This window comes from Alligator mississippiensis, chromosome 1 (assembly GCF_030867095.1).
Source record: "Alligator mississippiensis isolate rAllMis1 chromosome 1, rAllMis1, whole genome shotgun sequence".
NCBI classification, from domain to species: domain Eukaryota; kingdom Metazoa; phylum Chordata; order Crocodylia; family Alligatoridae; genus Alligator; species Alligator mississippiensis.
The window spans coordinates 75,112,845-75,184,933 of NC_081824.1; the positions used below are offsets into that span (position 1 = coordinate 75,112,845).

At 44.8% G+C, this 72,089-nt stretch overlaps 1 protein-coding gene across 2 annotated transcripts; it reads right to left on the reverse strand.

Annotated features, from left to right (window-relative positions):
• Nucleotides 1-12,593: 12,593 nt before the first annotated feature.
• Nucleotides 12,594-48,104, reverse strand: CGA (glycoprotein hormones, alpha polypeptide). Of its 2 annotated transcripts, XM_019496793.2 has the most exons (5): nucleotides 48,039-48,104; nucleotides 31,418-31,516; nucleotides 18,283-18,389; nucleotides 14,341-14,525; nucleotides 12,594-12,932 (listed from the first exon to the last, which is right to left on the reverse strand). In XM_019496793.2, the coding sequence occupies exons 3-5, from the start codon at nucleotides 18,380-18,382 to the stop codon at nucleotides 12,858-12,860; spliced, it is 360 nt and encodes a 119-aa protein (XP_019352338.1). In that variant the 5' UTR covers nucleotides 18,383-18,389; nucleotides 31,418-31,516; nucleotides 48,039-48,104; the 3' UTR covers nucleotides 12,594-12,857.
• Nucleotides 48,105-72,089: the final 23,985 nt, after the last annotated feature.

Below are 72,089 nucleotides of genomic sequence, written 5' to 3' on the forward strand. Positions count from 1 at the left end.
GATATATAACATCAATCTCTTCTCCCTTGTCCAAGTGATAGGTCACCTGGTCGTAGAAGGAAATGAGATTGGTCAAGCAAGACCTACCCGCAACAAACCCGTGCTGGCTGTCCCTTAAGATGTTGTATTAAAAGAAACCATTATACTACCTTAAAAAGGGGCATGATTATTACTACTATCATCCTATTATTTTTTACACCCCTTTCCCTCTGCAATATATCTACACTATTTCCATGGCACTCCAGGGGAGCAATAATCTCAAGCATGCCCTGCCCACCTTCTCTGACCCTGCACACATGAAATCCAGAAGGGAGCAGTGAAACCACCGTGAAGATATCCCCTGCTACTGCTCTCAAGATCTCTGTTTCCTAAGCACTTGAAAGTGGTGGTGGAGGGAACTCGGTACTGCCCCATTTCCAGTTTGGGTCATGTGGAACAGAAGTGAATGGTTAGGGCACTTGCCCCTTATAGGTTTTGGATATACCTTAAGGCAGTGAGTAAGCATGCTGTATGATGGAGAAAAAGCAATAGTTAAATCATTTCATTACTGTGTAGGGAAGTACCTCTTCCTGGAGGTGTTCAGTTCATTATTGTTCACTGATCACCAGTTTGAACTGGACTTTCCCCAGTCCTTGACAAACTTTATACCCAGCAAACAGTTGACATGGAGAATGAAAAGTGCATGATATTCTGTATTATATTTATTAAATCTAAAATCATTGCACCAGCAAGTGATTCTATTGTGCCAGTCCCCTCCTGATGTTTTAGTGCTTGGCTGTTTCAGGTTGCTACTTGGGATAGACCAAGCACCTACATAGCGCTTGTTAAGAATTGCTGTAAGCTGCCTTCCAGGAAGCTATCATCTTTGTAGTAAGGTCTAGCTACAATTGGATCAAATTCCCTTTCCTGAAAATTTCATGAAGATTTTTCTTCACCAAATATATTGTGTTTGAACTCAAAGGGAAAGCAGTGCTCAAGTTTCCTGCCTGAAGTCTATTCCCATGCCTCCATCTGCCATGTAGTTAAGGAGAAAGTGAATATGTCTATACTTTTATTCTGGGACTAAATAAGATTCACCATCAACCATCTTAAGCCTCATGAACTCAATTTCTACCAGAACAAAAACAAACCAAAAGGCTGATTATGACAATACTAAGGGAGAAGGTATACAATTTAGAAAAAAAAATAACTGTTAGAAGAAAGCATTATACTATCTTAAAAGGGAGCTTGGTCAGTATTATGCGTTATACCCCTTTCCCTCTCTGTGATATAGCTACACTGTTTAGACAGTGCCTCCCTGTCTGTATTACCTTGCTACAGCAGCATGTGACAAGCACAGATGGGGAGACAAATAGTGGGTGGACTGCTTGGTGGAAGAACAAAAACAGGAAATTCAAACAGAGCCCTTCTAGAAATCAGTCAGACCATTGCTCATCTCCACTGCTTGGCTCTAATTACAGGTAGTATGGACAGGAAGTAGAATACAGAAGGGTTGCTGGCAGACTTCCTATGCTATCCCTGCAGTGCTTGGGAGAGTTGTGAACACACTGCAGGCAGAGGTGGGTTATGGCTTGACCTTCTGGGGTAGGCTAGACTGATGTTGTGGTGGAAGCAAAGGTGTTTTCCATGAGGATAGTCACACAGGTTGGGCTAAAAAGTGAGCCTGAGCGCAGAGTGGGTAGCTGAACTGGCATAGCCCTTGTGATTTTATGTGCAGCCCTAAAAAAGAGAAGTATGTAAGCTATACCACCCCAAACATCTTTTTCTGTCTCAGTTCTTTACTTCCTTTCTCCTTTTTCCAGAGGGGCAGGAGGATGTTTAGGAGTAATTCACTGATAGCCTATAGCAAACACAGATTCCCCACACTACTAGTTAAACCAGATAGTGGTGAGGAGGGGGGAACCAAGGTTTTACTCATTCCCAACAGTTCTATATTGTGGGTAAGTAGGTCTTCTTAATGCTGAGCACGTCTCCCCAAGGTTCACTGTCCTCCACAGAGTCTCTGCAGTTGTTCTTACTGCCTCTGCTGCACAGGTACGTACTCCAAATCACACCCCGGCCTTGAAAAGCTGCCCAAGATAAAGCCAGGCAAGAGAATGTAAAGAGAGCGACCACAGCTTCCCTCTAGAATTTTTCAGTTTGTCGAAATACAACTGAATCAGAACTGTTGTATTTCTCCCTTTGTGTCATTTCAGTCATTTTTATAGCTTCATGAAAAGTTGTTTATAGGGTACTTATTTTTGCAAATATCCACTCACAGCAGGTTTCCAGCAAAACAATAACAAAACAATGCTGCCAAGCCACCAAACAAATTAAAACTCAAATTTTGAACCTTGTTCTTAAAAGGATAAGGAAAGAGAGCTGTTTCCTGAGATCCTAGGGGAAGCTGTTCCAGATGACAGGGGCTCAGGGTGGAAAGGCTGGAGCCAGCAGACTGAATGTGCTTTAATTTAACATGTAAAAGAGTCGGATAATTGCATGATTATTAGTAACATTTGTAGCTATGAAGGCAAAGATAATGATAAGCGTAAACAAATGTAATGCTTCAAGGCGTAAGCTGGCCTGTGGGCATTAGAAAAGAATGTTTTCCATCATGTGCTGCTCAGCACAAATGATTGTGCATGATGATGATTTTTCCCCTTCCCCTGAAACAGCATTGCAGTTGGCCGCTGATGGAGGTAGGAGAGTGGAAAAAATGGCTCTCAGGTCTGACCTAGTATGAGAGCTCCCAATTATCTATGATTTATTGTATTTTCTGTAGCACCCATCATGGGCTACGAGCTCCCTAAATGAAAAATAAGGTATGATCTCTGCTCCAAAGACTTTGTAAGCCAAGCCATTATTTAGATAGGAAACCAGAAGGCAGGAGGAGGAAAGGAGGCTAAATGCTTATCCATGGCATCCTTTAGAGTCTCTTGGAATTAATTTTGATCAAAGGCATCACACTGCATGTCTGACAACAAAAGCTTTTGTCTGAAATTAAATGTTTTCAAAACATCATCAAAAGTTCATTATGGCAAGGGGCTTTTTCCCTTCCATTGAGAATATGGCATCCAAGAATGTTTTGACTATGGCTTGGCACTTGAAATACTTCTGAATATTCAGTCATCAGGTGAAGCAAATGTGGTGAATCTGAGTACACACTCATTGTGATTGGTTAGATTTATATAGGTCCAGAGACAGCCTTAGGGAAAATGACAGCCTGGGTGTACTTGTAGTTTGGCATCCCTCTTCCCAAATGACTGCCCTGTCACAGAGGGGCTCCATCTGATGGGTCAGGAAGCCAGGCAGGGTATCTAGCTGTAGCAAAGACCACTGGCTGCAGCCCTGTGGAGCCAAAACAGAGGGAGCAGAGCCTGCAATGAGTGTCCAGCAAGTGCTGGTATGGGGGCTTCAGTGCCCTGTAGCCACCAAGGGGCTCCTCCAGCCTGGAGGCTCCAGGGCCTAACATGCAGCCAACCACATGCAGGCAAGACAGCCAGGGCCCTCCCCTGCTCTGGCCACCAGCCCCATTCTCATAGGAGCAGGTGAATCCCAGGCAGCTCACCCATCCTGCCCTGCTGAGGCCCCCACCTCTCCACCCCAGCATTGCATGGGGTCCTGAGCAATGCCCCAGGCTGGCATCACTACCTGCTGCTTCTGGCAGCCATGTGTGGGGTGGGTGCGCCCCCCTATTCACAGCACCCTGAGCAGTTGCTCACATTGCCCACCTAAGGCTGGCTCTGTATAGGTCATTGTAACAAAATAAGAAACACAACATGTATCCCTGCAGAATGTAATCATTTTTTATCTCTTCAGTGTTTTTAATTAGTAGAACGTACTTGGTTTCTCTGTCTCTTTGTTATGAACCATGCTCACAAGGAACCCATTTTATCCCTATATTCCCATACCCCTATCTGTGCCTCAGAAATACAGATCTTCCCTATTTGAGTAAGCAAGTGATTAGGCTATGTCCTAGTTCTGTGACATTTTTATCTTGGTTCTGAATAATATACCATTGACTGAATTGAGTTGAGCCATTTTATACAGAAAAGAAATTTCCTTTACCTTGTATTTTCTATTTCTACTGAAAATCTAATAGTCATTCTTTTTCCACACACACAATATATATGACCAAATGTATTAACAGTCCAATGATATACAGCATTTTTTCCCAACCCCGTGAGATAACAGATTTTAAATTAATCATTATTCTGATTATGGTCTTGTTTTACATTCATATACATAGACTTTTATTCTGACATGAACCACTGTGTCAGAAATCACTATAATTAGGACCAATGTTGTGCATCATCTGCAAGCTTGTAATGCACGAAGAAACCTAAAAGATGTGATTAATCTGTAAACATAGGGGTCCCTGAAAACATTGGCTTAAAAAATTATGATGCAATGAGGGTTGGGGTAGAGAGTGAAAAATAAACTAGGATTTATATGAAGGATTGCATCATTCCACAAAGATCTGGTATGTAACTTTCTTTTTGTGCTTATTAAATGTCTGATAAGAAAATAGTTTCAGAAAATGTGCTGACAAGTTAATATTTGTTGCTTAGTCAGTTCATTCCTGTGTGCAGAACAACACTGAGTAGGCAAGAGCAAGGAAATAAGGCTATCAGAACAGCAGCTCAAAGAAATAGAAGACCTGCTCCATGGAAAAGGTTGGGAGTGTGAGTGTGCAAAGTTCCTATATCAGTGGACTTCAGAGTGTTTGTGGTATTTGCTCCAGTTCTACGAAATTTGCAACTTTAGGTGAAAATCTTTTAGATTTGTTTTACAATCCTAGTCCTGTGAGGTGTACAAGGTCACTGTGCTCAAGCTTCCAGTTGTGTGCATTTCCAGTTGTGCGCTTCCATTTTAGACCTTTCCCTTCCCTGTACTATTATGCTGGCTTTCAGGCTTGTTCCTTGGAAGCCTTGGAAGCCCTTGTTCCTTCTTTTCTGTGTGACATGTTATGCATGGTAATTGGCCTTCAACCTTCATTTTCCAGCCTCAGATTTTTTTCTTTCGTGTTGCTCAGAATCACAGATAGGAAGTGGCTTTTCCTAGGCCCTGAATCTAAGAGTTCTAACAAATTGGATTCAGTTTGTTGCTGTGGGCCACTTCTAGTGGCAATCTCAGTACTGAACTCTGTGGTGAGTCGGGTCAGCCATTCAAAGCAGTACTATGAGTACTTCCATGATATCCTGAGCAATGATTAGGTGAACATTATGGCTAGGGACAGAAGTTACACATAAACTAGTTTAAGTGATCAGAAACTGGTTTAAACCTGTAACAGAATAGAAGTTCAGTGCATGTAAGCCAGTTTCAATATGGCTGAAACTGGTTTAAGATAAACCGGGTTGAATGTAGTATCAGACTTAAGTGATTTAGGTCAAATCAGTTTATGAAACTTCTGTTCCAGACCCTTCCCTGGTTCAAGTTAAATCCCAGTCCCCCAGCATGCTTTATAGGCCTGGGCTGGGCTGGGCTGTCTGCTCCAGAGAGCAGGGCTGGTCCCACCCCTCTGCTCCCTAGCTGGAGCAGTAAGGACTGGCTGACAAGGGGGTGAAAGGGGCAAGCCTGGCTGGGGATGCAGCCCAGTCTACAAGGGGACTACTCCACCCCTAGGCAAACCCCAGCTGGGGGCTGGGGCCAGGGAATGCTGTTAAACACCCATTCCCCTGCTCAAACTTACTGCTGGCTGCAACTGTGGATTACAAATCCCAGAGGTACCTGAAACCAGGAAGAGGAAGTGATGAGCAATCCTGCAGAGACCTACTGCTATAATTCTAGACTGCAAATCCCAGAGACCTTGGGGGCAGCAGGAAGAAGAAGTGAACACACAGCCAGAGAGCTGTGCTCTAATGCCCTCCAGCTTCTAGCCTGAGCCACTGCAGGTATGTGGCTGCATTTCTTGTATCAAAGGTAAATGTCTGTTCACTTCTGTTTCAATTTAATCTGTACAGTTTAGACTAACCTTCAAAGATTAAATTGATTCAGCCTCAGACTTTTTGACTGTCTGTACCTAGCCCTTAGGTGCAGACAGAAGTGCAGCTCCCAGCTGTAACTCAGAATGATTTTGCAAAGCGTTCTGATTTACAGCATTACCCCGGACCAAACAGAAGTTCACTGTTGGTTCCAAGAGAGAGAGGAATCTTGCTGCAGCTGGGAGCCTGCAGCCAGGTTCCCACAGTATTGTCCAGACTCTGCCAGCGCATGCTGTTTTCAGAATAGGAGGAAGGAAAGGCAGGAGAGGGAGCTCATTCTTGGGGCTCCCCAGGTGGTGATGAAAGGTGGGGTGGGTGAAATGGAGCCCCCTGCCACCTCAGGGGGCTGCAAGACATGCCCCCCCTACCCCACAAGGAGGGCTGAAAAGCCCTCAGACTGAACTTCCTCTGCTCCCTTTCCACCCTAATACATACTTTGGCTGTATTTTGAAAGGATGAATCTTTTCAGAAGCAGCTACATACCTATCTGCCTATCTTCTCCCCATGGTAGATAGTTTCTTCCTCATCTCATTGAGAGTCAGCCATGAAGGAACTTACAAAGCCTGTGAACCTACATAGAATAGTATATCACTGACTATAAATGCAGCCCATTTGGGCCAAAGAACCCTCCCAACTGGGATACCTTGTATGAGAGGGGGACAAAATGCAATCCATACTCCCCAACTTGCCCTACTTAATTGCCCCTAATAAGACCATTTCCTTTCAATAGAAGATCTACCTTCAACTTTCCTTGACATCTCCCTGTGACAGTTCTGAAAAGCTTATATGGGCTAAACAAAAATATAAGGATGGTTTGGTTCTCAATAAGGCAGCTTATGGGTGATGGAACCACATTTGTGTATACAGCATACACCCAGTGAGTAGCTCTGTAGGTCTTCACTAGGGCATGTCAATAGAGTCCAGTTCACCTCCGTTCTCTATCCTGACCCAGATTTTCCTCAAGATCCTTAAGCCAATGCAATGTTGGCTTGTCAGTGGCTAACATAGCCTCTATTTCCACGTGATTGTCATCAATACAGTATTTCTGAAATGTGCCCTTTCTGGTTGTGGAGGTTAATGTTAAGAGCTTCCTGTTAAGAACTGCACATAAGTCATAGGTGTCTCTTGTAGTCCTGTAGTACCAGATAGTAAGCCAACTAGATCTAGCACAACAAACATAATGGGAGAAAGAGAAGAAATATAAGTAACCCAGGGCAAAAGTTACCATGGAAACTAGTGTTTATACAGAGTAGATATGACCTCTGTTTTTAAGGTCTCAGTCAAAAGACCCATATAAAATCAACTGCCTCACATTCAGCTTATCTGCCCTGCTAGTATATAAGCTTCTGGTTTTAAGGAGCTTGCTTGTTTCAGACTGAAAGAGTAGGCTTCTGGACTTTCTAATTTATTTTCCGAACACGTAAAGCAGTATGTAAGTTTAAGTGTCAACTATTTTTCTTTCTTTAGTTGCAAAATTACTTTCTGGAAGGAAAATGTTTATAAACTATGCCATGAAACATGCTCAGTTCTTTGTTTAATTCTATATTAATTTTAAATATATGTGTGTCAGATAGTTTACTGTATTTTTAGATGATGTTGGTCTTCAACAATATTTTTATGCAAGAAAGATTATTCAATCTGTTGAAAGTTTTTCAATGTAAGCTTAGCTACCATTTTGCTAAGTCACACAACATACATTTTCCAGATGTTTCTTCCACTCACAGCTCCTCATCCATTCTCAAATGTAACGTATAATAATAATAGGATAACTAGCCCAGTGTCTTGAAATATAGTCCCATTGTATAAGGGGCATCTGGGAAGGGACACCAAGTTCCTAGTCTATATTCTAAACAAGACTTTGAGCAATAATACTCTCAGGATCAGAGCTGGTTCCTCCCCCTTCACTAATGAAGAAAGTCACTTTGCCCCACATAATGCAGCAGAGTGAAGTTCTTAGAGAGACAGCATAGAATACTTTTGGCCCTTCCAACTGAGGTAACTTCAGAGTCCTACTATAATTTAGGCTGGGGGCTTGTCTAAATTACTGTAGTCTCCTGGAGCTGCACTGCCCAACACAGCACTGGTTCAGTCTCTGCCTCCCCACACAGCTCTCCAGCTCTCCCAGCCCCACCCTGGCACTCCCTCTAAGGAAGGGCTTGCAGAGGGTTTCTAGGAGGGACACCTTACAGACACCTCCATAGTGCCTGCATCATTGCAATGCTCCTTTCCCAGTTGCATATGGGGCCTTAAGAGTACCATTTTGCTCCTTTATATGGTATAAAGGTGTCAGAGTAGGCATCGCTTCAAGCATTTGGGCTTTGTGTGGTTTGGGAGGGGTAAACTTTATTTGTCCCACAACCTGAGGACAGGCCACACAGCAGAGGGACAACTGATGTATTCCATAGTTAGGGACCTACTCAATTCACTATTTTATGGCTTTCACAGAAATCGCAAAATCAGGCATTGTCCACAAAATCCAGCAACCTCTGCAAAATCCTTAAAAAAAAAAAAACTTACTGAAAATAAAATTCTGGCTCCCCATTGGGGCCAGTGGTCCTTATGGCCACTATGGCCTGGCCTCACAGCCAGCAGCAGGGAGGCCCACTGGTATGGAGTAGAGCTGCCAAGATGATGGCTGCCCCTACCTGTTGCCACTGATTGGCTGAGAGGCTGCCTATCATGCATCCCTCTGCCAATCAGTGATGAGGTGTGGGGCTGCATACACTCTCAGCCAATCAGTGAAGTGGGGTGGGCTGCATGACAGACAGCACTTCAACCAATCAGCAGTGAGGGGCCCCTCAGCCAATCAAAGGTGTTAGAGGGCCCTGTCATGATAAGCCCACAAAAATGGCAGCCAGCCCTACAACCTGCCTGTGAAATGGGCTGCCTGACTTCTCAATTTTGATAGGTCCCTGTCCATAGTGTAACAGGGAGCCAAGGGCTCCTGATACTTTAAGAGAGTGCAGCAGGCTAAGCTGGCTGTTCAGGACTGCATCAGAGGAGCACAGACTGGCCCTTAAGCAAAGGGGAAACTCCTGTGTGTGGATGGGGAGCCCATGACAGGAAAGGGTGGGGCTTTGAGGCATATAATCCCAGGGCCTGAACCATAAAGGGCAGTCTGGTCCTGCATGCTACAGGGAGAGGAGATCCCAGGAAACAAGTCCATGGACATCCAATGAGTGAGAGTGCTAAGGAGGAAGTATAGCTTTGCAGTGGGGTGTTGATCCAAAGTGGGGGAGAGCTTTTGTGGGAAGCCATTTGCTTTTATTTCTGTTATGTTTGAGACTGGAGCATCAGGGGGCAGTATGGAGGTCACAGGGACACCTGAGAGGCACTCAGCATACAGCCACCTAGTCAGGGTCAGGATCCCTAGGGGCTGTTGCAAGAGACCAGGTCCAGAGGCCAAGAGCCCAAGGAGGTGATACCAGGGCTGAGACCTAGGAAGCTAGGGTCTGAGATTATGGACCTGGTCTGAAGAGTCTCAGACAGAAAAGGCTGAAGCCAGGCAGGTGGAAGCACAGCCAAGCCCCTTGGGGCCTAAGGGCCCCAACATTGATTTGGACATAGAGGTCTGCTATAAAGGGACCACTGAGAGTCATCTGCAAGGTATAAGTGTGATTATGGGGTCAGCTGGAGGTCACAGTTCTAGCCCCAAAGGCAACCAAGGCCCTCTTGAAAAAGGGAGTACACTCATGGGTGAAAGGAGAAAGATAACAGGCTCCAAGGAGTAGGCCACCCTGGCTACTGTGAGCATCCTCCTCTTTTATTTATTTATTTATTTGTTTGTTTATTTATATTATATATGTTCCCTGACCTCCTCTGCCTCCTATCTCTCACTTGCCAGAACTTGCTATTTTTTATATATATATATATATATATATATATATATATAAATAATATATACTTGCTATTATATATATATATATATATATATATATATATATATATATATATATATAAAATAATATATACTTGCTATTATATATATATATATATATATATATATATATATATAAAATAATATATACTTGCTATTATATATATATATATATATATATATATATATATATAAAATAGCAAGTTCTGGCAAGTGAGAGATAGGAGGCAGAGGAGGTCAGGGAACATGGACAAGCCAGTCTGGCCACTAGAGGTACCAGACTCCAGGGAGGGAAATTACCAAGCCTGTCACACACAAACATTACTCCAGCCCAAGTGTTGGAGAAGTTACCTCTCTGCATGCTATATAAGATTTTAGGACCATTGGTTCTTCATGGACACATGTCCTATGGCAGGGGTGAGCAAAATATGGCCTGCGGGCCAGGTCCAGCCCACCAGCCCATTCAGTCCAGCCCATGGGGCCTCTAAAAATTTTAGAAAAGTAATTTTTATCTGCCCCTAGCTGCCTTTCAAAAATGGCAGGCACCCAGTGGCAGCAGGACCCAGCAGGACCCTGTGGCAGGACCCAGTGGCTGAGCAGCAAGCTGGCCTGGCTCCACCCCACCCCCACCCCCAGCCCCCTCATGCCCTCAGCCCCCAGTTGGAAGCCTCTGCGACTTCTGGCCTCAGGACCCTGGAGCTGTTCCCCTCCCACCCACCCTCCATCCAAGTGGAAAGTAAGGTAAGATTGGACAGGGGTGGGGGAGCTGCTGTGACCAGCCCAGCAGCCAGGAGCCCCATGGTGCTTCCTGGGCCGGGCTGGAGCCAGAGTGGGAAGCAGTGGGCAGGGGGAAGGGAAGCAGCGGCAGCGGGGGGCTGCAGGGAGTGGCACAGTGGTGGGGGGCGGCTTAAGTGAGTGGCAGGGGCCATGGGGAGCAGCACAGAAAGTGGTAGTGGCCAAGGGAAGTGGTGGGAGCCTTGGCAAGCGGTGGGGGCTGCAGGGTGCCGTGCCATGGTGGGGGGGACTGTGGGGAGTGGCAGGGGCTGTGGGGAACAGCACAGTGAGAGGTGGGGGCCACAGGGAGAAGCACAGGAAGTGGCAGCAGCTGCAGGGAGTGATGGAGGCTGCAGGGAGCAGCATGGGCTGTGAGGAGCAGCATGGGAAGCAGCAGTGGCTGAAGGAAGTGGTGGGGGATGTGGTGAGTGGTGGGGGCCACAGGGAGCGGCACAGGAAGTGGTGGGGGCCACAGGGAGTGGTACGTTGGTAGGGGAACTTCAGCAAGTGGCAGAGGCTGTGGGAAGCAGCGCGGTGATGGGGGAGCCAAGGGGAGCAGCAAGGGCTGCAGTGAGTGGCACAACAAGCAGCAGGGGCCACAAGGAGCAAAGCAGCAGGGGTCATGGGGAACAACGTGGGAAGTGGTGGCAGCCAAGGTAAGTGGTGGGGGCTACAGAAAGCAGCAGGGGCTGCAGGGAGTGGTGCAGCAGTGTGGGGACTGCAGGGAGCAGCAGGGACTGCAGGGAGTGTCACTGCAATCTTTGGGGGGGTTGCGGGGAGTAGCAGGGAAGTGTGCAGAAGGGAATGCAGGGAAACGGCAGTGGCGGGGAGGGGGGGCACAGAGCCCAAGTAGCTGCCTTGGGACTACTGGCAGGGACCCAGGGTGGGGCAGCAGGAGTGCAGAGCCTTGGCGTGGGGTCTGCCTGGCTGCATTGCACGAGGCTCGCATGCAGTCTGCTAGAACTGCGTACAATGGAGCCAGCAGGCCGGCCCTGTCTCTCTCTCTGTCTCTCTCTCCCACCCCACCCACCATAACCCCACCCCTCCCACAGCCCCCACCCCAACTACATACCCCACACCCACCATGCACACACACACACACTCCCCAACCACACCCTACCACGTACCCCCCCCTTACTGCCCACACACAGTATACAGTTGGACTGTATTTTGAGCTATTATGTAGTCACCTCTAGATGCACTTCATAAATGCATAAATCAGTACAAAAATATTTTTAAATAAAATTAAAATAAGTTATAGATTTTTTTTCGGTGTCAAGATTGCAGCACCGTTCCTCCCAAAAGGAGTACTACCAGAGCAAGGGGAGGGATTTCTGGTGGCGAAGGTCAGGGGTTGGGGGCAGGACTTCCAGTTCCAATATGGCAACTAGGGATGGGGCAACTGTCAAGGGGTGGGGCTACCCATGCGGCCCTTGACAACTCCCCAAAACTAGGTAAGTGGCCCTCCGCCTGAAATAATTGCCCACCCCTGTCCTATGAACTGTGTGTGATCTGCTTTGACCAATCCCCACTCCTGTCCTAAATGCACATTTGAGACTGATCCATGGCATTTGGGGCTTTGATAGAGCCCCTTCCACGTTGCACAGGAAATTCTGACACCCCTTTCTGTAGCCAGTCTGCCTGCATCATTCCTCCCCTGAAGGGTCCATTTCCTCAAAAGTATAGTTGACTTTTAATTTAGGAGCATCTTATCTTGCAACCAAGAAAACACATGTGAAAAGAACTAGTTCAAACAGGAGTAATGGGTGACTCAGAGTAATAAAGTACTATGTAAATAGTTATGAACTGATGCCCACAACAGATTCTTCAACAGAAAAAGGGAGAAATAGGAGAACTAACTATAATCTGTCCTAACATAGCAAAGCAAAAGCAATGGAATGTGTTGGACCCCCTCCCTGCAACAATCTTAGAAATTAATCTCTGCAAAAACTTTTGTTTAAAATTACTAAATCATCATATTTAAATTCATACTTTATTTAAAAAATAGATCAAGACTTCTGTTGTCATGCAGATGCTATATTTTCATTCCTAATAGATATCATTACACTCGGTTAAATGCATGATGACGTAAAAAGAAAAGAATACAGCCATGCATCTTGTTTCATGGCGCAATAAGTGCCTTCATCAGAAAAACACAGATTTTACACAACAATACTATCAAAGACAAAAAAGAACAAAACTCCCTTCGCTGTCATTCCTGGTCAGTAGCAACAGGACAGGTATTAAGATTTATGGTAGTAGCAGGTGCTGCAGTGACACTCTGTATGGTTCTCTATCTTCACGTCCTTAAGGGTAATCTTTTAAAAAAAAAATGCACAAAATTACAGTTAACTGCATTGATTAAACAAAATTATTTATGCAATGTGTTTTTGTAACCTTTACATCCTCAATCTTATAGTGAGAGATACCAAATTGGCACCTGAACCCTTCATCGAATAATATTCGCTTTCCACAAAGCAGGGCCACAAAGGCAAGATTATTGACAATGGACTACAGACTTTGAGTACCCAACTCTCCTGTGCCTAACCTGAGATGTATTAAATGGTCTGATTTTCAGAAAGTATTGAAAAAAATCAGGCCTCTCTCAGGTATCTCTAGGTACATGCGCAAAAAGAAGACATTTTAAATTATTGGCCTTTTTTTTTTTAATCTTGCCCAGAGTATATTAGCTAAGTGAGGGAAACCATAACCTGGATAGCTCCATGCATTTTTCATATAGTAACCCAGAAAACTGATTTCCCACATATGTGCACAAGAGTAAAGCAGAAGAAATTCCACTAAATTAAATTAAATCTCACTGAAACAAGCAACAGGAAACTAAAGTCCATGGCTCAGCAGATATGCCCTGCTGTCTCCTAACATAGGCCTAGACAAATCTAATACTAGTATTTCTCAGCGGTGTCACAAAGAATTCACATGGAGGAGAATGTCCTTTGTGCAGAGACCTATTGGGAGAGACAGACAGGCAGTGCACAGAGTTCTTTGGCTCTTCCATAGCTCTCCTCCTTCCCCTTAACCTGGATAAAAACTATGACTCTCGTGCATCCCTGCAAGAGGGTCTGTAGTTATTGAATGTGTTGCCATAGACCGAAGCCAACACCTGCACCTCAAACTTGCCCACTTGAAATCGGCTATGCTGTGCACAGTAGATGTGGAGTTACACTATATATTCACTTATCAGTCACCACAGACTGAGTGGATTGAAGCCTGTATACGTGGCAGCAGGTTACAAGTGAACAGAGGTAGAAATAAAACAAGCTTCACTGGACATACTGTATTGTTATTTTTTTCCAGTCCTTACTATATTATGTCTAGTCCTGTCCAGTCTCACTTGAAGAAGGATTCCTGCCTGTGCAGGAAGAAGCGAGGAAAATCACGGTAATTAGATGCCAAACACACACTGTGTGATATTTAAGGAGAGATTGCATTTCAAGGAGAATTGCCAAAACGTACTCTTGAAGTCAGTGGTGCTATACCCATTTACTAACATCAGCTAAAGAACAGGCTCTCAAACCCTATCCTTTTAAAAAAATTATTCTTAGACTAAAAACTAGGTACTAAGAACATAAATATCTGGGACTTAGTCATCAAATGGTGGTTACATGCCCTACAGCAAGAAAACATTCTCTTCTAGTCACTGACTTATGTTTTAGTTTAATGGCGCATCCTGAAACAAGCTTAAACAGATCTCATTCAAATTCTCACCTTTGTAAAGGCTTTTGCTACACAGCATGTTGCCTCCGATGTAATGTTCTTTGGAACCAGCATGGTCTTCTTTGATCTCATGGGAGTAGGATAAGCCCTTGAGAAACAACATCCTGTGCACTGGTAAATGGGAGCTCCGGGCTTTGAGAAGAACCTGTTTTCTCCTAGCTTGCATTCTGGACAGCCTGTTGTAAAGACGTAAGTAACCAAAGCTACATAAAGCTTATTAAAAAGCCACTGTAATGTTTCTCTACATGCCACAGCTGATTAAATGCTGTACTTTTATTTACATTAACAAGAAAAAAAAATATTATGTGGGTTGTATTGCCTGTCATTCCCAGTTATAAACTAAAAAGAATGGAAACAAATTCTCTAGACTATTCACCACTTGAAAGACCACTGGTATCTTTATTGGTAAGACAAACATTTAGCCCACGCAAATTGAGCCTACAGTCTTCCTACTTCCTTTCCACTATTCCCCTGGAGTGGTGCCTTCCCTCAGCTTCACCCAAACTTTAAAACAAACTGCCTGGGAAAGGCAGCAGCATTTCTATTCAAGCAGTTCTGATACAATCAATTGACTTCATGCCTCATTTTCGTCTACTTGATCCCTGCTAATCTTTCTTCACTCCACAGGTGTTAATGACCCTCTCTCCTTTGTAATGGTCTTGATGCTCCCCTTTGCAAACTAATCCTTTTTTCTGCACTTTTGTTTGTTAGCCATTTCTGGTAATGTCTTGCTTCTATTTCACAATGTTGCAGACAGTTTTTAGCTCTAGCTAAAGCCTTAACTCAGGTGTGATAATATTAACTCAGGTTAATGAGTTAATATTAAAATGAGTTAATAAAATGACTGAGAGTATAGGAGACACTGTCAAAAAAGCTCAAGAAGTCTAGGTTTTGTTTTGTGAATCTGAATGAGGGATGTACATTTAACAGTAATAACTACAAGGCCAATGAAAGAATAGCTTTTGACTATTTTATGCCAGTTTTTTTGCGTTTTCTTAAATTGTACATATAATCTAGCTAATTAATGCACATTCCAGTAAAGTTATATTTGTTTTTGATTTTATCATAAATAGAATAATATAGTGCTAGACCCAGAGCATAATAGTAAAGCTTGTAGTAGCTCTTTCACTAGAGAAAAATGTGTTGAGTTATGTGGTGATACACCACATTATCTGCACCCCCCTTTTCAAAATCCTAGATCTGAGTAGGATTCGGATTCTATTATGTGTGAATAGTACAGTGGTTGCCCTTATACTTGTTAGTCACTTTTAATAACTAAATAACATAAACACACAATTTGCAGTATTTCTTAGACATGCCCTTTATTTACAAGGGCTAAACCCTGTTGCATCATTACATGCCTAATTAGCATTCATGTAGCTGCATAATGGCAATTCTTTGCTCTTATGGACAGTTTGGCTTCCATGTAGCAAAGCTCATCTTTCCCTATTCAGAGGGACAGTGATTCGATTCAGATTCAAATCACTGTCCTGATTCAATTTGACTGAACTGGATCCAAAGATTCGGCGCCGCTTTGGAGATTCATCCATAGACTAAACAGGCAGCAGTTCTCACCATGCTGGACACAGCTGCCTCCAGCTGGTAAGTCTGTTGTGGTGGGTGGAGGGGGGAGGGAAGAAACGTGGGGGAGGGACGGATTGGCGCCGAGACAAGATGCCCAGCTGGGGCAGAGGGGTGCAGGACTCGGGGAGTGGGGCAGCGGGGCATGGGATGTGGGCACAGCAGCAGCAGCGCTGGGAGGAGGGGCTCTGACCTGCTTCTACTAGTCCCCTTCCGCCCGGAGCGAGCCATGCCTGCATCGTGCCCCCCCACCCCTTCCTGGCTGTGCAAGTGGCAGCAGGGCAGAGCCCCCGCTCTCAGTATTGCCACACCTGCATCCTGGTCCCCACTGCCCTGGCTGGGCAAGTGGCAACAAGGCATAGCCCGCTGCTTGCCCAGCTGGGGCAGGGACGGGGTAGGATGCAGGTGCAGCAGTGCTGGGAGCAGGGGCTCTGCCCTGCTGCCACTTGCACCCTTCCTCCCAGAGCAAGCCATACCTCTTTGCAGCACCCCCAACCCTGCCCCGGCTGGGTAAGCAGCAGCAGGATAGAACCCCCACTCCCAGCACTGCCGTGCCCACATCCCGCACCCCCCCACTCCTCCTGGGCTAGTAGCAGCAGTGCCCATACCCTGCAGCCCCCCCACTCCATCTGGACAAATACTGGCAGCACCTGCATCCCACGCCCCTCTGCCCCAGCTAGGCAAATAGCAAGCCATGCTCTGCTGCCGCTTGCCTAGCTGGGGTGGTGGGGTGCAGGATGCAGGTGCAGCAGTGCTGAGAGCAGGGGCTCTGCCCTGCTGCCACTTGCCCAACCCAGGTGGGGGGGGGGGCGTGCAATGCAGGCGTGGCTTGCTCCAAGTGGAAGGGGGCAAGTGGCAGCAGGGCAGAGCCCCTGCTTCCAGTGCTGCCTCACCTGCATCCCACACCCCCCCACGCACAACGCACTGGGTGTTTGTTCACATTAGAACACCCAGTTAAAATTTATGTTCCCAGGTTTCTGCGTGGGGGTTCAAAAATAATATAGAAGAACTTGAGAAGGTACAAAGAAAGGCAACATGGATGATTAGTGGTATCAAGATGTAACAAAACTAGCTGTGCCAGGTGCTAGCCTGCCTGAACTCCAACTCTCCCATACCACCTGCCATGGAAGCTCTTCCGTTTCTCCTCTGCCATGCCTTGATGAAATAACTATTTCTATAGGAGGTATCCCAAGCCTTGGAGTAGTACTGTCCTTTTGGGTCACCTTTGCTCCATCCTTTGTATTTATCTAGACCTCAGCCCTCCTGGTCTTGGCCTACTTCCTCTGGCTGCTACCTTCAGCCATAGGCCTCTTTTCTGGGCTCAACTTCTAAGCAGCAGCTGCATGGCTAAGGCTTGAAGCCCCACAGTCTAGGTTCCAGACTCCCGGGCCCCCAAGAACACAAGCTTAGATCTTTCCCCTTCTGGGTCCACTCAAGGAAAAAAAAACTGCCCCTAGAGTTTCCCTTCCTGCACCTGCAGGCATTGCCCTGACCCACCTGGGAGCTCTGCCTCCTTACCAGCCAGGGCTAGAGTGTCCCCTTTAGAGGACTAGAGTGCCCCTCCCTTTCCAGCTAGCAAGACTTACTGTGCAGCCCAAGCACAGGGTTTGCTCATTCCCTGCAGCCCTGCCAACTGTCTGCCCTTTCGCTGAAATCTTTTCTTAGTCCAACCCCCCTGGGACAATGTTACCGGCCACCACAGGAACCTTGCCTCTTCCCCATTTCACTGCTTGCCAGCCATGTCTTCTCCCTAATGGCCCTTGCAGCTGTCTTTTCCTCCCTTGAGCACTCAACCCTTTGAGCCACAAAAGCCCAACTTTTAAAATGCTGTTGCCAGTCCTGATTTCCATATGAGGAGAAACTAAAGAGGCTGGGCCTATTCAGTTTAGAAAAGAGACACTTGAGAGGGAACATGGTCAGGATTTACAAAATACTAGATGAAAAGAAAGTAAATTGGGATTTATTATTTACTCTCTCTCAATACAAGAACTAGAGGTCACAAAATGAAACTTGCTAAAGTCAATAAACATATAGGGTGTGTTTCATAAAATGAAAAAAAAGATTATTGAGTTGCAGCTGAACAAGGAGGATTTTCTGTTTGTTGAACTCTGGGATAAACAATATAATAGATTTCTTTATGTAAGATGAAATGAGCATAGTGACATTTAAATAAAGATATAATATGCTGTTTTCATTTTAAGTTTATATCACAGAGTGTCATGCCAAGAAATGCATCTGACAGATGAGATTTATGATCACATGTATATAGTTCATGAAGGTTTAATTAATGTTTTTTATTGATACACATCTTATGTTTTTATTGTTTTTCCCTGAATGTTCAAGGTAGCTCACCCTGCATGAGGAACTCTCCATCTGGGAAAGAATGAAGAATATGCAGAAATACTGACAACACAGCCAGAGTGACAGCTGCATACTTGCCACAGTAATCCATAATTCTTCTGCAAATACAGACAAAAAACAGGATTAATGTGACTTGCTTGCTTTATTGTCATTGCATACAGTATTGGCTCCAGAGACAACTTAGAAGCGTGATTAGAAACTGCAAATGCAGTGCATTGATGTTCTTTCTACAGCCTTTTGGAATAAGAATAATAATGAAGCAAAAGCAACAACAATAATATAGTATATGTATAATATATTAATATAATTTTAAGTATGATAACATAGCTAGAGCACATATAATATAAAATATATTATTGTCTGATATTTATAGTAGATTAAGGGAAGCCAGTAAATGGCAATGGAAGAAAAAAAAAAAGAAGCAAAAGCTACTGTCTGTGGCCCAACCAAGAAAAGAAACCTGTTCATGATTTTCAAGTAAAATAATGGTATAATTAGGTTGTACTCTCAGGCTGAAGTACAGATCCTCGCCCCTTCTCCAGTTCCTTTACAAAGGGCCAGATCATCCTAGAGGGACCCTAAAAACTCTGTGTCCAACTGAGAAAGGGTTCCCCTAGTACCCTGTCACAAGTCCAGGCATAGGTGGCATTCCGGCGATAAGGTTTAGAGCATGTTGGGGAGGTGGGAGTGATGCAGTGCATAGATAGAGCACATATAGCAGAAACGTGAGGTAATGCGGCCCCATCCGGCAGCATAGGGATGTTTCCATCACTTCAAAAGCCCCCCACAATATCCACATTATACTGGAGATCTCTTCATCCACTCCATCCCTCCTCCATCTCCCTCTGTGTTCAAGAGTTGTCTGGACAAGCACCTCATTTGTGCTCGTTTGAGCCCAATTACCTCCGGTCCACCTTGATGATCGTACAGGTCCCTTCCAGTCCTACTATTCTACTATTCTTTTTTGAGCAACACAGGATCAGGAGGGCAGTTGAAAGCAGCCGTAGCCTGCTCTCCCTAGGCCGTGAGTTATGTTAGAAGTGTAGCACAGACTGTCCCTCCAAATGTGTTGCTTATCTTTTTTTTTTTTTTAAATAAAGCTTTCACAAAGGAAGAAAATGAAGCCTCAGTTCTCTTTCTATCCTAACTTCAAGACTGCTGTTCTAGTAAGAGTTATAAATGGAAGCAGCAAAAAACTTTTTTTTACTGCAGAGTTTCCTGGATCATCCTCCAAAGCACCTTGTCTGGCTACCATTATATTTTACATGGGCCAAGGCGGACCACGGCTTTAATCCAATACAGCAATTTCTATGTTCTTGTGACAAAATCCAGAAAAATGTTTTCTTGCTGGAAGTCAGACAAGATCAGAGTTGGGTCCATCTGAAATGTGTGAGCCTCACACATTTCTTCAAATATCAGGAGCATTGACCATTAGGTGAACTAATGATAAGAGTTAAAATTGGAACTCTGTTAATCAGAATTGTTGGTTCATAATTTAGAATATGGATCATTTTAGCCATTGTATATCAGCTAGTTCTTTTAAACCAGGAATGGGTAAAATATGGCCTTCAAGCTGGATCCAGTCTGCCAGGCCATTCTATTCAGCCCACAGGGCCCCTCCAAAGACTGATTATTACTGGCCCATGGCTGCCTCTCTAAAAGCTGGCAGAAGGCACTAGTTTTCAGAGGTCACACGACATCAGACTGGGCAGGCTGTGTGTCTACACCTCCGTGGGGCTTGCAGCGCTCCAGCTGGGAGCTCCACATGGAGGCACCAAGCATGACATCGCACAACTCAACAGCTGATGAGTGAGGAGGGAAGCTCCTGCCTACAGTGCCAGGAACCCCAAATGCAGGCACGGAGTCAGCCCAGCCTAGCCCAGTGGCATGAGCTCCCAGCTGTTGTGCCGGGAGCCCCATGGGTTGGCACAGAGCAAGCCTGACTGGCCCAATGGCATGCAGCTCCCAGAAGGAGTGCCAGGAGGTGCCCGTGGCAGCATAGAGCCCATCCAGCCCAATAGCACGTGGACTGGGAGCCATGGGAACTCACACACCATTAGGATGGCTGGGCTTGCTCCATGCCACATTGTGCAGCTCCCAGCACTGCAGCCAGGAGCATGCACCACCAGGCTGGGCCACGCTGGCTGCATGCCTTCATATGGTGCTCCCAGCATTGCAGGTGGGAGCTGCACGCAATTGGGCTGGACCGGGCTGGCTCTGTGCCTCCATATGAGGCTCCCTGCTGGACTCCCAGGATTCAGTCAGAGCCACACACCACCAAGGGGTTCTGCCTGCCATGGGCCATGAACATTCTGAGGGCCCACCGCCTGTTGTTGCTACTGCCACTGGTGCTGGAGGCTGTGCACCACCAGTGAGAGGCATGTGGTGGAGGGGCCCACACCCATTCCCCCACACACACCCCCCCCACACATTCCCACATCCCCTACAGACCCCACAAATACCTGCACACACCCACCCCCTCCCCACAAAAGTCATACCCATCCATGTCATCTAACACCTCCCCACACCCAACCTGCCCCTTCACAAATTCCCACACACACACACACATCCCACACAGCCTCCAACCACACCCCACACACAGTACACAAGAGTTGGGCTCTATTTTGAGCTATTATGGAATCGCCTCTATATACACCAGCAGCTCCCAAGCTGAGGATCGCAACCCCAAACGGGGTCACAACATCAGCAGATGAGGTTACGATAAACATGCCCCCTGAGATTTCTGTGCCAATGGCAGGTGCAGGGCTGCAGCCAGGCCATCCCAGGTCTGGGCAGAAACCACCTCTGTGGCCCAACAGGTGGGTCCCATTATGGCAGTGAGTGCCAAACCAATATGGCCACCAAGGTGAGGCATGGCAGCACTGGCGGCACACAGTTGTGCCCATGCTGCTGCTGGGTGAGCATAGGTTGCTTCAGCTTGGCAGCCATGGTGGCACAGCACTCCCTCTCTCCCATGCCAGGTCATGCCCACTGGGCCATGGAGCCCCTTAGGGGTGGGCATCAGGGCAGGGACCTCCAAGCCTGCAGGAGGCAGCCCACATCCTCTTCCCCTATGGGCACCACTCTGGCAGTGCTGCCCATGGGGGAGTGAATGGGTTGGGAAGCCAGGCTCTGCACTCTACTCTGGCCGCAGCAGCTGCCACCTCCCACAGGGCTCAGGCACTGCTGGGGGGTGCTATGGACCCTGGGACATCTGGGGATGGGGGGCACCTGGGCTTGTAGGTGGCTGTGGGTTGGGAGTGAGGGGCTATGCTGAGGAAATGGGGTCTTAAATGGGGTTATGCTGAGAAAAAAATTGGGAAGTACTGATATACACTATGCAAATGCACATACATCAGGACACAGATGTTTTTTAAATAAAATTAAAATTAGTAGATGTTTGATTTTTAGCATATGATTTGTTTGTTTTCCCGTTCCAAGATGACAACCCCCCCCCTCCCAAAATGTGTACTTTTGGGGGGAAGGGGAGGGATTTCCAGTGCATAGGTCAGGGGTTAGGAGTGGGACTTCCAGTCCCAAGATAGCAATCAGAGGGCAGGGCATCTGTCAAAGGGCGGGGCTACCCTCACAGCCCTCATCAGCTCACCAAAAGTTGTTAAGAGGCCCTTCAGCCAAAATAATTGCCTACCCCTGGCTTTAAACACAGTGCCTTTGGTATGAAGTCTATAATCTTTCTTCTCAAAGGTTATATTTTTGATTCCCTATTCTATTAAAAGACATTCATTCTACGTAAAGTTTTTTTTTTGTTCCACACTCTCCAGAAAACAAGCTTTAACAGACATTTACATTTAAAAATAACATTCTCCACTAGATAAACCTAGCCTCTTTTTGAAGAGAATGGAAATAATTTATATCCTGTGATGAGATAATTGGGAGAAAAGCATTATATATAGGAGAGCTAAGTATTAAATTCCACATCCAGTGCAGTCTGTATAGAAAGTACGTACAGATAGTGCTCTTTTGTCTAATAGGACTCAACCATGGCTCAACATAAGGATTTTATTTCAAGTCTCTTTATGACTGATGCACCAAATAAACTACAACAAAAGAAACTTCATTGCTATTGTAGATGATCCTGTCAGAGCATTTTCAATGACTCTGAGGGCACGTCTACATGTTGCTATATGACAACATTGCTACAGCGCCTACATCCTTTTGGAGGTTCTAAAGCGTGGTACAGTAACTGCCCATACTGCACTGTGCATGCCAAACATGGTTAGATTTTGCCACTACGTTGCCATAGAGGCATGCTATACCAGGGGACTGCGCCACTATGGCAGCATAGCTGCCAAGCACATGTAGACCCACGTGATCACCACATCACAATAGTTTACTATATGGCAACATTGCACATTGTTACATCGCCACAAAGTGAAGTGTAAACACGCTCTTACATCCATAAACTGGGGAGTGCACAGCTACGGCAACATAGCTGCCAATCACATATAGACCCACGTGATCACTATGTCACAGTAGAGTGCTGTATGGCAATGTTGTGCATCATTACATTGCTGTAGAATGACGTGTAGATCCACCCTTACATCCACAAACTAATCCACCATCATGCATTCACACCAAGAGTAAGTCTACAATGCTATCAGTGTCCAACAGCAATGTATCCCATACTGACCACAAAGAAGCATATACATATCCAAGCTAGAACCATAGGTTTACAGGCCTGGAAGATACCACCTGGACCATCAAGTTCAACTGTATGAAGCTACAGGAAACCTGTATTAGATATCAAGTCCACAAGAACACCCCATCAAGCCCTCCCTGCATGAGAACCACACAATGCCCTATAACAAACTTTGTGCTGTTAGTAAGAAAAAGACTTTAAAAGGCTGGCTAACTATCTAAGTATTTGTATAACTGTAATCCAAGTTATTCTTGAGAGGATTTTGTAGTCTGCATTAAATCCATACTGCTGCATCTACACCACTGGCACTAACCAACCTAGCTAATTTAAAGCTGGGGCAGGCATGTCTCCATGTAATGAAGACACTTTAGATTTCAGTATAGACATACACTAAGGCTCAGGTCTTGCAAACAGATCATCTAAAATAGATTCATCAACTTCACAGAACCCTATTGACTTTAATGGGTTTAAGTGCCGCAGTAGGAATCTGTACTAGCAGATCCAGTTGCAAGGATCTGCAAGGAAGACTGAGACTCTTCAGTTTGGAAAGGAGAAGGCTGAGGCAAAATATGATAGCAGCCTATAAAATCATGCAGGGTATAAATAAAAGTGAATAGAGAATACAAGGGTGAGCAGCACCCATTGAAACAAGAGACAAGTTTAAAGCAAGAGGAAATGTTTTTTTACATCATGCATAGCTAACTTGTGGAAGTCGTTGGCACAGGAGGCTGTAGCGGTAGATAGTATAGTCAGGTTCAAAAAGGGATTAGACAAATGAATGATGGACAGGTCCATTGAGAACTATTAATTAGAACAGTCATGAATATATTCTTTGACATCCCTAAACCAACAATGGTTAATGCCTCAGACAGTATGATAGGAGATGGGTTACACTAATCATGTCCTGTATATATACTCTCTCTCTAAAGCAGAGATGTCAGAGTTATGGGCTACAAGTCAAATTCAGTCTGTGGCTGACACAGGGGCCAGGAGTTCAGAAGCAGGGCAAGCGAGGACTGGGTCTGTTGCCTAACTCCGAAGCACAGAGCTCTGTTTGGCATGCATGGTGGCAGCACATTGCAAGTGACTGCTCTATTAAACACCACCACTCTGCTTAGCCTACCACTCACCCTGCTGCTGCTGCCACTCACCTCATCACTGCATCCAGATCCAACCCACTAGGAGCCCTGTGTTCTGGACTTGGCCCAGGGGCAGGGTGCATTTGACACCCCTGTTCTAAAGCATCTACTACTTGCCATTGCCAGAGGGTGTGTGTAGATAAAATGGGGGGCCTAAATTGATGGGCCATCAGAATATTTCATGAAAAAGCCATTGCTAAGTGCATCCAAGAATCTAGTTACATGCTGAGTGCACATAACTAAAACTCCCACCCTATAATATGAGGATAAGACACTGCCTAGGAAAGTCACTTGTGCTGGCAGACACACTGAAGTGGGACATGCCTCCCAGGGAGCATCCAGACATGCTCAGTCATGTGGTAGGTGGCACTGCAAACATGTCTGCAGTTCCACATACTGCACAGTCAGTTTTTCTCCACGCTGCAAGGGCAAGCTGCCCATGCGTGCACTGCTCCAGGTTTTTTTTCTGCAGTTTTCTTTGACCACTGAATATCCAGGGGTCAAAAAAAACATAGGTAAAAAATGGAGCAGTGCACACACAGGCAGCGCCTGTCACTGAAAAGCAGAACCGGGACACCTGGAGCCACGCTGCAGCTGCCAGCCAGGCTCCACCTGGCAGGATCACTGTGGCTGCAGCCCCAGGAGGCCCCCGGGACCCCAGGTAAGGGGCCCCCAGGGTAACTTGCCAAAGTGTTCATGGCACAGGCATTCTCCAGGGACAAGTAGCTGCGGCGCAAGGTGGACCGCTGCTACTTGTCCCTAGGAAACCAAACATCTGAGTGCAAGATGGCTCCATGGAACAGAAGACTGCGAGGTTAACCTGCTAAAGCACTATTACCTGTTCAATGGGAAACCAGCAATGCACCAAACAGGAGGGAGTGCTACAGGCAGAACAGTTCATGCCTTAGCTCAAAAAGAACAAGGGTATGGGAGACTTGTCTTGCATTGTCATGTGAAGCATGAGAGTGAATTGGGATTTTGTTTAAAGAGGACTGAGGAGTAATCCCAGTAGATACCATGAGCTGCATACATGGTCATGCCTGAGTGTAAGTGGATATCTGATACAAACAAGGGACTGTGCTTACTGTTAAGCCACAAACACCCAATGAAGAGGGCACACAGAACAATGAAGCATGTGTAAAGACTAAAGTGATCAATAGCAGAAGGCAACTCTTCAGTCTTGTAAATTCTTAACCTAACCATACAAATAAATTGAAACTAGTTTGTTAATTTTTAATGACTGGAACTACCTGATCATTGTGGATTCCTCAACCAGTTCCTGCGAAATAGAAAGACCGTCTGGAGAACTCTAAAAAAAACAGCAATCAGGCAACTGAAGGTGCATGTTTCCAAGTATGGTATATCTGCTTAGACAGTGGACTGCAGGGCACTGCAGAAGAATTGAAAAGGTTCCACATCAAAAGGGAACTTGAGCACAAGATGTCTCCTCCTGGGTAATCTACAGAGCCGCCACAAGGCAGAGTCAGCTAAGACACTGTTGGCAAAAGCCACATGGACAGGTAGGGATCAGGCAAAACATCAGGCAGTCCTGATTACTACAATAACCTTCCCAGAGACAGGGTAGTAGACTAGCCCAGAACCCAAAATCTGCTGCTCAGGAATAGTCTATTGCAGGATGGAGGAATGGCTGACAGTACCACAATGAGATGGTGGTAAAGATCAGTTCACTACAGTGGACTGTGTACTACCAAACTTTGGGCCCATCAAGTCAACAAATGGTACACAAAAGACACAGTAAGTTCCTAGGGGGAAAGTCATTAGTTGTTACCAAAAAACTGTTAGGAAGAAAGATGTGGAAACTTGTATGGAATTTGGAGAGAGGAGCACAGGTTGCTGGAAAAAAGGTGTCTGGAGAAGGCACCAAAAATCCAGGGCATGTGCAAATGGCATGAATGCCAGCTACAGGTACTATACCTCTGCAGTAATTCTTTTAGCAAAAAGCAAATGAGTTCTGGGAACATGGCACCCACATGTTATTCCACAGCAGGCAGTACATGCCAAAGGCAGATGTGTTGGGAGCAGGCTGCATGATTACAGTAGAAAGGCTGTTGTAAATTGGATGTATTTTAGATGAAGTGCTACATTTAGATAAGGGCTGTCTCATGCCTTGTCTTCATGTTAGACTTAATTCATTTTCAACTGTTGCTTTTCCTTTAGTATACTCACTTTCATACACCTGCACATCTCTCTCCACACCACCTGGTAAGGCAGTCACTGAACCAGCCACTGAGATATAGAGCTGACTAAAGTTAGTTTATTTTATATATTGCTAATTTGAGAGAATTACTGTGAAAACATGCAGAACTATGAAGAATTTGTTCTCCAGTCCCTTCCTGATCACTCATTTGTGAAAATTATCTTGCTCCCTAACTGTGCTCTTCCCCCAGACTGAAAGTGATCTATCTCTTCAGATGCCACTGTTAAGCATTCTCAGATTACATTGTTTCCCTACTTGCAGCTCTCTACCTTCATCCAGCTCACACCACTGCTTTGGAGGAAGTTTCAGCCACACTGTGTGATGGTACATCTCAGCAGGTGCTGGTTGTTCACAAGATCAAGTAGACCCTGCACCAGTGAGGAGAGAAGCTAAAGAGGTGGCGTACCAGAAAGCCAAGGATCAGAAAACCTGGTCCTGTCTTGACAACCTTTAAATTTTATGATGAAAGAGACTGTACTCTGAACAGGGCCTGGAGCATGTAGCCCCACTTCAGCATGTACTCATCTGTATACAGTGCAGGTGCATAATTTGGAATTTCCATGTCTATGAAGGCACCTTCCCTGCATCAGAAAGCCAGCCCAAAAAGGCAGGAGTCCCCCTGCCTTAGAAAGGACTTCAACCCTACACCACAGGTTCCCTTCCCTTGGCCAGAGTGCTGGAGAACCCCACAGGTAATGTGGTAATATGGGCAGAACCATTATTGATTTTAGTATGATGAATATTATGAAGGGTTTAGGTGGATCCTATAATCTTAGTTGTCCTTTCATTTATGGGTGATGGTGTACCATTTAGCTTCTCCAGCTCTAGCCTCTTACCTCCACCCACCCTTCCCCGCTGCCATCTCCCAACTATGCTCCCTAAAATGTTAGACACATAGAAAAACAATGCAGTGAACAGGTTGCATACAGTAGCAGAACACAGTAGCATTTTTAATGCAAAAGTAAACAGCTCTTTGGCCACAGCCCAAGTCAATGTAACATGAGATAGCACAATCCTTAAAAGCACTTACCAATCACATCCCTCTTCATGCTAAGTCATTGTCCTACTAATGCAGGAGCTGTTTTATTGATTATCTTATCTTGTTTTGATCTATTCTTAGACAATAATAACATAAAAGTTTTTGTTCTGTACATGTTCCAAATGAGATCAGGGAAGCCTCGTTCTGCCACCATCAAAACTGACTTTGGTGTAACCAGGAGGACATTTGGTCCTGCCCTAGACCATTTCCTCTCACAATCCCCAGAGCGGGCAAACATGTTGCTGTTCCCCTACAACATCCTGTGAATACAAACATAGAGCAAAAGTGACTTGCAATGCTATGAATCTCAGGTTATGTGCCCATATCTGTTGCTTGCTTATGGAAAGATGGCCTACCAATGCAAATGCCTACACAAAAGCAGCAAGACTGAATCAACTGTGTGGTGGCCTGTAGCAGGTGACGCTACCATGCACTGATTCATCTGCAATAGCTTAAACCTGTAGTTAGCATGTGCTGAAGACCACCATCCTAATCAGAGTTGCCTACTCTGCCTATATGGCAGACTTGGGCACAGTGTGGTAAGAGTGAATGGACTAGGCTAGTTTCCTGGCAACACTTCCAGGCTCAAAGGGAGGTGACACAGACATGATCTGCCCCTCTTAGACAAACAGCATGGACTTTTACCTCTGGCAAATTGCTCAGCTAGCTAAAATCTCTAACCCATTAGTGTCTGGGAGAAATGCACAGATTGTAACTAAGCAAATATGTTCACTGAATATATCACAAAATTATCAATGTACCTGCATTCAGGGATGGATCCAAGGGGAGTGCAGCGGTGCAGTGGCCACCTTTGATACCTGCTCCTTTAACTTTAAAATCAACTGGCTGGGAAGGGCAGCAGCATTCCTATTCAGGCAGTGCTGAGGGAGTCAATTGGTTTTGTGGCTCCTTGTCATCTTCGTGATTCCTGCAAATCACTCTTCACTCCACAGGTGTTAATGACCCACTCTCCTTTTTAATGGTCTTGATGTTCCACCATGCAAACTAGGTCTGCAGTTTCGCTCTGTTAGCCATTCCTGGTAATGTCTTGTTTCTATTTGACAACTCTGAAGACAACTTTAGCTCTAGCTAAAAACCTTAATTCAGGTGTACTAATATTAACTCAGGTTAATGAGTTAATATTAAAATGAGTTAATAAAATGGCTGCCAGTGAAGTATGGGAGCCACTATCAAGAAGCTCAAGAAAGCTAGATTTTGCTTTATGAATCGGAATAAGAGATGTACATTTAACAATAATAACAGGACCAATGAAACAATAGCTTTTAACTATTTTTGCCTATATTTTATGTTTTTTAAACTTTATGTATAATCTAGCAAATTAATGCACTTTCCAATAAAGGTATATTTATTTTTGTTTTGATCTTAAATAGAATAATATAGTGCTAGGCCCCAAACATATTTTTAAACCTTGTAGTTTCCCTGTCACTAGAGCAAAATGTGTTATGTGGCGATGCGCCACACCATTTGCACCCCAGCTTTTCAAAACCCTAGGTCCACCCATGTCTGTATTTGTCAATCGCCGTCCCAGATTTTACATGGCTAATTAAATCTACTACATTTATAACAGTAATTGTAAATATGGCTCACTTACTTAAAATCCGAGAATTGCAAAGGATAAAAAGGAAGAAAAAACATTACCATCCAAAAAACCACCCCAAAAATTCAATCTGGATTTGAATGTGAAGTTCCTCAAAGCCTACAGCTGCTCTTATTAGGTGTTCTTATCCAGTTAATTAAAAAGGTAAAAGGTTTCATACAACCAAGGTCTTCCCCAAAATTCAGGAGCTGGACCAGGGAGGCTAGTTTGGATCTACTGTTTCTGTTTGGACCGCTCTCTGTGCAAAGTGGGTATTTGGATGATCAGTAAGGCTCCTCAGTAAAATGTCAGTCACACTGGTGCTTTGACAAGCCTTTCTGCCAATTCAAGATCATTTTCTGTGGTAAGACTTCAAAGCCCTGAATTCAGTAGTGGCTGCAGGGTCAGGGAAGCATTAACCTGGTTCTTGGAGGTGACACCTGGCACCTTCTCTCAAAGCAGCATCCTGCCCCCACTCCTCTCCGTGAAGGGACCTGCTCCCTGTCTCCATCCAGATGCCTCCCTTTACTGAGTCCCTGGACTCTCATACCATGCACAGCAGTTGCCTGTGCCACTTGTGGCACCTGCATCAGGGACTGGCCATCCCTGAGGTACATCTTTGCACAAAGATTTTCTGAAAGGTACAGACCCTTATGTCTCTGGACACAACAGGTGTGGAGGCAGTTGCAAAGGGAAGCTCTCTAAACAGACCTCCTCTAACAGAGGAACTGGCAAAGTGCAGTTTTTCAGGTCTTCTTCTGCATCTAGCCTACCTCAACTTGTATATAAAAAGGAGAGTTATTATCTTGCATTTTGACTCCTAGATTTAATCTTGTCAAATGTTCCTATAGTAGTAATGTAACAAGCAGCTAAGCACCATCCCCAAGCACCCACTTAAAGGTGGTGCAGAAACAGCAGCTGCTGCCAGCCAGCTCCCACAGCTGTAACAACCAGCCTGGCTCCTGCTGCCAATCCTACCACCACTTTTGCTCAGGGTGCGGACTCTTGTTGTTACAGTGAATTTCATATGGAATCCCTTCTGCTTGTTTGGTTTTATGGCAGTGACCAGACTGTCAAACCTGTTAGCTGCTATCCATATTCACTCGTCTAGTTTTACCAGCAAGTCAAGGGGAGCTTTTATTTTTTACTTATTATGAACTTTCATTGTTATTATTCTAAAAGGTAATGGGACGTTATAGGCTGTGTATGTTTTGGCAGCACTTTGGGATCACTGTGGTATAATATATTGCATTTGTAGTTCTTGTTTTGAAATTCACAAGGTTGCTTTGCAACCTGTTCCATACATGGGCGACTGGTGCTGTCTTAGTTGGGGGGGCATGTGCCCCCCAGCAACCAGTCAGTGACCGTGGGGGTCCCCCCACAGCCAATCTCACTGACAGGAGGGATCCCCACACAGCTGATCCCACTGACCAAGTGGGGGGGGGGTCCCCTAATGGCTGATCACAAGATGGCTGCCCGATACTGCAGCCTCTTTTGGGATCGCCACAGCTCTCCACTCCCTGGCCAGCACTTGCAGGGGGGCACCAGTGTTCCCACCTACCCCCCCCTGCCCATCCCCTACGTGGCAAGTACAGCCAGTCAGGGGATACACCAGCACTCTCAGGGGGTGCACGTGCACCCCCGTGCACCTCCTATGCATCACCACTGGTTCTATAGACAAGTCATTCACTTAACTGATCAACTGAATATGCAAACTGCTCTTCAAATCAAGTGCACATTGGATTTCCTGTTCCACTGTGTCAAGTTCCACTGAAAGAGCTCGTCTTGCACAAGCCTGCCAGTGCACTTTGCCTCATGGACTTGCCTTGAGCTGACTGTAAATAATCATCTTCATTTCATAGTTTATATATTTTAGCATGGGATTATCACTGTACCTTTTTACGTAAACTGACTGTGATTTCACAGCGCTTGACACTATCCAAATTGAAATTCACTTTTTTCTTCATTTCCAGATTTTTTTACTGAGTGACATTAGAATTTATGACTTACTATGAAAAAGCTAGAGCTTAATAACTGCCTGAAAATAGAATGTAAAGGTGAGTCATATTTTCATCTTAAGTACATGGAATCATGCCCAAAATTCTCTTTTAAATTATGAATGTCAATTTTAGAACATGCTTCAATACCAAAACCTCTATAATGGTCAATGTTTGATACAAAAAAGGAATTCCTATGACTTAAATAAATAAGTAACCCATGATTACTGCCAGAATATCAACTATGCCTGGGATCATTGGTCACAACATATAAGTCAGATGTAAAAGCTCAATAGAGTTTTGGAACTAACCTCCCCATCCAATCTATACCAGTACAACCCTCCTTCTCAACCCTTCTTTTCAACTCAACCCTTTAGATGAATATTTGCCAATAAGAACTCTGAAAAGAAAAATAAATATTTAGACAAATATACGAACATTTCCTTTGTAATAGCAATAAGAATTAAAGATACTACCTTCCTTCAGTTTGTTCAATGAGATAAGAGCAGATGACTCAGAATCTGAATGATGCTTGTAGTTTCTGTGCACCGTTCCTGGAGCTAAGATGTACCTTTCTGTCAGAATGAGAAGAAAAAGTTGGCCATTTCTTTTATACAAGTAAAGTAGATGGCATTTTCTGCCTACACCTAAGCCATTGGATCAACTGTACATTTTGCATAATGACTGAATATTACTTAACGTAATTACCATTCTGTCATGTTGATCTTATCTCGTACTTGACTTTCAAACAGAGCATTTTTTTGTGTAATGAGAGGAAGGTCAGCTTGTGGGCATATGAGCCCAGTGCTGTTTTTCAGGTGATTTTCATGAGGACATTCATATCAAGGATCTTGCAATCTGCTGCTGTTTTTCAGTAAACACAGTCCTTTTTGAAAAAAGAAGAATCGCACGGATTTCCAAAAGCTTCTTAAACTGGGAAGGGAATAGTTTTCTCTTTTTAAAAACCATAATACGTTTCCCATTTGTAACATTATTTTAATAGAAAATAGTACAATACAAAACAAAAAAAATCAGTACAAACGTCAAAAAGAATAATCTCTATTGGAATTAAATGAAAGGATATATGGAATGAATGCATGGGTAAAAATAGAAAGTATTATCTATTTTAAGGATAAGAAGATGGTTTGTGAAGAGATCTATTCTAGTTTCTGGAGCTACCTATATCTAATAACATGTCAAAATATTATCTTAGGATATGGTTCTGCGGACTTGTTCAAAATTCCCTTTGAAATTGCACAAGGGAAGTCAGCAGGATTGGTGGTAAAATATTTCAAGAGTAAGTGATTTAGGAGTAAAATTCACATTTGCAAAAGTGACTTACAGTGAGATTTTAAATATATATGGGCACCTAAAGATGCAGACAGATGGCTAGTGGGATTTTGAAAAGCACTTTGGTTTGTAACACTCATCAGTGGGAGGCAGGTGCTTGTCTAAAAATCACTGAAATCTTAGAAGGTATTTATGTGTTGCTCTGGTCAGTATTACAAGAACCAAGGGACTTTTCAAGTGTTATCAAAGCTTGCTAACTCGTGCTAAGTGCCTTCTGAGCAAAGTTATACCACTTCAGGCAAGGGTTAAATCTGGGTTGGGCTACCTAGCTCAGGTTAGGGTGACTTCAGCCTGCTCCAGGGAGTTAAAACCAGCAATTTGCAGTCCTCCAGCATCCCAGGATACAGTGTTCCCAGCCTCCCCTAGTCCTCACCCAAAGCAGGGATAGAGCCCAGGTGTGCTGGCTTCTATCCATGCCCCTGCTCACCAGCCCTCTAATCTAGTTAGAGCAAGTCAGAGCTGTGAAGAAATGGTATTAACCCTTAATGTGCACAGCCCTTAAATCTCACAGCACTCTCTAACACTGTTTAACATTGCACAAATTTAGTATAGTCTAAATGTAATGTATAACTTCAACCTATGCCTCAACTGTTTCTCAGTAACTGCCATTGTGCATGTTGCTACTGCATTATCTTAAGCCTCAGTCAAAATGGGGCTAGCTAACCCAGTTTATCTTCCACTTACCATAAAGTAAGAGTGTGCAGGCTGTTACCAGTTACTGCAAAGCAAAGCAACTGATACCATAACTAACAGCATTCTTCATATGAATCAGCCTGATGCTGTAAGGGACATGTAAATTGACTCTAAAGAAAGCTTTTCAAAAGACAAAGAACTAACACCATAGTCAGAAGAAGACTGTTTACTATATATGAATTTTGGCCTTTGCCTACTTGTGCAGCAAGGTGAATCATCTGCATAAAGATTGTATAAAATATTCTTTTTATCACTGAATTCAAGCTGAATTGTTGTAAATGCTACTTCTACACTGCACAGGAATAAAAATATGCCCAAGGTCAGGTATTCTTTTCATGCTGCAATGAACTGCGAATAAATCTTTTTGAAGTCAATAGAATTGCATTGGCATAAAGGATAGTAAAAATGACCCCACATTTTAACAAGAGGATTTCCTGTTTTAATCAATCCAGATCTCCATTTGAAACATGCTTACCTAAATCCTACCTTGGTTGATGTGTAAATAAGTGAGAAATTATAAAAATGACCCACTGTTATGAAAACATGACTTATTTTCTTTAATTCATTAACTAGCTCACATTTAGTAAATAGTCTAGTTTACTGTGATTCTCACAGCTAATGATTTCTTGTTGCACTCAGGTACTATGATGTTAGGACCCATAAAAGTATCTGGATGGAAAAGTTATGGCCAAAAAAACCTGTTTACTTGTGCATTAATATTTTCCATTTTCCATTCAAAATGCTACTGTGCTCTGCTATTGTACACTGCCAATTCTCAGCAGATTTTTTCCATTTGTCTACCATTGTAGGCAAGCTAGCTGAGAAAGGTTCCTGGGTAGAGAGTCTTGCTCTTCTGCTTGGAGTCATAGTAAGTGCCAAATTTGGGGCCAGGAAAGATTTTTTCCCTCCAGTCAGACTGTCACAGACTGTGAGCTTTTTGTCTTCTTTTGTCCATTATCGACAACCTCTCGCAGTCAGGGATGATTGTCTTCCATGAGTGTCTTACCTGTGAGTCCAAAGAAGGCTGATGAGGCCTATCCAGAATTGACACATATCAACTCAGGCACATGTTTCCATGTGGGGTGGGTGGCTTTGGCTTCTTAATGTGGTCTTTGACACACTGATGCTCTAAGGGACATGTAAATTGACTAAAGAAAACTTTTCAAAAGTTGGAGAACTAGCACCATAGTCATTTACATATCACTCCCACTTTTTCGTCTCCTGTTGTTATCGTAAGGTTTCAAAGTAGAACTGAGATCCTTGCAGCAGTCTCTTCCTCCCTTTAGGGTGGTCCAGAGTGATAGTTTCCTATGAGTTGATGTCCATAGTTCTTTTCCTGAGATCTTCTGAGAATATATTAATCTATTGCTTCTATTTCACTGCAGTGGTGGGGCACTGGTAGTGCCTTTTTCTCCCCTGCTTTTAACAACTGCATGTTATGTTGGTGTTTTGAGTAGTGTGCCTTGTAGTTATGTGAAGTGGAGATTTTTGGGGATTGCTTGGGTAAATGACTGCATGCAAATGCAGGAGATCAGACTCAATCGCCCAGGAGGCCTCTTTCCATGCTATGTTCCAAAATGAGATTTGGGCTCTATTCACTTAAGTTAAACAGACATTGTCAGTCCTGTACTTCTTGTTTGGTCTACACACTTCTAATAACTCTCTTCCTTGCTACATGCGGGTTGGAATCCTCCCTAAACTGCGCACACACTGCTCAGTTTTATTGAGATCTACTATTCTGGTTTGTTTGGTAAGTAGTTCATGGAGGAGGGTGATATATATTTAAACTTTCTCCCTTATGGATATAAACTATGTTCCTTTATTACAACCACTGAGTGGGAGCTTAACTGTGTTCCAAACACAACCTCTCCTCCCAGTTCCTCCCTACCCTGCGTAACAAAGCAGCACAGCACCTTGAAGCAGAGAGACAGAGTGAACAGCTGAGGCAAGTGTCAGAAGGAATAGTGTTGGACTTAATTGCAGTGGAGCATAGTAAGTTTTTGTTCACCTGAGGGATGTCTGGGCTCTGCTTGAAGCTATAAAAACTTTGTCTAGGAGCTCAGAAACAAAATATAGGAGGTTTTGTCAAGGGACATGGTGAATCCACAGAAGTCTTCAGAAGCATTTTTCTCCCAGAGGCACTTTATTTCTGCCTCTTTTTCTCCAAAGGCATTTCCCAGAAGCATTACCCCTCCAGAGATATTATCTAAAGAAATGTTCACTAGAGGTCGTTTTCCTTTGTAGAAGAATTTATCAATGGTACAAAGTCTTGACAGAGGTATATTTTATCTTGCTATGATTCAAAGCATTTTTTTTTTTATTTTTTTTTTTTTTTACACAAACTGAACATAGCTGTCTAGTCATAGCCTCAGAGCTGACTGGTTTACCCTCTGGCAAACTGCAGTAGTGGGATATCAATGGGACTGTTCTGTTCCAGGGGGCTGTGGGGTGGGGTGGGCAGAAGGGAGGATCAGTCCTCAAGCAACCAGTTTCCAATGCAGTTACACTGGTTTTTTTCCCCCCCAATTCCAAAACCCCATTATAGGAGGTTGTTTTTAGCACCCCTCCTATCTGGCTTTCTTTGGAAAGGAGGGCTGTTTTTTCCCATTGCCTGTACTAGCTGCTTTCTCAAGGTGTCTTTCCCACCTCCTGGGCACATCTACATAAGCTGCTGACTGCACAGTAACTGAAAAATGCTGTACAGCAGTGCATCACAGCATGCATAGTGCTAATACACTACTGCACAGTAGTATTAGGCTACTGCACAGTAGCAACAACTAAAAGACGTTCACCAGCGCTACCATGCAGTAACTCTGGTTACTTTGCATTTATTTAGTACTTGCTAATACAAGTACTAAATAAACGTGCAGTAATGACTGCACAGTAGTATCTTGTGTAGATGTGCCCCCTTATTCCCAATTACTGATTGTCCATGGGGGCTGGGTGACACTGTCCCTTCTTATGTCTCACATGTATTAAGACCACTTTCTTTCCCCTTTGTGTCTCCACAGAGATGCCTTGGGTTTTCTTGGCAGGGGATGGAACTCAGAGGGCTTCCAAGAACTTTTAGGACTAGTCTACCCCATGGTGGTGGTATATCCCAGCAGCAGAAGGTCTGCAGGCATGCTCTAGAGCAGGGGTTCCCAATGTTTATGTACCCAAGGGCACATTTGAATTTAAAAGAAAAAACAGTGGGCACTAATATGAATATAAAAGTTTAGAATTCAGAATCCTGGATATGCGCATGTGCATAGTTTTGTTCAGGGAGGGAGTAGTAAGTACCACTCCATCACTGCATCAGTCAGACTGACTCAGTCTCATTTTGGCAGGCGTTGCATACAGCCTGTGGAAAAAAAAATTGAAATGTTGCTGTTCTGAGTTCAATCAACATTGACAGAATTTTTTGTTGGAATAATGATTTTTACTGATTGTGAAAATGCATGCAGGCACCTGAATAAACCTCGGGGAGGTGCCATGGCACCTGTGGACACCGCGTTGGGAACCGCTGCTCTAGAGACCCAGGGGTTCAACAATGGGATTGCTCCAAGCTTATCCCCAGTACCCGCTCTCAAGCCGTCAGTCTCCAGCAACTCTGAAAGCAGCATATGGGGGACCAGATCAGAACTAGAGTAGACCCACTGATAGACTTTTGGGTCTGGAATATGTCTGCAGACTTACATGGGCAGGCTTGGATGGAGTATGCTCACTCCTGTCAGTGCTCAGACATGCCACAGCCATGGTACAAACAAACCCTAAGTTACCTTGATGCAGAAAATTAAACTCTTAAAAATATTTACCCATAGTTGAATATAACTATCCATGACCTATAACAGTAACTGTAACTATAACTATAACTATAACTATCCATGACCTTTGCTCCTCCTCAACAACGTGAAGGCCAGGAAAATAAATAAGCACTCTTCGGTGATGCAGTTATTTGAAGATTTACCTCTTAGACTGATTCGGGGAGTTTTCTACAAAGACCACTTACACCAAACCCTGAGATATTCAAAAAAGAATCCACCCCTTTTCTTGGCGCTTTACAATTCCAAACAACCTTAGTACCAGCTCTTTCTTCCCCTGTATACTCCTAGCATATCCTTGATTTCCTTCCATGTGATCCTTCGTTTCTCTCCTGTTCTTAAGTGTCCACTGCAAAATCCAACAGCTCTGCTGGCATATCTCATGAGTTTGGGTGCCACTTTGTTCTTTTCTTGTGGTGCCTCTCGCTCAATGCCTTTGTGGGTGCCTCTGACCTGGGAATTTCTGAAATGCTAGAAGTAGCAATGGATTGCTGCAGATCAGAAATGAGCAACCAACAGCCCTCAGGCCTGATTCAGCCCACAAAGGAATTGCATCCAGCCTATGAAGCCAGAATTTTGGGCAGCAATTTAAGAGTATGGGATGTGAGCAGCAGGTCAGCAATGATGAGGTTGGGGAAGAGTGGTGATGGTGGTGATTTGACAGCAGGTCAGCAGTGATGTGATGAGGTTGGGGGAAAGTGGCAATGGTGGCAATTCAACAGCAGGTCAGCAGTGATGTGACAAGGGAGAGCCAGCTGCCAGATCAGAAGCAGCAGCCCATCTTTGGACCTAGCCCGTGGCTCCTAAAAGGTTGCCAACCCCTGATGTAGATAGATAACTGGAATTGCTGAAGCTAGGTATCAGTAAAAGGGCCTGGACAGTAGACTGAAGATATTCCTGACTGGCATTACTGGGCCAAAAAGAGATGGGGGCCTGTTTGAGGGATTAAGTATCTTCTTTCATTGGGTTCGTGAAAAGGAAAATTGTTCAGAAATATCCTAATGTTTGAATACTTCCCTGAGTCTCTCAGCCTTTCCAAGTTTGCCCATGGCTGTTTCAGTTTCTTTGTAACTCGGAAACAAAAAGACCAATACAAAGGTACATAGCTGCTGCTTCGCTTCATAAAAAAAGTTAGTAGCCCGAGTACAAGATAAAACAACACTACACGGAGGAAAGGAAGAAACAGTTAAGGGGCATTAAAAATGGACTGATAGTGTGTGTGGCTGAAATATTCTGTTGGATTTAGAGAAAAAATGTGATAAATTTCTCAGATTCATTCAGCCTATTGTCGAAAGTTTTCCTTAAATGAACATTTTTGGCCCCAAACTACTCCAAATGAAATCAATAGGAATTTGCCACTGACTTCAAATGAAACTGAATCAGACTTTTTAAGATCTGTTATTAGGGTTCTTGAACTTCAGCCAAACATTGATTATTCAGAGATAATAAGACTTTCAGTACTTAATGCACATACAGAATTGACTGCTAGCCATTTCTGCTTTCAAATGTACAGAGAAATAAAAACACCAGCAGGATAAACCAGCAGGGATCTTATAAAAGGAACATAATGCATCTTAGTAATATGTAATTACTGCTATTATTACTATTATAAATTATTACAATTTTAGCAAAACCACCAAATCAACTAAATGATGCAGCCCCCAAACAGAAATAATACCATTATTAAGGAATGTCTACAAAATTAAGAATTTGGCCCTTTATCAAGGTCAGAATATCTAATTATGAGGCATTATTAGCTGAATTATGGTACTTTTTTGGAAGTAATGCTAAACTAATAGGATGACTGGGTTTTGTTTTGCTCTACTTTCATTCTTCATTATGGAATGGGCTCATCTGCAATCCAGTTCCTCTAAGCAGAATTTGAATAGACAGTATCATGTTTGCTAAAATATTATGGAAGAGCAAAAAAATCATGTTATCATGTTTTTATATAATATTTTTGGTATCCATATTTTAATCATCATGTTCCAATCAGAGAGCTATATTTTTAATTGACTGAAGAAACCAAACTTCATAAAATATGGCTGATTCACCACCAGAGGTCAGGAATGCCCATTTCTCCTGTACAGACTAAATTGCTCAGTTAATTGTCTTGATATATTATAGGACATTTTAAAGTCTAGAACATCAAGTACATATTATTAGACAGAGGCAAGATACCAAACTAGATGGACTATTGATGTAATTAAGTATGTCAATGTCTGTATTTCTGTGGTCTATTTTTTTTGTAGACATTCGGGAACAAGATAAATAGGGATTTCTTTTAATCATATTGTGAAACATGGTTTCTTTAGGGCTAAGTACAAACAGACAAAAAGCCCAAGGATGAATTGATTAAATTATTACAGGTTAGTTTAACCGGCATAGATTGAATTGACAAGTAAGTGAACAGCCATTCACTTTTGATTCCAGAAATGCAGCTACATGCCTGAAAGTGGCCAAGGCCAGAAGCCAAGAAGCACTAGAGCATACCTCCCAGCTCAGCTGGAGCAGATAGCTTGGGCCAGGGCTAACCTGCTCATCCTGTAAAAGGAGTGATTTCAGGGGAGGTACAAAATATCCTGGGATGCTGGAGGACTGTGAGTTAACTTGAATCTGGAGGGTATCTAGGACAGAAGTTCAGTAAACCAGTTTGACTTAAATCAGTTAAGTCTGATACTACATCCATCCAGATTTATCATAAACTGGTTTTGGCCATTTGAAAGCAGTTTATGTGCATTCTGTTGCGTTACAGATTTGAACCAGTTTCCAATCATTTATACAAGTTTATGCATAATTTCTGTCCCTAGCCTAGCTGACAAATGGCTAAAGGAAAATACCTGTATCTAATATGAACTAGTCTCTGAGAGTCTTAACTTTATACCTGATAAATAATCATTAAAGATCTCCAGAATCTGCACCGGAAGTGTGCAGCGCAGTGGCTTCTTTAATTTTAGCGTTTCCCCTGTGCACACACCCCCTACCTACTGTTGATTGGCAGAGGGGCCCATTTGCTCACTGCTCACCACCTGCACATGACAGCTGGGAGGCAAAAACTGCAGTTTTAAGTATGCTGTGGTTTTTGCCTCCCAGCCATCAGGCTCAAGTGGTAGGTGGCAGGCGGCAAATGGCGAGCAACGGAGCTCCTCTGCCAATCAGCAGTGAGGGGGCATGTGGGAGAAACTGCAAGATTAAAGATGCCACTGCATCCTGCATTTCCAGCATGAAGATCCCTAATAATCATATATGCTCCCAAACATGAGATTTCTATTCATTTCCTTTGACAGTTCAAATTAAAACAGAGAAGCTTAATCAATAATGCAAAATGTCCCATTTTCATAGTCAACCCTCTCTGCAATTCTAACATGTATACTGTAAGAGATGAATATTTACTTTCTCTTGTTTTAACAGAAACTCATTTTGAATTGCTTTGTGATTCAAATACATGAATTTCTCAATTAAATTATAAGATGTACTAATGTTCAGAAAGTCATTAGTTAGCAACCTATGTTATTGGTACTAGAAACACAAACATTGGCACAAAAAGCATAATCACTTTGAAACACTAATGCATGCTGAGGAAAATTGCTTGTTTCTTCAACAAAACATCTTTGTTACCAAGACTACAGTTTTCCTCCCACCATCTTCATCCTCTGTTACGCCTCAGCTCTGTATTCTTGGGCAACCCTGGCACAGGATGCAGTCTGTCTGACTCACAAAGGACTCCCCCCCCCCCCCACCTAAACGAAACTGATTAAGATGCAGTGAGAGACGCACCTAAAACTCTCCAGATAAGGGTGATAAGACTGAACAACTGCCCTCGGTCTCATCTGCATCTGAGATGGAACCAGATGACCATTCATTTACATGAGAGATGGAAAACAGAAAGCCTGAAGCAGAGACTGCAGTGAATTCTGGGACCAGAGAAGCAGGAGAGCGCTGCATGATGGGGAATCTGTGCTTCCAATGTTAATTAACCCATGTTCACACACACCCAGCTCAGCATTTATCAGACCAGTTCTAATCTGGATTTGCTAAGGACTCCCCCCCCCCCCCCCCAGACACACACACACAGCTCTAAGTTTAATAGGCATCTCGGGCCGTACGTTCCCCGGTCCCACTATGGGAGGCCTATTTAAACTTGATTGACTAAAACTCGGTTGCCGGGTTAGGGAATGCTGAGGCAAGAGACCGAGTCTGAGGGGGTACGGGCAACATTTGAACAATGGTTAAGGGTTCATCACAGCATCCAGCCTGCTGGAGCCCTAATCCCAGGTGTTGTCGTATCTTTCCCGAGACGACTGGTGGGAGTCCTCTCCACAAAAGGTTATGAGCACCCCAATAATTGCTTTAAGTCTGTTAAAAGACTATAGTAAAATCTGGAAAAGTCATGCTAAGCTGAGGCTTGTGCACAACAAGTAAAAATCCAAAATCCTGATACTGCAAGCTATCTATTGTTCCTGAAGAAACCATGAGATATCCCATCAGGATATCTGCCATCCATAGGAATCTCAAGCTGGCTCCCAAGTATTTGGGTTACTCCCTAATTTTAAGTGTTTCCTGATTATCAATCAGTTTCCTGAGATGGTCCAAACCAGATAACCCCTTGTCAATAGAAAAGACAATGATTTACACTACTGAGGGTGCTTCAAAGCAGCTGAACTGAGGGTATAAAAATCTGTAAGTGTGTGTGCTTAAAAAAAAAAGAGAGAAAGAGAAAGAAAAAGAAGAAGCAGGAGGAAAGAGGGAGAAAGAAAGAAGACGAAGAAAACTCCTGTGCTGACACCATCCCCTGTTGTTCTTGGGACGCTGGAAGAACAGATCGTCTCTCTCTTCAAGGATTGTGCTACGGACTGTGCCTGTCAGCTTTGCAGCCTGGGTACCGTGGACTCGGTGAGATTCCCAGCGTTCTCTCTCTTCTTTCTAGGCATAAACTTCTGAACCTGAACTGTATCAGTTAAGCTTGAGCTAAGTTTCCCCAAATACTTAGTGAAACCAGGGTAGTATTGTCATTGTTTGTGTTTGTTTTTCTTTTGCATGTCTATTACTAGTACTATTATACATTTCATATGCTTAGCAATAAATAACTTTTATAGGCAAACTGGAAGTAATTGGGTATATTTTTCCTTCTCTGCTTCTTTTTCCTCCTGTGCTCTGCAGCAACGCTTCTTTTACCTATGCTAAAGATCCCTGTGAAGCCTAAATTATTGTGGGGTCTGCTCATCAAGAGGCCAAAGATTGGGACGTGCTGAGTTTGAAACACATAAGGGGATCAGCTTGTACAGGCTGATTGACCCAGTTTGACTCAGACGTGCCCTTATGAACTGAATGCTGGCCCATGAGGGTGTCAGCTGGACACCCAGCCGGATTCAGAGGGATTCTGTTTACCTGTGTGCTTGTGTCTGACTGCATTTTATTGTTGCTCTTATGAACTGATTCTTGGCATATGAGGGTGTCAGCCTGTCCATGCTGATCAGCCTGGCCAGATCAGGCGTGTCACGTTAATTTGTGTGTGTTTGTGTGTATGACTGATTTGGTGACTGGAGGAACCCAGTCCCATTGAGATTGAGTCCTGCAAGATAGCTCCACTGGGGGTGAGGGCTTGCAGAAGGGAGAAATACAGCTCCATATAGTAACACAAGCAGCACATTGACAGAATCACCAAGACCCTAGAAACTATCCCTAATAAATGAGCACACCCCAAAGTAATGGGCAAATTTGGTAACACCTCCTTCATCATGTAGAAAGTGATCCAGGCAAAGTCTTTGGACATTCGACTGATTTTTTAATTAATAAATTATGTTAATTAAGTATATTGCAGTCATGCCTAGGAGCTGCAGTTATGGTCCAGGACCTAATTGTGTCAGGTATTTTATAAACACAGTAAACTATGGGCCTTGCCCCAAAGAGTTTGCAGTCTAACACAACCTTTATATGTCAGCCCTTCAACTTACATAGAACTGTGGGCACTCTGAAGCATTTGCCTTGTTCAACCCCAAATGTATATATATTTTTTTTAATTATATAATGATATGGTATAGCTCTAATATAGTATAGCTTGGGCCTATCTACATGAGTTGCTTACTGCACAGTAGCCTAATAACACTGCACAGTAGCATGCCAGTCAAAAACCATGCTAATACACTACTGTGCAGTGTATTAGGCTACTGCGCCGTAAGAGTCACCAAAAAACCATGCGCTAGCACTACTGCACAGTAACTGTCATTACTGCACATTTAGTTTGTACTTCAGTAAGCAGGTACTAAACTAAATGCACAGTAACTACTGCACATTAATGAATGTGTAGATGCGCCCTTTGAGTAGAAGAATCATAATGGTCCCTTTTCACCTATGAATCAAATCTGTTTATGTATTTTACCCACCCCCCAAGAGAATTGTGAAGCTTAATTTAATTATTGTTATTAATATTTTCAAAGTAATTTGAGACCCATGGAGGAACAAGACTAGATATTCAAAGCATTGTGTTTCTGATTAGCAGTTCAGCATATGAGAAGAGGGCTGATTTATTATGATTAATCCCGGATCAGAAAGCATAGTGTACAGATAGTGTTATCTAGCTCCCAAAAAAGTCCTTTTTTGAAATGAAAATGCTTTACATTTACATAATCACCTTTCATCAAGAATGGCCACAGTGTTCTAAAAGCTGGATGTTGCAGGGTTCATTTCACACATCACTGATGTACAGCCACCTCTAGGATACAATAGAACAAGTATTCTCTGCCAACAGCATTATCAAGCTGTTTTTACAGTTAATAATTCTAATAATGTATCCCATTTAAGCTATGTGGAAAATGTAAGTAGAATGCTAATGCCTGACTTGGACACTTGGGAAGCAGCTAGGAAACTAGTGCTAACACCATTATCCATAAAAAATGCTATATTGCAGTCAATTCCATATTAAGGCTATTTGTTTTTAGCTTAGATTGAGTGGCAGGGAGGAACAGCAGTGGGAAGAGCTTAGGGCTGCGGGCTTGTCACATGATCCAAGTGAGGCTTGATGGGTGTGTCTTCTTCGTGGGACATAAAGAGGTAAAGGGAAATGAATCTGGAGATAGCACCTTGCTTTGGCCAAGAGAATTGTTTATTCATGTAAATTCATAAGGTTTTTTATGTTTGAATACAGTGTCCTCCAATTCGGTACATAGCCTTGGAACTGAAAAAAAGGAGTATGCACCTGCCCAGAATTTGATCTTGTTTAACATAAACAATCCTATTTAACTGCAGGAACAGGGTGCACTAAGCTATTCACACCTCTGTGGCTCCTTTCCTTGTTTCACAGAGTGCTATACGCCTCTAATTGAAGCCTTAAAATTGACAAGACCCAGTCAGTTCTCGACTGCTTTAGAAATCATGGAAGTGATGTTCCAAATCAGGTTCACAAATTATGCAGTTAACCAAAGTAGAACTACACTGCACTCTCGAGAGTGGCATCAAAGAGTTCCTATGCACTTAAGCAGTTTATGAACTTAACCAATATGTAGACAACCAATGTTACAGAAATTGGAACTGGCATTGTGTTATGCAGTTAAGCAAACCATGCACCTAACCAATATGCACATAAGTTGTGTACAAGGTAATAAATTATACCCACAAGGAAGGGTCTGAAACAGGCCTTGGCAGATGCTCTTTTCTGGGCTGGTGAGAAAAGCCTCTAGCTGGCAGAATGCCTGGCCATTTTAGCTCTTCTACATAGGAACTGAAATTAGCGGTGGCGGTATGCTCGGCACAGGGGAAAAGCAGCCCCTCCCCCTCAGTGCTGCCCAGCGCTTTCTGCAGCAGCTGCTCAGTGCCCATGCTGGGCTGCCCTGCTGCTCCTCTGAGCTACCTCTGCTGCCCCACAGGGCAGCCCAGAGGCACTGGTGACAGCACAACACAGCCCAGCGTGAGCTCCACATGGCTACTACAGGAAGTGGTGGGCAGCACTAAGGGGGAGGAGCCACTTTTCCCCCATTCCGAGCACACTTCTGCCCTGCTGGCACTGCTGTTGCTGCAGCTGTTCAGAGTGAGCAGGCAAGTCTGCAGCAGGCACGGGACAGGTCGGAGCTGCATGCAAGTCCCCACCAGTACCACGGGGCTGGGGCCAGCAGCTCCTGCCACCTGGGCTGCCTAGAAAGTCAGTCTAGTGTGAAGCCACCCCACCCCACTGCAAGCCCACAGGTTGGCAGGACGCGCCATTGTGGTATGATACCTGGGCCAGGCAGGACCGAGGGACACGCCATGGGCCAGACAAAGCCAGATCCAGCCTGCAGGCTGTATTTTGCCCACCCCTGGTCAAGATCCTTCTAAAAAAATTGTGGTCCTGTGGTAGAGGAGACTGTACACACCCCCTAAGTATCCTGGGATCCCTGGCCTGCTGGGATGCATGGTGCCTAGACAGTGGGGAGTAGGTGGACAGCCACAAGAGGGCTGGGGAAATGTCCATAAGCCTGGGCGGCCCTCCACTGAGGAATCAGTAGCTGGGATATTGGTTGATGATCACCGGGTGACCAGACAAGGCCAGAGTTGCCGCAAGTGATCATAAAGCTTTAGCACCAATGGTTGGCATGTGAACGGGGTATAGGGGAGGCAGAGCCCCAATGTCAACCACATCCAAACTGTGAGTACCCAGGACGTCCGTACTTACACCACTGAACCCTCCTTAGAATTATATTAACGACAAGTCAGGGCAGACGAGTTGAGGGAGAAGATCCTGCTTTGGGTACTCTCAAGATCAGTTGTCAAATAAGCAGTGACATGACAGGTCCCATCCTCCAGTGTGTTCCACCCACAGAAATTAACAGTGCCACTGCTCCCCTGCTGCCACATTTCTGAGCATGTGAGGAGCCCCGTGGGTTAGATTCAGTCCAGAGCCCAAAGCTTTCACACCACTGCCTCACACCTTTACAACTAATAAAATCACTGCATGAGAAACTGTCCACAGGGGTGATGAGTGGTTCAGTTACCTATCATGTAACAATAGTCTCAATTAAGAATTGCCTATGCCTGTCTGTAGCTTATGATAATAATGACAATTATGACAACCATTAATAACTTAGCTTAATTATAAACTGACTTCCTCAAATATAGCCTGTGCATAAGATTTCAATTATTTTTAACTGTCTAGACAGTTTGAAATGTCTCCATTATTCTGTTAATTTAAGACAGAAGAGATTGGCATATGTTATTTTTTAAGGACACAATTTTTAATTGGTTACATCTCATATTAATAGAATTTTTGACAATTCTCAAAGAATTCATGCTACAATTGAAGAGGTAGTGCTGGAAAGTTTGGGCGGACAGTATTTTTAATTCTGAAGACAGGCAAAATTATGTTTTAAATACCAAACAGAATGTAATCTTAAGTACAGAATTGTGACTGGTACCCTCGCATTGTAGCTGCACCCACAGTGCATTGCACAATCAAAGAAAATTGATTGGGCATTGATTGACCATTGTACTATTGAAGAAAAACACTGTCCCCAACCTAAAAAGCTAACAGACTTTAAAAAAAACCCTGTAAAACACAGATGAAGTTTTAGGGAAAGGGAAACCATCAATGAAGTAGTCTATGTAATCATAGGCACCTGTCTTAATACTTCCATTTTTGTCATTTTTTATGTAAAATTTTGATGTGGAATAAATCAGATACTCAGCACCTATCATTCATTGTCCCCATCTATCAGCCAGTACTTGACTCCCACCATCCTGGACTATCACAGGCACCTGAAAAGCCTGATATTTTTGTTTTGACTACTTCACCCGTGTGTTCCTCACATATTTTTCTTGTTCCTTTGAAAAAGTTATTTAAAAAATGTGTCCAAGTATACAGAAATCTCCCCACTCCCTCACCCCTTCTTTGAGTGACCCTATATCACAGTGAGCCTAAAGAGCTAAATTCTAGGTAGCCTTCCTAAACAGGCAAACCTCTCTTGATTAAGAAGGCTCTGCTACATTTAATTTCACTTTTCCATTTGCAGCACTATAACAATGCCATTTTGATTGCAGGGTGAAGGGACTGAGAAATCCAACAAAAGCCTGAGATTCTGGCAATATACATATGGTTAACCTATGTATGTGCCCCAATTCACTACCTCCACATGCAATCAGCTCCCTAAGTAGTAGTGACAAAACCCAGCTATCACTACCACACTTCCTTCCCTCCCTCCTGCCAAAGAAATGATGCTAAGTCAGTATGTCAGTTCCCTCAGTTTGTTTATTTATGCCTGTTAGTGAACCCAGGATATGTTGGCTATCCATTTATTTTTATGATTATTATTTACAAATACCTTCAACACCCTTCCATATCCTATATAATCAGAAATACATAACTCTATTATTACACATTGTAGTAAGATCATTATAAGATCATCATATACCACCTCCTAATGATATATTTCCAATACTGAGTGTAGCAAAGGTGGGGCTCCCTGCCTAGCCACAGTGCTAGGTTCCCCACTTGCCTTTGGGCACCCCCCCCCCACCTGACTCTCCTGTCATGCCTTGTTATTAATTATCTTAATTAGGCAGGAGAATGCCCATTTACTGCCCCGATGCCAAGGGACGCTATCTGTGGCTCCATACCTCCCCTACACTGCAGCCCATGCCTCACAGATGGCATCCAGATGTTACAGTGCTCCCTGCCTACAGCCGGAGCAAGCTTAGGCCGTGCTGTCAGGCCTCAGTCACATGCACATTTATACCACCCACCTCTCACTCAGGCCTCACACACTCCACCCTCTCTAACAGGGTCTCTTTCATGTATCACCAACTTATGCTGCCTTGCTCTCTCTTGAAGTGGGCTCCCTTTGGCCATAGGCCCTCGGCCCTCTGGTTCTTCTCGCCCTTCACTGGGGCTCCCCAACTCCACCCCCTTTACCCAGGGCTCCTCATCTCTGCCCCCTTCACTCAGGGCTCTACACTGCCCCCTTCACTCAGGGCTCCACACTGCCCCCTCACATAGGGACAAAGGGCTTTACTCCCCTGTGGGCTAAGGTGGCCATAGCCATGCCTGGCCCCTACTCTCCCTCCTCAGAGAATTGCCTCCGGTGTTACCTGACCCACCCAAGGGTGGGAACTGGGGTTAAGGCACCCCGACCCACCTTTCACTGGGGTGGTAACTGGCCTGGCATTTCCTGGTGGCTCCCGTGTCACTGAGAGCCCCACCAGGCCACCCACTCCTGGCAGGGTGCAGTTCTAGGTCATGCCCAGGACCAGGAGCCTCCTAAACCATCCCCTACAGCTCCTCCCTTACCTCCAGGGTGTTCCATGAAGCCTTGCAGCCAGGCGATGTCATTGCCAGGCCTGCCAGCAGCAAAATGCCCTGCTTATATAGGCAGCCCTGAATCTAAAATGGCTGCTGTAATCAGGCACCTGCTGGCTGCTAGGCTCAGGTCCTTAGAGTGGCAAGGACAAACAGTAACCTGCCATACTGAGAACTAGATATTCTAATATTTACAAAAAAAGGTAGCAAAAATTATTATTTGTATTTTGTAGGGCCGATGAACCTTAATCATTGTCAGAAGCCCTTCATGCTAGTCCTGAAAAAAAATACACACAGGGCACATCTACAAGTTCATTAATGCACCATGATTGGCACTACTGTGCATTAGTGCAAACAAATGGTCTTTTTGTGACATTAAAGTACAGTTGACTAAATCTACTGCACATTAGTGCATTCACACAGGTTTTGCCTGCTGCAATATTATGCAGTAGGATTAGTCTACTGCACTCGAAGTATCTCGTGTAGATGTTCCCACAGAACAAGAAGACAGCCCTTGTCCCAACAAGCTTACAATCTAAGAATAAGAGAAGAGAAAACAGGTTTATACAAATGGATGTGGGGCAAGCAGGGCTGGGGAAGTGGTGAGAAATAGAGACAATATTTTTGCTCGGTATAATCAAGCATGGTCTCAGCACAGCAACTGCAACGCAATCTTAGCATGTTTTTATAAATCTGGGCTCTCCCAAACCTGGACAAAGGCACATTATTCCTGAAAGCTTATCTAGCATCTCTCTGCACAATACAAATGGCCCAATAAAAGATATTAACAATAAACCTTGCTTTTAAAAAAGAAATCTGCAGAATAAAATTATGCTAAAATTATATTTATAGGCTGAGATCACTGCCAAGAGTGCAGAAATCTACTGAAAAGTATGATGTCTGTAGTCCTTAGTGAAGCTTAGAGGTTCTCAGAACCTCCAGCTCCTGATAACTAGGTCCCTGTTTCAACATCTCACACCTATTTACCAGGCAGTTAAGGATATACGTCATTGACTTCAGTGATTTAGGGCATGAACAAACATAACTTTTAAATTCTTTAAAAGGGGAGGATGAGCCTGTTGCTTAGGAGCATGCTTCAGCTATTACGGTGTCATTAATGTCCTCCAACCCCTCCTGGAAAAGACAGCCATCTCAAGGTAGTTTTAGAGAATAGACCTATCCTGGATTACAGGAACCATCCCCCACCCCCATACTGCAAACAATGTGTCTCCAGCAACAGATTACCCAACTTCCATTCTCCCTAAGACACCAGGCCTTGCTACAGACCCAGATGCTAGATGTACCCTCTCATCAACATAGACCATATAATTACCAGATAGTGCTATATACATTATATCTGGAGTTCATTCCCCTGCTCTTCCACCAATGTCATATATGCCACCATTTAGCTTCAGTGCCCCTATGCTGTCTACATTGGCTAGATAGGGCAATCCTTTCATCAAAGAATGAATGAACACCAATTCAACATCAAACATGGGCATATTCTAGAAACACACAATAGCCTGTGGCTGAACACTTTTAACTTGCTTAGATATTCCATCTTTGATCTCACAGTAGTTGTCCTTAAACAGAAGATCTTTGAAAATCATCTTGAACATGAAATCATCTACAGACTGGACTGTATTACCTTGGTCTCAATACAGACTGTCGATTCTTAGCGCATTACCTAGACTATCTATTTACTCTGGTGTCCCTCCAAGTATTAACTACCCTGTTCAACTTACTTGATCTGATCAATCTAGTTATTAGCACTCTTTGCAATGTCCCATACCCTTGTCCCTTCCCCTTCCGTATGATTTTTTTTTCCCTTTTGGCCAGATCATTCCTAGCATCTGATAAAGTAGGTTGTTAGCTAAAATCTCATACCTCTCTGTACTACTTAGTCTCTGAAAGTGTCACCCTGCCCTACTGCCAATATTAAGTCTTCATGAGCTTATATGGCAGGACTCTCCAACTGGTGGCCCATGGCCCACATGCAGCCAGCAAGGGGTTCAATTACAGCCCCCAGCTGCAATCTGGCCACTGCTCCCCTCATTGCTCCAGATGTAGCAGTAGCTGAGGTCTCTGGGCTTCCCCTCCCTCTCCCCACCCCCCACCCACGCAAAACCAGGACCAAATTAACTCTTTAGTGGGCCCTAAGCAAACAAACTTGGGAGGCCCCAGGTGAAGATGAAATTTTATATTACTTTTTTCACTCAACAATTATAATATGTAAAATAAGCACAGCTGGGCCCCTTCTTCACTTAGGACCCTAGGTATGTGCCTAGTTTGCCTATGCCTTAATCCAGCCCTGCCTCACAACCTAGAGGCCAGGTTAATGCAACATGATGCAGCCCACAGTACCAGGGGACCCTGTACCCAAGATGCAGTGCAGCACAGTCCAGTAGAGGAGCCTGTAGCCAAGGATCCAAAGGTGAGGTGAGGCACTCAGGCATGTGGCGTATTGGGGATGGGGGGTGTTGTGCAGTCCCAGAGGCCTGTGACCCCCATTAGTAAACCCCTCACTACAGCACCCCATGGGGCATGTGGCCCCTGACCACTCAGAAGTTGAACAGCTCTGCTGTAGGGGATACAAGTGAGTTAGATCACTAACTTCAACCCTGAATGAAACAGGATAAAAGTTGCAATGATTGTGTTACAATTGTATCACTACAGAAATATACAGAACAGTAATATTTATTTTGTACCAGCATATATTGATATCATTTGATATCAGTGCAATTGTTATGTCTATTTTAGTCAGCTGCAGTAATTTCAATGCATGCTTAGGTTTCACTGAAGTGCTTTGCTGAGCGTAGATATACTTAAGCATATAGATATATGCTTTGCTGATTGGAATTTATAGTTCAGTGGGAACTGGGAACATGCTGTTCCTTATAGGATACATTCAGCAACCTGAAGAACAAGGCCTATTATCTACAGTACTACAATATTACAGAAAAAAAGATTACAATTTAGTCCTGTTCCCCTGACATCCATGTTTGTTTAGTCACTGACCTGAATGAGCACAAGATTCAACTTACAAATTTTCTTACTCAGTTGTGCCTAAGCAATGGAAAACTTGTCTGAGATCTTTTAATGTAATATAATTTACTGCAGTTTTTATACTTGACTGGTGTGCATAAATAGCTGCAAAAGAATTGTTATCTCAGTGTAAAAAGAGAGCTAGTAAATTATACGTCCTAGACAAAGGAAATATTTTTCATGTGGATTGCCTCAGGGGGGATTTAAAGAAGGAAGTTAATGCATTCCAGCAAGAGTCTCCATCACTGTAATACCAGTGGATTAATTGTACATAAAGCTATGGCTGTGTGTGAGGAAAATTTGCAGCATAAGAAAGGTTGATGTAAAGTGTAGGATGGCTGTTGTATATTTATAATTTATAATGAATTTTACTAAGCAATGATTACATTATCTCAGCATTTTGTTATTCCAGTGACTAACTCTCAGCTGTTCTGCAAGAAACATGTATTCTTTTTTTATTTTATTCCGATAACTCATTTTTAAATCAAGAATTTTATTACATTTCCATCTTTTTCATTTTCACTGGCAATGTTTCTTTCTCTCTGGGATGATCTTATCATCTGATCTTAATCAGTATCCCTGTAACTGGCAGTATATGTAGTTCATCATTGGTTAGAGAATGGCAAGGGACTAGAAAACGCTTACACTTCCTGAATCTAAAATCCATCCCTCCTCCTTCAGCCTTATGCAGACTATATTTTGTTTTCTTTACTTGACACTTGGATTTGTATTAGACCAACAGCTTTCATTTTCTGAATAATTCCAAAGAAAATATCTATTTCTGTAAATAAATATGTTGTTGCAAAATCCATTCTCAGGGAACATCTTTTAATGCTGTCACAGCCCTGAGCTATATGTCACTTCTAAGTGACAAGCTGATTAGGGAAGAGCCAATCTTAGAGAGCCAGGAACACAACAACAAAAAACTGTAGAGAAAAAAAAAGATACTTCTTTCAACTGACCATGTATCTACTGGCAAAGGCCTACCTTAACTTTAAGAGGATTTTGGCAGCCATCCACTTAAAATCAAACACCCCTCTCCCCCCCCCTCCCCCCCCCCTAAAAAAGGGGGAGAATTCATTATTGGAATCCTTAGGTTTCTCTTCTGTATACTTAAAGACAGTAGTTCCCAAACAGTGGTTCATAGACTACTGGTGGCTCAGAAAGACATGGTACATAGTCTGCAGATCACATTCAACTCTGTGCCTCTTGATAATATTCACAATTAAATGTTTGAGGATAGGAAGCAGACTAGTCTGCAAAAAACGTCAAGAGTTGACAGTGTTCCACTCTCTAAAAGAGATACCACTGCCTTAAAACAGGATTTTACCTGCAAAATGTAAAAGAATTGAGGCAAGAACTAGGGGAGTTCTGCTCCCTTGACTAGATATTCTGTAAAATATTTGTGTATTTATTTATTAACCTGTTATGCTGCCTTTCCCAGAAAAGGCTCAGGGCAGCTTACAATAAAAGACAAAATAACTTATAAAAACAGAAAAAAATTAAAACAAGAAAAATTAGCAAACCAAACACCCACACCCCCAAAGTAACACAATTAAAAAGAAATCCACCCTACCCTTTCCACTCCCCAGCCTTTGACCTAAGAGAATGTTCCTCCCTCCACCACTCAGCCAATCTCACTTCTGTATGTATTACCTCTATAAAAGGCAGAAGGTAAGCCAAGGTGGCACTAGGCTGTAATTAGACATGTCATTTAAGGTGTCCTGGATTATCCTGGGGTTTGATCCAAATCAAAATGAATGTGGCACAGTCATTTACATATCATCCTTCCAAAACCGTGTATTAAAAATTGTCCAAGCTGCATTGCCGCTTTTCCTCCAGCAGGTGACTAGTGATAGTATAAAGCCTTGCCAACTTGTCCAGGGAACAACATGCAATAACCTTACAGATGCACACAGCCATGTGCCAGGAAAAAATGTTAGCACATTTTATCCCGCATACTTCAGCGGGACTTGAAGTGGGACAGTGCACATGTATGTCTGTAGGATCCCTGGACAAATGAGACATCTATTTACAGCCCAAGAAATGAATTGGCTCATCTCCCAGGTGCCATCCTGCCTACCTTCTGCTTGAATCAGATTAACATGGCTAGCAGCCTCTGTACCTCCATAAAAGCAACATAACCCCTCCCTTTTTTTAGTTCTCATATTTCTCCCATCCCTACCAACATCCCGTCCTTTAATGTCCCTCCCAAGTCTATACTCCCCTCCTCAGGGGGGTGTCCTCAGTTCTTAATGTCCCTCCCAGACCAGTACCTAACAATCTCATAGGGGTGGCCATGGCTGTCTCCAAAACCTAGTCGTTCTCCCCTTCCTTGCAAAGAAACACATTGTTCGTATGCAATGAGAGAAAGACTAATGAATTTGAATAGGACATGAGGTCAGGTGGGACATGGAGGAAGACCAGTCAGCAATAAGACATGAAAGATGGAGATGGGTAAGAATGGCAGCTAGCCATGCTCCAAAAGCTAAGAAAAGGTGAATGGAATTTCCCTCTTAATTGCCGGAAGGAAGGCCCTCATTTTGGCACATGAATGTTGACTCAGAAATGATCACAAAAAATAGAAGATGGGATTGTTCCTCCCTAATATGCTGGCAGTTCAATAAATCACAACAATTGTGTCTCTTCTCCGTGGCCATCACAAACTGCACTGAAAATGGTGGCTGTATCACCCATTAGGGTTGTGCGAAGCTTCGGTCCCTGATTCAATTTGGCAGAGATTCAGGGCTGAATCTCCAAATCTGATTCGGTGGCTGAATCTCTGAATCCGAATTGAATCAGAGGACCCTTTAATCTCTCTGAATCAAATTGGAACCCTCTGAATCGATTCGGAGAGATTTGGAAAGATTCAGCAATTCGGACATAGACACAGCTTTAAATGTTTTTTCTACATACCTTTAGGTAGCAGGAGGCTCGTGAATGCTCGATGCTGGGGCCCATGGAGTGTCCCACAGAATTGCGGGTGGCTCCCCAGTGTGCTCAGCAACAGACCCAGAAGTGTACCAGAAGCACTTCTGGCCCACTTCCAGGTCTGTCAGGGAGTGTGCAGGGGGGCTCCCCTGCACCCTGCCAGCCCAGCAACTGGTGCCTCCTGGGTCTGGGGGATACCTGGGTCCCCTCAGGGCCAATTGCTGAGTTGGAAGGGTGCAGGGGGACCCCCCAGCACACTCCCCAGCAAATCCATAACCAGACTGGAAGTATTTCCAGTCCACTTCTAGGTTCGCCACTGAGCACGTGGAGTTCCCTCCCCCCCCCCCCCCCCACTCCTGTGGGACACTCCAAGTGTCCCAGCATTGCAGCGTTCATGAGCTGCACTAGTACCCAGAGGTAGAAAAAACATTTAAAGCTGTGTCTGTGTCCAAATCGCTGATTCTCCGAACCAGCATCGAATCTTCAGATATGGTTTCAGCCAAATTGAATCAGGGACACTGATCCAAATCAACTAATCGAATCACTGTCCCTGATTTGGGCTGAATCTGAATAGAATAGGGCCCATTTCACACACCCCTACTAGCCATCTCCTATTAAAGCTAAATAAGGGAACAATCAAATGTCCCTTCCTTTAGTGATAGGTGAAGCAATGGAAGTCACCATCTAAGGACACAATGTAAACTCAGGACTGGGAATGAAATATTCAACCTACGTTTTCATCAGACACACAGTGTCAATCAGGAGGAAGCAACAGAAAACTAGGAGACAGAAAAAGAAGCATTTGTGGTCCTGAACAGAAAGCCAAGAAAGAGCATTTTGGGCAAAGTGTTGGCTATAAATGCAGACTTGGAATTTTGAGCAGGAAACTGCTGTCAGTCATTTGAGTCTACTGTGTACAGAAAACTATGTTATGTTCCTTATCATGCATCCACAGGTGCATCTCACTAGGGCCAAGGAGGTGATCCTCCCCCTCTACGTGACACTGGTCAGGCCACAGCTGGAGTACTGTGTCCAGTTCTGGGCACCCCACTTCAAGAGGGATGTGGACAACATTGAGAGGGTCCAGAGGAGGGCCACCCACATGATCCGGGGACAGCAGGGCAGACCCTACAGTGAGAGGCTACAGGACCTGAACCTGTTCAGCCTTCACAAGAGAAGGCTGAGGGGGGACCTGGTGACCGTCTATAAACTCACTAGGGGGGACCAGAAGGGTTTGGGGGAGACCTTGTTTCCCTTAGCGCCCCCTGGGATAACAAGGAATAACGGCCACAAGTTGTTGGAAAGTAGGTTTAGATTAGACATCCGTAAGAACTACTTCACAGTTAGGGCGGCTAGGATCTGGAACCAACTTCCAAGGGAAGTGGTGCTGGCTCCTACCCTAGGGGTCTTTAAGAAGTGGCTCAATGCCTACCTGGATGGGGTCATTTGAGCCCAGTTTTCTTCCTGCCCAGGCAAGGGGTCGGACTTGAAGATCTACAAGGTCCCTTCCGACCCTACTTCTATGATTCTATGATATGAGTTTATGTGGTGGGCTCGCCGCTTTTGCCTGGCAACCCCAGCTTGGAGAAGGACACTTTGGACTGGTGGAACATTTCTACCAATCAGGTAACAGCTGGGAGGGGCTTTCCCTGCCCCTGCTCAGAGCAGGAGGGGTGAGGAGCCCCTGGACCTGATTGAAGACTGCACTTTGCAGTTCTGGCAGACTTCAGGGGTGGGGCCTCCAATGTAGATAAAAGTCCAGCGTGCTCAGCACAGTGGGCAGAGACAGCAAGGGACATTGGAAAGGGAAGAGCCTCCACAGAATCCCTTCTTCACCCCAGCAGTGTACAGGGGTCAGGCCCTGGGAGCAGCTGAAGGCTGCTCGGGCCCCACATGGTGTGCAGACCAGCACATGGAGAGCTGGCCCTGGGAGCAGCTTGAGGCTGCTCAGGTTAGCCCCCGTGTAAACCAGATAACTGGAGCCCCGCAGTGTGGCCCGGCCAAAGAACTAAAAGAGCCCCGGAGCCTAGAGCAGGGCCTGGGAAAGGGGAGGCCTAGGCATAAAGCTAGATAAACCCAGCCAGCAGCGGATAGGTTCCCCCCTGCATGAGAGCTGGAAGAACCCTCAGTGCCCAAAGCGGGGCACAGGGCCAGGAGGGGAGGTCTCAGAATGACATAGACAATGCTGGTGGGGCCTCTGATTGAGCAAAGCGATCTGAGGCCTGGTCAAAGGCTCCTTGAAGAAAACTGTAAGTTGCTGGTGGAGTTGGGTCCCGCAGGGAAGGCATTCCTGAAATAAGGCAACCCCCTGCCCCACCCCAGAGGGAAGACCCGAGTGGAAGTTTCCCTCCCAGCTAGACCCATAAAAGGGGAAGTTCCCCTTGCTAGCCGGGGTCCAAGGGTCACCAAGCCTTATATAGTGTAAGACTGTGCCTCATATTTTGTATAATTTTTATCATAATTATGAATATGTTGGACAAAATGTTATGGAATTGGGTTAGTTTGGTATAATGGGGTTTTGGCTTATTGTATTGTAAATATTTACCTGTACACCTTTGGTGTTGTTAAAAGATATTGTTAAGAATATTTTTGGAAAGATTTCTTTTGTTACCTATTAGAATATTTACCTATATGTATTGAATAAGAAATAATATGTATATTATAATTCAATAAACTGTAAATAGTTAAGAGCGCTGGTGTGGAGTTGAGTCTGCAGAGGAAAGAGGGACCCGCGCTCAAATCACTGGCGTCCTTCTCAGAGCACTGTCGCCTGCCTCATCCATCCCTTCCAAATGAGGACAGGCACACCCTTGGGTGTTCCTGGGTTACAACTAGAATATTTGGTCAGATTCTATTCCACTTACTGGGTATGTAGATACCCAAGTATGATTTTATTCCACCCTGCCTGAGTTCCTGAGAAACTGTTAATACAAAAGGTGGAGAGGTCCTCTTCCTCCTCGCTGCTGTTTTGTGACTCAGTGTTAAGGTCAGGTAAGATGGAAGCTGTTACACAAATAGGTGCATTCAAGGATTTTCAGGGACTTGAGCAGAGTGGAATAGAATCACACTTGAGCAACTAAATCCACCTACATCTAACCGTGTGTACAAATGTTATATTTCAATCGGTGGAATTGCAGGTGAAATGCTTTGTGTGCATTGCAAACATTCACAGCCCTTCAACCATTTAAGACATGGCTGATGCAGTGGAAATCTCCAGTACATTGGACATGGTTGAAATGCCAATTAATTGGGGTACAAGTGTTTGAATGAACACTTGGTATGCAATCCCAATCAACTGAGGACACAGGGGTGCCCTGCAGTATCCCAGCATGTCCTGCTCTCATCCCTGCCCCCTCCCCTCCAGGGAAATGCTGTTTCTTGGGCTGTGCTTCACAAGTCCAGCCCAAGTAACAGAGCACTCACTCCCACAGGCAACTGGTAGAGGGAGCATGGGGAGGGGGGGCACGTCCCCCCCACCCCCAACATTGGTCCCTGACTTGGCACCACTCAGGACGGGGCAGGTTTTTTGCTGCGTGGGCCAGCAGCATGTTGGGGGAGGGGAGCACTAAGCTGCAGCACAGAAGTATAGGAGTGGATATAGGAGGGGCTTTTGGCCTACCCCTGGGCCCACCCAGAAATTGTGCCCCCCCAGACGCAGAAGGATTCACCCCTGCTCATCCCTAAAACAGCTCAGGGGCTGGGAAGTTCAGCCCCTTCCACAGCCCAGAGGTTGTGAAGCTGTCAAAGCCCAACAGGTGCTGGCAGGGGAAAGCCACCAGCTGGTACCAGACCCTAGCCCACCCTCACCCCTGCCATTCCTGGTCCCCTTTAATCCCTGGCCCCCTGCCTAGACCGTGACCCAACCCTGCCACTGCAGAGCTCCCTTTATTCCTGCCCCCCACCCAGACCCCATCCCCATAATCCCGAAGCCCCCTTAAACCCTGCCAGCCTCTGCTCCCTCCAGACATAACCCACCTGCACAGTCTCACACCATATTTCATAGAAAAGGTCTACAAATCTTTGCAGCCTTTGGACTACAGAACCCAGGATTCCCTCTGGCTGAATAATTATTTATTGAATCATCTCCTCAACACTGATGTCTTAGTCCGTAGAGAGTCAGCAGCCTACTTTATCTACAAACCATAAATTGCCTACCCAAAGCAATTTCTTTTCTGCCTTATTCTTTACTTCCTTTGTTCCATGGGCAGCAAGGCAGTAGTATGGTCACAGAGACCTTTCCTCCTCAGCCTTAATAGGCTAATATGTACCATCACAAACTGCATATATACAAGATTACCTGAGCCCTCCTCAGGCCCTGTAGCACTTCTCAGGTCTGTAGCCTCTACCTGAGCACATACTCATAGCTGAGTTCAGTTCTCCTTATGGTACAAAATAAAGTGGGGAGGGACACTGAGAGACTGGTTTTCCCAGAATTGAGTAATCTGCCCGTTGAGAGGACAACATATAAATCTGGGGGCTTAATTTTATTACACACACACACACACACACACACGCACACATATTTTTCGTTCTTAAAAAGACATTTTGTTAGACTTACAGAAAAAGATTTTATACAGGGAAGTATGACTCTGATCTTGACTGAGATCTGTGGGCATTGCCATAGTAAAAATAATCATAATAAAAAGTTCTGAATAAATATTATAGTCTATATTCTTTCTATGCTACTACATATCCCTGTGCTATATTTATATTTCCCCTGGAAGCCCACGTCTGTTTTGCTGACAGCTATTCTTACCAGATTCTGTCTATTGCTGTTTTTCAGCAACAGTTTCCCATGTTACTGTTTTACTGTTTTAATAAAAATCCCCATGTTTATTATAGAATAATGTAATATGGTTTGCAGTCTCAAGATGTTGCTAGCAAGGCATCCCACAAAGTTTTATTTAGCTGACAGTATAAGCAGTTAGATCTTGAATATATGCTTTTTGGTAGCAATGGTACCGTTCTTTTAAGACAGAGGTGGCCACCCTGCAGCATGGGTACCACACATGGCATGGGCAGCCTCTGTATTTGGCATACAGCAGATTGGGGAGAGGAGAGGTAGCACAGTAGCAGATACAGCAGGGAGCAGAAAGCAAAGCATCAGATCAGGCAGTGAGCACAGGACAGTGAGCAGAAAGCTGAGCAGCAGACCAGGAAGGCAAAAGGGATCAAAGTGGCACTTGGGAAGGGTATGGGGCCTGCCAAAAAGGTTGGGCCCCCTGTTTTAAGATGGGGTTATCAAACTAAAGCTGATCCTTGCTGCCTTGATTTTTCATTCTCTGACTGGAACCAGTTCTCATTTATAGAGTTACTGCTGTCTACAGAATATGCCCATGGTATCAAGGACATGATACAGTGTCTGTAATGATTCTTACTGGTATGTATGGCAGCTGAGCTATTTTCCCAGGTCAGGAAGGGCATACAGTCATACCCAAGTCTCTTTCAGGACACAATTTTAGTCTTTAACCATTAAATCTGGGTAAAACTTCAGATAAGACAGCTCTTCAACCCATTCTGGGGTCCTGCTTCAAGAGGCTCCTTCATTTCAATCTCCTCCTGAGGGAACCTGGAGTCCTTTTCCTTCACAGTAGCATAACAAAGAGGGTGCAACTGAGGCAGTAGCACCAGGGCAATGGTGGGGGGCACAAAAATAGCCAAAGGCTAGTCATGCTGCCAGTATAGCAGTCAGCACTGCTTACATGGCAGCCAGCTCTACCCCATGCATCACCCGTGCCCGTGAGATAAAACAAAACAGAGTTTGGGAGGGGTTGTTTCACTGTGCAGATTCCTACTTAGGGTTCTCACCAGTCACGATTCAATAGCATACTAGTGCTTTAGAGTAATATATTTCTCATTTTTTACAAGAAAGACCATTATTTATGGTTTTCCCTGCAAGTTTCTTTTATTTCTTTTATTGAAGGGTTTTTGAACCCGAAAGCTTGCTTAATAATTATTCTCCAACCATTTGGGTTGGTCTAATAAAAGATATCAAATTCACCCAAGGAACCTTGTCCTTCTTTTATTTCTCTGTTGTTTCTTGCAGCTCAGTGCTCTAGCAACAATTTGAAGTTTATAAGAATCAAGACCTTTGACTGACATATCTATATCTGGCATTTCAGGCGTTATTGAATATACTGAATATAAGTATATGCATATAAGGCAGAATAAAGCAATAATGAAAAACAACATATGGGTAAAGGAGACAATATAGAGACAAAAACATCAATCCTGAAAATACTTAAATTATACTCTGCTAAGAATCCCATGGAAGTCAACATTTCATGTGTAGAAGGTAAGCAGGTATGAGTGTTTCTGGGCTCATGGCCTTAAACTATAGAGACTGCAGTAATTTTGCACAAGAGATTGAGATCATTCCTCTTCCTACATTCCTTGTGGAATAAAACAAAAACAAACCTTCTGAGATTCTCACTGTGCCTTTCAAAAAAGACACAATGGGCTTGAGCATGTAAAATGGGAAAAAGAGACATGCTACTTGAAAAGCCACTGTGAACAGAAAACTTTAAAAGAAAAAAAATAGCAGGAGGTTTTTACTTTCCTGCTTTATTATTCTGTAAAAGTCTCTTTATTATGAAAGTTTGGAATTTACTCTATTACTCTATTACTACTGTTAGAGTTCAGGGCCATATTTTCAAAGATATTTTGTTACCTAACCCCTACTGACAGAAAATATGTTATTTTCTATTGCTGACTTATAGTACACCTTGCTGTAACAAAAAGATAGAGCATTTGGTAAAACAAGGTGCCCTTCAAGTCATAATACATTAGATAAAATCAGCAGTTTTCATATAAGCAACATAACTTATTTGAAAGAAATGCTATCATAATTGAGTTCCAGTCTCAAGGAAACCTGAAATCTAGCAGATTATGTGGGAGGGCAGGTTCCATATGGAGATTGGCCAGGGATCCCACACACGCAGGGCTAACTGCAGATGGGATGGAGTCACAGGCAGGCAGGGAGTGGCATCTGGAAGTGGGACAGGTGGACAGGGCCAGGATCGCGGGGTGGTAATTGCATGAGGCCAGGGCCCAGGGTAAAGCTATGATCCACTTCCCACATGTCTGTGCCTGTGGAACCAATGTCCATTACAGGTACACTTGGGGAGAAGATCATGGCTCTGCCCCGGGACCGGCCCTGTGCTGTCACTGCCCCACAATCCTAGCCCCACCTGCCATCCCAATCCCAGACACCACTCCCTGCCTGCCCATAGCCCCATCCCATCCGCCCACATGAGTGTACCCTGCCCACAGGTGTCCTGGGCCAGTCTCCACGGAGACCCCACTTGCCCTCCCACTCCATCCAGTGCCCCCATAACTGTACACAGGGCAGATGGACTTGGGGCCAAACAGGATCAATTGCCCCCCTCCTGCCATGCTGAGCCAGGTCAGGTCAGCACCAGCCCCCTTGCCAAGCTGGGCCAGGTCAGGTCAGCACCACCCCCGCTGGTCTGCAACAGCTCACCAAAACTCCTTAAGTGGCTCTCTAGCCAAAATAATTGTCCACCCCTGCCCTAATGTATTTACAGAGAAGCACTAGGTCTCTTCTCAGCCTTTATTTTACTAGGCTGAACAGGCCAAGAACTTTTAGTTTAGTTTACTCTCATAAGACAGACTCCCTGTTTCCCCCGATCAGCCGAGTAGCCCTTCTCATCACTTTTTCTCATTTGAATTTATCTTTTTGAACATGGAAGACCAAACTTGGACACAATATTCCAGATGAGGTTTCAGCAATGCTGTTCAATGGCATTAACACTTAGGCTAGGGACAGACATTCAAAAAGCCTAAGCCTGAATTGATTCAGTCTTTGCAGGTTATTCTAACCTGGCTAGGCTGAATCATTTTGTAAGTGTACAAACATTCAGAAATGCAGGCACCTGCCTGCAGTGGCTCAGGCTAGAAGCTGGGGGGTGCTAGAGCAGCCCTCCCTTCCCTTCTACAGGGCTGAGCTGAGGGGGGCATGGCCAGGCCCCAGCAGAATTAGGGAGGGGTTCCCCTGTCCTTGATAACAGAGCATTTATCAGCTCTGTTATGAGCATTTATCACCCCATCAGAAAACAAACACCCTCTCTAATTAGTTCAAACTACTTCAAACTCCTGCAGGGAGCAAACCAGGAAAACCAAGGCTACAACTGGACTCCAACTAGCTTCGAGTATGAAGGAAAATAAAAAGTCCTTTTTCAGATATGTGGGGACCTGGAGAAAAAACAAGGGCAACATTGGACCCCTACTAAACCAGATGGCACAACTGACAACTGACACCCAGGAAAAAGCCAACCTATTAAATGGGTACTTTGCATCAGTCTTTCATCAGTCCCATGGGATGCCCATGGCCACTATGGAACAGGGAAGTCCGGGTGAGGGAGATCCCCTGCCCTCCATCAATGCTGACTTCATGAAGGAACACCTTGAGAGGCTGGATACCTTCAAGTCAACTGGCCCTGACAATCTACACCCTAGGGTACTCAAGGAGCTGGCGAATATCATAGCCCAGCCCTGGCAAGGGTCTTTGAGAGCTCCTGGTGTAGTGCCCGAAGACTAGAAGAAAGCCAATGTGGTGCCTATCTTCAAGAAAGGGAGGAAAGTGGATCCGGCAAACTATAGGCCCATCAACCTGACCTCTATCCCAGGGAAGGTCTTAGAAAAGTTTATTAAAGAGGCCATCCTTAACGGACTGGATGACGCCAACATCCTGAGGGATAGCCAGCATGGGTTTGTTACAAGTAGGTCTTGCTTGACCAATCTCATTTCCTTTTATGACCAGGTGACCTATCACCTAGACAAGGGAGAAGAGATTGATGTCATATATTTGACTTCAAAAAAGCCTTTGATCTGGTATCCCATGATCACCTCTTGACTAAACTGGCCAATTGTGGCCTTGGGTCCACCACAATCCACTGGCTGGGAAATTGGCTCCGTGGTTGGACCCAGAGGGTGGTAGTTGACGGAAGTCAATCGTCATGGTGCCCTGTGACCAGTGGGGTCCCCCAAGGCTCTGTCCTTGGACCCAATAGTTCAACATCTTCATTAATGATGTGGACATTGGAGTCAGAAGCAGACAGGAGGGTGATCCAGGCTGACCTGGACAGGCTCAGCAAATGGGCAGATGAGAACCTGATGGTGTTTAACAATGAAAAATACAAGGTTCTCCACCTTGGGAGGAAAAACCTGCAGCATGCTTATAGGCTCGGCAGTGCTACACTGTTTAACACTACGGACAAAAGGGACTTGGAGGTCATGATTGACCGCAAGATGAACATGAGCCTTCAATGCAATGCTGTGGCTAGTAAAGCGAGCAAAACGCTGGCCTGCATCCACAGATGCTTCTTAAGTAAATCCCAGGATGTCATTCTCCCATTGTACTCAGCCTTGGTGAGGCTGCAGCTGGAGTACTGCATCCAGTTTTGGGGTCCACAATTCAAAAAGGATGTGGAGAAGCTTGAGAGAGTGCAGAGGAGAGCCACGTGCATGATCAGAGGTCAGGAATACAGACCTTATGATGAGAGGCTGAGAGCCATGGGACTCTTCAGCCTGGAAAAGCACAGGCTCAGGGGTGATCTGGTGACCACCTACAAGTTTATCAGGGGTGACCACCAGGATCTGGGGGAATGTCTGTTCACCAGAGCGCCTGAAGGGATGACAAGGTTCAACGGTTATAAATTCCTACAAGACCATTTGAGGCTGGACATAAGGAAGAATTTCTTTACTATCCAAGTCCACAAGGTCTGGAATAGCCTGCCATCGGAGGTGGTTCAAGCACGTACATTGAACACCTTCAAGAGAAAATTGGATGCTTATCTTGCTGGGATCCTATGACCCCAGCTGACTTCCTGACCTTCGGGCGAGGAGCTGGACTCGAAGATCTTCCTAGGTCCCTTCCAGCCTTAATGTCTATGAAATCTATGAAACTCTTCTTAAACAAAGAAAGACTGGAGGAACATACCAGCTGAGCACTGGAAACTGTTCTGTTACAGGTTTAAACCAGTTTCTGATCACTTAAACCGGTTTATGTTTAATGTCTGTCCCTAGATTTAATGTCAGCACCAGAGTCCAAGAAATCCATTTGCCATGGAAAAACATGGAATTCGCTGTTTAACCTAAAATCTTTAGACTTGCTGGGGGGAAAAACCCTACTAAAAATAAAATGTTCACTCCTCAGTGGGAACCAGCAGTTCTTATGGCTGCTGCTGCAGTCTGCCAGGGGGGAGAAGCCACCAAGATAGTAGCTAAGATGGCAGCTGTCCCTCCTCCCTATGCCACTGATTCACCAAGAGATCTGTCCGTCATGCATTCCTGCCCCTCTAGGCCAATTAGCAGCAAAGGGTAGGGCTGCTGCCAGGGCCACTCAGCCAAGCAGTGTTGAGTCAGGTGGGGAGGCTTGCCATGGAAAAATGCAGATTTTAATTTTTTTTATCGTAGAATTTTGTGGGGTTTAGCACGGAAAATTAGAATCCCTCAACGTCACCAGATTTCATTAGCACAGCCTTTCTTTTTGTGTCATAGGCATTAATTAGATCCTCCTGGTAGCATCCATCTGGTCAATATTTTCCCTTTCAACATAATCCATTATCATCTCCCATTTAACAAGTTCCTTATTCACCTCACAAGTCTTGTACCTCACACATCTTTTCTTTGAGTAATAAATTCCTATGTGGCATTATATTAACACTTTATTGAAGTCCAAATAGATTAGATCTAAATCATTTCCTGTATCTAGTAAAGTAATTATTTTATCTACGTTATTTAATCAAAGAAAATAGGGGGTTAGTCTGGCAATATTAAGCTTTAGTAAATTCATGTTGTATTTTTATCCCCCTTTCTATTTACCTTCTTGTCTTTAACTAAGATTTCCTTAAAAAATAGTGTTAAACTTTTACATATTATGGGAACTAGACTAAAAGGCCTACAATGGCCCAGGTCATCTTTCCTCTCTCCCCTTCTTAAATTTAGGTACTACAATACTATTCTATAGTCATAATGCACCTCTCCTAATTTGATAGATTTGTTAAAAATTCTTGCAACTGGATTTTTCATTTCATAGGCCAGTTCTTTAGGGATTAAGGGAGGAAATCTGACTTGTGCATGTTGACATTTTGGATTTTGCTTCCACCTATAAGGTGGTAACTTGTATTTCCATTAGCCATCCTACCTTAGATATAGGCAGTCCTCGACTTATGGCATTTCAGCTTACGGTGATTTGCACTTGTGGTGCTCCGCCATTTACAACCATGTTATTACTTATGGCACTGGATCCTCACACTTATGGCACTAGAGGGAAATTTACAATGAGAAAAAGAGACCAGCAAAACAAACATCCCTGGATCAGTTTCTCAAAAAGCCATCAAGTGGCCCTAAGTCTCCCCAAAATCTCCCCAAAGAATACCTTCTGATTTCCATGACCCTGATGAAGATGTTCCTTCACCTTCTGATTAAATAAAATTTTATGTTGAATTCCATGACCCTGATGAAGATGCTCCTTCATCTTCTGATTAAATACAATTTTATGTGATCAGTTACTGTATTGCCTTGTTTAATCAATTTATATACAGTACACTTTAGAAAGCTTTGTACTGAACAGTGTATATCATTTATAGATGATGAAATAGTTGATTTAAATATGATGTTTATGATCATTTCTATAAAAAGTTGGGCATTGGGCCCTTAGTCAGGAACGTAACCCCCTATTATAACATTGTTTCTATGGGAAAATCAAATTCAACTTACATCGTTTTGACTTACAGCGCCTTTTCCAGGAACATAACCTGCATAAGTTCGAGGGCTGCCTGTACCATGACCAATCTCATTGAACTCACAGAAAACTGAAAGAGAGCATACCTTTAGTTTTGGAGCCATATCAAGATTATCTTTTAGTCTCTTCCCCATTTGCACATCATAGCAATACCACTTCTTTCCTTGTTCTTTTTTTATACATATGGCTGAAGAACTGTTAGCTATTTGTTTTCATTTCCTTCACAAGGTGTAACTCAACTTGGCTTTTTGTCAGTTGGCACTTTAGCCTAACACTTCCTGATCTCTTGAGACATCGCTTTCTTTGATGTTTAGTTCTTTTTGCATTCCTTATTCGCTCTCTGCTTACTCTTAATATTCTCTTTTAGTGGGTTACTTCATCCAGTTAGCTATGGAGCCCCATTCCACAAGTTTTTACCCTTTTTTGGGATAGCAGTTCCAGACGTTTTTCATAGCTTTACTTGAATATAGTCTAAACCTCCTCCACATTCAAGTCTGTTAGCTCTTCAATCTAGTTTATTTGACTAGCTAGTTCCCTCATTTCTCAAAGTTTGCCCTTTTGAAACTGACAACCTCAATTACAGACCTACATGTGTTTATGCTTCCCTCTAACTGAATCAGCTTGTGACCATTTGATCCAAGGTTGCCTTTCTAAGGCCATCAGAGGAATATCCAGAGGGGCTGCAGCAGGTTTAGTTGCATCCCCCTTTTGACTGTGGGGCCATGCACAGTTGTCTCATCAGTACAGCTGCAGCTGGACCTTGCGCTGGCACAGCTCCAGAACCCAGGGGATGACTGCCACTGCTGCTCACCCTACCTTTTCCCCTGCTGCTGAATTCAGCAATGGGCATAGGGTTAGGGACAAGCAGCAGTGGTATCCAACCCCTGCATTCCAGAGCCTCTGCTTGATTTAGTGACTATTTGGTAAGCTAGAAATATCTGAGCCTTACAATTATTAATAGCATTTGTTCTCCAATCTATAGCTGGGGAATTAAATTCTCCCCTAATTTATTGCTCTACCAATATTACAAAAGTTTCTATCACATTCAAGTCTGATCCTGGGGATTTATATCAATACTCCAGTAGAATTTATTTTCCTGTTCTTCCTAGTGATTTGGGCCTGAAGATGTGTTTTATCCAGGCTACCATCTCTTATTTATTTACAGTCTATTGGATCATTAATACCTGATGCTACCCAACATTATCTTTTTTTCTTTCTTTCCTGAAGCAAACATACCCTTCAACCCAGTCACAATTACTATTTCACTCTGTTCACTATGCCCATAATATCTGATTTCATATCCTGTACCAGTGGTTCTAGTCCCTCTGGGCATGTCTACACATGAATTTAAGCAGGCTTAAATTTAATGCACATTAAACTAATGTGCATTAAGCATTTTGGCAGGTGTCTACATGTGGTGGGACTTGGGACTAACTTTAGTCCCAGGTCAGTGCAGCCCTGCCATGTGCCCCTGTGGTCAGCGGGAGAAGCTCCAGCTTCAGGACACATGGCTTCCAGCACTTGGGAGCCATGTTGAAACCAGAGTCAATTGCCAACACTTGGCAGCCATCTCGAAAGCACACCCTCCATGCTGTAACCTCTGGGCTGATGTTTCCTGTGTCAGAGCAGCAGTGTGGCAGAGACATAGGCACCACGTGCTTCTGTTCTGACAAGCATACATATCAGTTCTTAACAAGCAGTCCGCAGTCACAATTGCCTGTCTCTTCCTAATTAGCATAGGAATCACAGATCCTCTCCCCAAAATCTTGCTGAGTGATTGATATAGTCTGGTTCTCCTGGTTGCTAGCCATCTTTTGCATAGACTGGCCTTTCCCATTTGCTTGTCACTCAGCAGTCTGTCACCTATGATCAGAAACCTCCTTCACATCCTCAGGCAGGTGGGCCTCTGTAGGATGGGACAAGTAAGAAAGAAACAATTGTCTCTTACTCTAAACTTTTTGAGAACTAATATAGGCCCTTTGTATAAGCAAGACAGCAATGTTGCCATTTTTTTCCTTCCTCCTGGACTGAGCTCATTTTAGAAAGCCTCTAAGCAAGGAGAAAACAGAACAGCAAGATAAAACAATGGCAAGTTAAGAATAGAAAATTGGCTCACCGGGTTCATCTGGAAAATAATTATATAGCACAACATTTAACTGCTGGGATGTGAGAGCAATGTGGCTAAGGTGTCTTGGTATAGCTCCAGAAATATGAGTGCAAGCTTGTTCCAAACCTGCCCCCAGCTAATATAGGTAAATGAGTACTGGTTATTCAGGTTGGCAAGTTGATATCCCTAACCAAGCTAGCCCAATGATCTGTTCCATTTCATGGGCCTTTAATTTTGCCTTGCAATATATAACTGGGAAGAGGTTTCCAGAGCAGTACCACATGGGACAATATGTGGGCTGATACAAGGTGCATCTACCTGTGCATTTCCTATGGCACCAGTTTACTTGCGAGTAAATAACTTGTGAGTAAATGATGTTGGGTAGGTGTCAACACGTGGAGGGAAGCAGGGTAAGATTTGCTGCCAATATGTTCCTGCTTCCCAGGGCCCTAAATTGCCCCCTGTTGCCACTGGGGGGAGCTTCAGGCTCTGGCTGCAGCTGCTGGCAGCTGGTAGCCCTCTATAAAAAGCAGCTCTGCTCACTGCTCTTGAGTCAACCACTTTCCTGGCCAAGAGCACCATGCCCAGTGCAGGGATAGCACACAGCAGCACTCTCTTTGCCTCCACTACCCCACCACACTATGGCTGGTTCAGCTCGTGCCACTGGCAACAATGCCCAGAGTCCCAGGCTCCTGCTAGCCACCTCATTGGCCCTGCTAGCTCACAGCTGTTTGGGCCTTTCCAGCTCCCTCATGTGCAGCAACCACCTACCCAGCCCTACTGCACCATCCCAGAGCTGCTGCTGCCATACAGCTGCTGCTTGAACCCCATTCTGCTGGCCAGACCCTGTCAGGGGTGCTGATGATGTGCCCCAGGATACCACAGCAAGGGCCGCCCTAACCCTCCAGGCCCTCCAGCCCCACCACCTCTGGGTTCACTGGGCCAGCCAGAACTGGTGGCTGCACATCGTCCAGTACACCTGGGATAAAAACAGTAGCTGGAGGCATTCAGGATGGCCTGTGTCACCTTCCAGGACCTCCTTGAGCAGCTCCGCCCACATATGGAGTGGCAGAACATCAACATATGGCTGCCCCTCCCTATAGACACTCAGCTGGCCCTCATCCTGCTCAAGCTGGCTCACCCACCAGCCTGCAGTACATCAGCCACCTGTTTGCTGTGGGCAAGGCCACCACTGGGGAGGCCATCCTGGAGCTGTGCAGCACCCTTCAGGATGTGCTAAAGGACACTATACTCCATATGCACAACCCCCTGGCATTGGTGGTGGGGTTCTGTGCCCTTGGAATCCCCCAGTGCATTGGGGCCCTGGACAGGACCCACATCCCTATCACTTGCCTACCCCATGGAGACCACCCCTATTACAACCAGAAGGGCTTTCACTCCATGATGCACCGGGGTGTCATGGACCACCATGGGGCCTTCACACATGTCAGCACCAACTGGGAGGGCAGTGCCCTCAATGCCTACATCTTCCAGAACTCTGACCTAATGGAGAGTGGGTATTTCATGCCAGGGATACCAGACCCTCACCACTTGTCCCATTGTGGTACCTCCCCTGCTCATTGGGAACCCTGCCTATCCACTTCTGTCCTGGCTCATGCAGCCCTACACTGGCCAGCTGGACCCCTGCCAGGCCACTTTAATTGCTGCCTGAGCTTGACCAGAGCCCTGGTGGAGTGCACCTCCACAGGGCCCTAAGGCTGCATCCCAGCTGCCAAGGGTGACCTTTCCCCTGTGTGCAGCTGCAGGCCCTGTAGAGCCATGAAACAAGCTGTTTGTGAGAGTCTGCAACATTTCAGAGATAAGATGCTCTGTACCAGGGGCCATGTGCTGCCTGGCCTCAGTTTGGGGGTCAGGCATGCACAGATGCCCAGGGACCATGGTAAGTCAGCCGGGCAGGCCCAGGCCCAGGCACCTGTCAGCTGAGCTCCCCATCCCCACTCACTCCCCTGAGGCTGGTAGGGTGCTGGGTGCTAGCTGCAAGCAGCCTGCCACCCCTGCTCCATTCCCAGGGTGAGACAGGTCAGATTTCTAGCAGCACCTGCTGCTGCAGCTCCAGACCCTACTCCCACCACCCTCCTCCTGCAGGCCAACTGCTCTGCTGTGCTCCTGTCCAGCCCATGGCACATGGGCTTGTGGGGCATGGGGCTCTTGGACAACTGAGATGAGGAGTTGCCCATGCCCCCGCTCCCCTCCCAAAAAAGGGGCCTCTCCAGGGAGATGCTCCAGGGCCAGTTCCCACATACCACCGCTGAGCCCCCAGCATGCACCTTGTTACACAAATTGCCAATTGCTCAAATCATGAACGAGACCTTATGAGGGAGGATAAGGCAAGATGCCACATTTATTAAGCACTTAATACACAGACACACGCACACACCACAATCATACCCCAATTTCTGTTCTGTACTGGTATATGTTACCAGTCTTATTGGTGCTCGGATCAACTTAGTGGCCACTCACGTTGATCACGAGTGGGAGCCGGGCTCCTGCCAGTCCATCTCATCAAATGAACCAGTGCTCCAGGATGACATGCAGAACAAGATTCAAAATTGATGTGTCTCGCCCCATCTTTTATAGCCTTGTCAATTCACCCAGTCCTCTGGGGTTTTGCTGGGTTATCACCGTGTTCTTTCTTGAAGGTCAATTGCCATTGTTCTCTTGCTGTTCTGGAGCAGATTCTTCTTGTTTGGTCTTTTATCTGTCTACATTCTTCAGCCAGTTGCCAGCTGATGTTTTTCTTGTCCACAAGCACATTCTCACCCAGACAGCATACAAAAGAGTAAAAGGTTGAGCACGTATATCAAGCTACAGAGCAATACAAAATGGAGTTTCTTAAGGCAATGCAAAACTCAAGAAAATTCACAAGATTAAAAGCAATAGGCAAAAATTTATTTCCATGTTACTTACCTAACATCAAGATGGCATTTATGCTATTTGCATAACATTCTTATTTGTGCACCCCTGCTCGGGAGGTGCACGAGGAGCTATTTGCACAGACCAATGGGCGCCCAACCCACAACACCCTGCCGATGATGATCACTATGTTGTCCTGGGTGAACCTCACACCTGACATGGGCTCCTGAGCTTCAACTGTGTGGGGAGCAAACCTGGGCTGCCCCACAACCTCCACCACAGCCTGGAGGCCTACTTGTGGCTATGCTACATGTCCCTGATATCCACAGCCAAGAAGAACATCACCACCAGTATTAACATGTTCCTTGGCATGTGAGAGGCCCATGCCTGCCTAGCTGTGGGAGCATGGGCTGCTCAATAAAGTTTTGCACTGTCCCCCACCTCCCTGCATGCTGTGCTGGGCCGGGGGGAGGGGGAGGAACCTGGGGCCAGGGGAATGCAGGCGGGCTGGGCAGGGAGCAGGGGCAGGGGCAGGGGCTGGGGTCAGGGCAGGGAGAACCGTCCTCCCAGTGAAGAATTTACCACATGGCTGGGGTAGCATGACTGGTGGCTTTGTGTGGTGACAGTGATCAGCAATAGTGTGCAGCTCTGGGCAGTGTCCTCAGATGGCAGGGCGCAGTGGGAAGGTGCCTAGCTGGGGGGTCCCCCTGGGAGGAGCTGGTGCTGCTGGCAGACAGTGGTGTCATGGCTGGCCATGCCTTGTAGTGGGGGCTGGGGCTGTGGAGCTGGTGCAGCTGTCACTGGCCCAGGTTCTCTGAGCTGCTGGTGGAGGGTGCATCCAGGGAGATCAACAGGACAGGCTGCTGGATGCCTGAGGGGCCCTCCCCCAATGATGTGTCATCATAGGTGCCAGGCTGGGGCAGGGGTTCGGCCAAGCCATCCATGATGCAGCCTGGGTCCCAGGGCACAAGGATGTCCATCAGTTGCTGCATAAGGGGCATGGACTTAAGGGGAACTCCCCAACCTACAATTGTGGTTGGTGATGGAAACCCACAAGCTCACAAGGCCTTGACCTTTATGCAGCACTGCTGTGCTAACTGGTCATGACCACACTCCCACATCTGGGCTGACAGCCACTCATAGATGGCCACAAGGTCACCAGCCTCCTCCATGGACCAGTTGTGGGGTGGCAGGCACGGGTGTGGGCATGGCCACAGATGAGGAGGACACCATCATGGGTCCCAGGCCAGCTCTCTAGGCCTCCACAAGGCTGTACCTGTGCCGCTGAGCCTGAACAACTGCCTGCAGCACCCAGCAC

Coding starts and splice junctions, on each gene's coding strand:
- CGA (XM_019496793.2), bottom strand. CDS start 18,382: ATGGATTACTGTGGCAAGTATGCAGCTGTCACTCTGGCTGTGTTGTCA. Junction 14,526..18,282: donor TGGAGAGTTCCTCATGCAGG/GTGAGCTACCTT, acceptor TCTTTACAACAG/GCTGTCCAGAATGCAAGCTA. Junction 12,933..14,340: donor TAGCAAAAGCCTTTACAAAG/GTGAGAATTTGA, acceptor TTTTTTTAAAAG/ATTACCCTTAAGGACGTGAA.